The sequence below is a fragment of the Protopterus annectens genome, chromosome 12.part0 (genome assembly GCF_019279795.1).
Source record: "Protopterus annectens isolate FY-2018-M chromosome 12.part0, PAN1.0, whole genome shotgun sequence".
NCBI lineage: Eukaryota > Metazoa > Chordata > Ceratodontiformes > Protopteridae > Protopterus > Protopterus annectens.
In genome coordinates this window covers 992,806,950-992,879,038 of record NC_056746.1, presented here as the reverse complement: position 1 = coordinate 992,879,038, position 72,089 = coordinate 992,806,950, and positions in this window count along the sequence as shown.

Here is a 72,089-nt window from a genome sequence, read left to right as displayed (position 1 = left end):
GAACAACCCTACAAAGAATAGAAATAAACTTGTAAAAAAGAGCACATATATTCCTGTTATGAATAGTAATGTAGCTAGCTTCGAAAAAATGGTTTGTAAAGATATTTATCACCTTTATAAGGAATCAAACAACAAAAGTAAGAGACATACACCCCCTGCAGATAATCTTACAGTAGGGGAAAGAAGATGTATGGATGAACTCATATTAAACAATGAAGTCAGAATAATGAAACCCGACAAGGGAGGGGGTATAGTGATATATTCCAGTCAACTATACCTCAACGAAATTAATAAAATCCTACTTGAGTCGGGGAACTATGAGCACACATCTATCAACCAAATAAATACAGGATATAGAAGAATTGACCTAACTCTTGAGGAATATCTTCTTGACAACCGTATCACAACAGAGTTATATGATTTTTTGAAAACTGAACATCCGATTATGGCCCACATCATTGGTATCCCTAAGATCCACAAGAACAGGAACAATCCTCCATTTAGACCCATTATTTCAGGATCTAGGTCGAAAACCTTCAAAATAGGAACCACTATAGACCATTGGACCAAGCAGATATATACCAGGGTGGATCACATGGTCAAGGATTCCTGGGATTTTCTTAGCAAACTTACAAAGGATGTATGGGACAAAGAACTGACCTTCCTTACTATAGATGTGCAAGATTTATTTTCAAGTATACCAGCATCCATTGGTTTGGAGTATTTTCAAAGCAGCTTAAGTAAATATTCCGGTTGCAGCTGGGATAGAGTGAATCTTATTATGGACATGATGGGGCTTGTACTTGAACATAATTACATATCACATGCAGGTGAATATTACCGTCAAACTCGAGGTGTAGTCATGGGAGCATCTTGCGCTCCCATATTTGCTAATCTGGTCATGCTCGAGTGGGAGAATTTATTCATATTCCCTAGTGAATTTTACAAGCACATCAGTCTATATACCAGATTCTTGGATGATGTTTTCATTATTTGGACAGGACCACAAGAATTGATCGCCCCATTTATGGATTATCTCAATAACACCACCCAATTCTTGAAATTCACTTCTCAGCATGACAAGGAAGGTATTGCCTATCTGGATACTTGGATAGGCAACACAGGAACAGGTTTTACCTCAAGGATATACAGGAAACCTACCTTCTCCAACGACTATATACATTATACCAGCTGCCATCCTAAACATATTTTTAAGAATATAGTTAAGGGACAGAGTATAAGAGCGGCAAGAATGTCATCCACTGTGGAAATTATGACTAATGAGTTGGTCAACATTACAAAATTATTCTCGGACAGAGGGTACCCAAAGAAATTGTTGGAGAATGTCACTTCATACGTTAAATCCCAATGGGGTCATAAGTATACACCATTATTGGGGTGTGGTACAGTGTCCATTGTTTCTAAAATGGACGAAAGAGATAGAAGAGTATGTGTGATTACCTACAACCCTTTCTCCAGTGCTATTATTGAAATATTGAACAAACATTGGCCGTTAATCAACACAGCTGGAGCAATAGGGAACATAGTAGGAACAAGTATTGATACAGTATTCAAAATGGGGAGCAACATTAAGAGAATAATGGAATACATAAAAAGAGATACAGGTGATAAAAGAAAGAAAGGAACAACTAAATGTGGTACATGCAACCAATGTGCACACATAGACACTGAACACAAAATTAAGTTAGACAACATTATGAACACCATCATATGGTATAAAAGCGGAAATTGCAATACACAACGCATAGTTTATATAGCTACCTGTAAAAAATGCCCAGCCTATTACATAGGCAAAACTGAGAGGAAACTGAAGACACGATCTATGAACACTTGTACAGGATAAAAAGGGAGATACGAAAAATGCCCTATGTAAACACATTGCAGAAAAAGGGAATGAGCACAGTTTCAAGTTTGCCATTATTGACCAAGTTGAGATCAGTGACAAAGGAGGGAATTGGAAGACATACCTGTCATGGATAGAAAGCAAATGGCAAATATGTACTGATGCAACCACACCACCTGGTTTAAATGATTTTATCAGTATCAAACCCTTTTTGGAATTAAACTAAAAGCGTACATTTTACACCTCACATAGCACATTACCTTTACAGGCATTTTACTGTATGTATGATATTAGGGGTACACAATACACTCTAGTGCTAACCCTTGAACTACCTGTGTACATTTTAACACATCGGTATAGTATGTATACACTCTTTGTACAGCTTAGTATGTGTATTCAAATATGTGTTTGGAACATTTATAGAACTACCAAACTGTATGATTTATTACAAGCATTTATGCAATCCAGTTTTATATTGCGTACAGGCTATTAACATAATAATTCAGTTCATTGATTGATTGCAATAGATTGGAGTTTCATACGTATTATTAACAATTTTTAACATATTTCAAACACAATTATTTACATAGATTAATATTTATATTTATATATTTATATTTATATAGATCAATTAATTCATATGTATACAAAGGAGTAAGTATAGTGAAGAAATGTATTAGATGTTTGTATGTATTATTGTTTTTTCAACATACATATGATTTTAAATTAGAATGCTTTCAACATATTTTTAACATTTTTAACATTTTTTATGTATTTACAGTGGAGTCTAACTCAACACTATTAATTGATTTCAATTAACTAATTACATTTTGGCGCCTAAATACTTTTAAATACTGTGGAATGTAGGAGCACAATGGTTCTGATGAAATCTGCGATCAGACAGATGAAAGCACTTAACCCTGTGTATTAGCTCCAGTGTCTTTCTTTTGTACAATAAAGACTTTGTTTCGTTGGTATACAAGGACTCGAGTGTTGGGGAGTTGAACTGCTATTTGTGTGGATTGTGTTGTTTGTACACTATAATTTGTGTATATGTTCAGATTAACTTGTATTTCAGCATGTCTAATTGTGAAAATGTTGAGTATTTCCCTCTTTAAAGAGAATGTTTAAAAAATCTGACAATGTTTTTATACATTTCTACTTGCACATGTTTGTGAGGGATATTCTAAAGTATTGTGGAGAATCAGCTGAACAGTAGGTGATGCCGTTAGAATGTTCCTGGTTGCTAAGTGATTATTTAAATAGCTGATTGACAGGAAAAGAACTTTTTAAAACAGTTGACTGCTATATTTTAAAATAAGACAGTTGAGACTGCAGTTTGTGAAGAGCAGCTGCTAGTGAAGTGTTGCAGTCAGTGGACACCCATGAATGAGAACTCAACAAAACTTGTAAGCCTGCCTTTTGCCTTGCTGTTATGTGTTAGATTAGATCAGGGACAGTATTCTTTAGTTAGACTAGGAAAGCATAATTATTAAGATAGAGTTTTTATCTGGAATAATGGACTCCTATCCTGCAGTTTAACTTTACATTTCCAGTGAATGAGTTCTGGTGTTTATTGAAATCTATCAATTTACATTCTTGTCATCATTTTACTTATTAAATATTTTTCATTACTTTACATTGTGGCTGGAAATCACTGTTTTTCTTTAGAGACTAGAGAGTGCTTCTACCTGCTTGATACTCCCCAGGTCACCTTGAAGGCCTGGTTGCTTATGGTCATAGCTGTCATTTATTCTAATATTTAATTTTCATAACTGGACACCTCTTTAGACACTCTGATTGATGACAATATTACCATATTATTTTGGGGAAGGGACATGCTGGAAATCTGTGCCAGGCTTTCCCAGAAGTATTTGGATGTGTGAGATTTAAATTTACTTTGAGTGTGAGTGTATCAGAGGTCTTAAACTGGACACATTGTTCTGAAGTGTGTTTTTCAATGCTAAAAGAACTATCCATGCACTCTGTAATGTTAGGAAAGCTCAATGTAAAAGGACAACTTAAAGCTCCAAAATATTCAAAGCTGTCTTGCCACCAAAGTGCGCTTCTTTCCTTCTTCAGGATTTTTTTTTTCCTGAGACTTTATCAAAGATGAAAGATAATTTTCACTTGGAGCAGAATTAAATTTATGTTGTATTACAATTTGTTATAGTTGGACATGCCCAAGATTGCAGTTGTTCCTCCTGTTTCACTACAGAAGAGAATATTTTTTGCATTGCTTGCAATTTATCTGATATTATACAATGACTGGCCATTAACATTCAAAAATGAGCATGCTGATTGGTCAGCCCAACCACTGTGCCCATTGTAAACTGAGAATATACCAGCAGTAAAAGTCTGGCTGCTAAAGTATCATTGAGTGGTCGGACTTTCTTATCGGCAAATATAACTTCCAGTCATAACTCTCAACTGTACATATTTTCGCAGAATGCTCAGATTTTTGCTTCAGATTTTTGGTCTGTTTCTCATTAAAAGTGTATTTTTTTTGGCAAATCATTGAAGGTTAAAATTAGAAAATAATGACAGACATTTGAATTTCAGACTTCACAACCTTTAGGAAATTATTGCTAACGCAAAACCTGTTATTCTATCAGTTTTCTTAATTTGTAACAGCAATACTTTATCCCCCCATTATTAATGGCTTTGTCCAGATTTCTTGCTCTAAGAGGTTGAGAACTATGCTTCCAGACAGCAAAGTTGTAGATCCAGAAGTTGTTTGTAAGCTACTAAGTCTGCCATGATGTTCTGCAATCAAGAAGAATCAGGTACGTTAAAAAAAAAGAAATGAAAAATGTACCTGATTCTTCCTGTATGCAAAAGATGTCGCTGACACAGTTGCTTATAAACATCTTCCCATCTATGCTTCTTTCCAAACCACCGGTGTACTATGTAAGCATGGGAGCGTAAGTACCATACGCATGTGCAGTACACGAAGCAACCCCAAGACATAAAATTAAATTGGAAGAACATCACAGTGCTGTTATGCAACATCATTTAAGAAACTTAAGTTTTTTTTTCTTAAACAATGTCATTCTATAATAGCAGTAACCCACGGCTGGGTGTGGGTAATGCTGATTTACCCACGGTTGGCTTTGTTTGGTCACTTGGACTTCGCCCTTGTGTCCAAACCCCACCAATCATGGTTAAATACAGCATTACCCACACTCAGCTGTGGGTTATTGCTATAATAAACCTCCTACCACCATTATACAGGGTACCTCGGACTCCTAAGTATTTGTTTTCTATCCCTAAAACAGATTCAGCAGTAATTTTTATTTTTTTTTTTATTCAAAACTGCTTCTGCAAAACAGGATGTTCATCGTGTTTCACTGTTGCAGTCACTACTCTTGGGTTATCCTGCTGGCAGGCTACCCTCAGTCAGCCAGAATTTGAAAGTCTAGGTCCGGCGTCGGTTGCTGTCGCCTCTTCCCTGACGTCAGTGCGCCAGGGGTAGAAAAGATGCAGCTGACGCCATTTTCTTCAGTCTTTCTTGCCACGCGGTGCCCGAAGCAAAAGCAGTTCGCAAGTGCCGGTCAGCCGACATCTGAGAATTTCAAATCCGAATTTCAGAACCAAAGCCTTCATTAAAGCTAAGTACCCCGTTGGGGAAACTTTTTTCTTGCTCCAGGCCAATGTCAGAAAAAGTTAACAATTGTATTTCTTGTGGGAAGCAAATACCTCATAAGGATTTTTACTCTTACTGTATTCCTTGCCTACGCCCTGATCACAACGTTGCTAGCTGTCGGTTTTGTGCTAGATTTAACCAACGCACTATTAAGCGTCTGTTTGATTTTGCATTTCATTACTTTGGCCGGAGATTTAATTATATAATGCTGTCAGACCAGCCGACAACTGGAGTTTACAAAAAACCCAAGGACAAGGATAAGGATAGGCATCCGAGGTCCAAAACCGACAACGAGGCCTCTGCTAGGCCGGTCGCCGGTTCGCCGATTCTCAGTGAGGCGCTTTTGCAGCCCCTGGTGCCCACTACCTCAGAGCCACAGGCCGCTTCCAACTCCCACGTGGAGCCGTCTGGGCCTCTGGATACTCAAGGTATTGGACACTCGGAAATCATGCCCTCAGATGGGTCCGGAGCCGCTGAGCAGGCATCGACTTCTGAGGGTGTCTTCAGACCTACACAGCTATATATTAAGCCATCTTCAGCTTCAAAGACTAAAGCAGCTCTAAAGACTAAGAAACAAGTACAGCATTCACCTACTCAGACTTCCATGCCTAAAAAACAGATGCTCAAAATGGCCGAAGACCTAATTACAGTGATCAGGGGCTCCCATCCCCCTCCTGATAAGAGGCCTAGGCAAGAGACAGAGTATAATTCTTCTGATCAGGTTTCAATTTCCTCTGATTCCTCTTCTGAACAGGATTACTCCATGCTTCCCTATGAGGATTCTGATGCTGAAGAATCCATTCCTTCAGCTTCTCCTCTGAGGATTATTCTTTTGCGGAAACCCTACATACCATGAGGGAGCATTTCCACTGGGAGAGCCAAGATTATTCTGAATCTAAGAAAAGGCTCAGAGACTTTCTGCTACTTCCTCAGCACAGACCCCTTGCTATTCCACCTGTTCTAGACATTGTAGATGATGTACTTTCAGAGTCCGGTCTGTCCCCTGACTCTTTACCCCCTGCACCTGCTAAGCCAGACAGATACTACAGGGTCCCGGAGTCTCATAAATTCCTATATAAAAACCCAGCTGCTGACCCAGAAACTATATCTCAGAGTCCCAAAGGGGTTAAAGCTTTCACTGCAAAAAACCCTGTCCCCTCTGACAGAGATTCTAGGGCTCTAGACAGATGGGGGGGAAAAGTCTACAGTTCTGCTACCCTGGCTGTAAGGGCTTTAAATTGCCAGTTTCATATGCTTAAATATCAGCAATATTTAATGTCACTGCTTAAACAGAAATTGTTGACATATACTGAATGTTCAGAGAACAAGGAATTGCAGGATTTATTGCATGCAGCTGAACAAGTGGGAAAGCATACTTTGCAATGTGGTTATGATTCACTGGAGGCCTCTTGCAGGGCCGCTGTTACAGGTTCTGTTATTAGAAGGCATGCTTGGTTAAAGGAATAGAATCTGCCAGATCATGTCAAAGCAAAATTATTAGATGCACCATTACAGCATGATACTTTGTTTGGTACTAAAGCAGAAGAGGTGTTGAAAAAAATGGAGGATAAAGCAAAATCCATGCAGACAGTCAAGAATTTCTTACAGGTACAGCCAACCAGGTTTAACAGGAACTGGCCTTCTAAAAATTGGTCCTTTCCAGTGTCAGACAGACCACAAAGAGGCAGATACAGGTGTCCCAGAGGCAGATTTCAGACCCAAGGCTCATACAGGCCTAAACAATGGGGTGCTCCTTCCTCCAAAAGCGGAGAAGACAAATCACAGGCTTACAGGCAACAGTCCCAATGACTTTCCTCTACCAGATCCAAGCACTTTTCTTTTGGCAGCCCCCTTAGGGGGAAAACTAGCACTTTTTTCATCAAATTGGCAAATGGTTACCCAAGACAAATGGGTCCTGAACATAGTGTCCCAAGGCTACAGGTTCCATTTTCACACTCTGCCCAGGTCAAAAGGTATGCCAGACCTGCCACACAATCAATGGGCAGAGGCACAAAAACAAATTACAGCCCTCATGGACATGAGGGCCATTCAGCAAGTACCACAACAAGAGCAGGGGCAAGGATTTTACTTCTCACTTTTCCTAGTACCCAGGAAGGACAACACCTGGAGACCAATACTGGACCTGTCTATACTAAATACGTTTCTGGAAGTTCCAAAATTCAAAATGTTGACTCTACAGCAGCTACTGCCCATGCTGGGCAAAAAGGCTTGGCTCATAACTTTGGACCTAAAAGAGGCATACCTGCATGTCCCAATCAGACGATCTTGCAGAAGATACCTCAGATTCATAGCTGGTTCAATGCATTACCAATTCTCTGCACTGCCCTTTGGCTTATCTACTGCGCCCAGGGTCTTCACAAAATGCCTGGCACCAGTAATTGCGTGTTGCAGACAAAAAGGAATTCAAATATATCCCTACTTGGTAGACTGCCTAATTCAAGCAGAGAACAAAGACATTCTTCTAAAGCATCTGGCGTTTGTAAAAAAATTGCTAATTGGCCTAGGGTACACAGTAAACGAAGAAAAATCAAAACTAGTGCCCTCTCAAGAGATAATATTCCTGGGTGTAAGCTTCAATACAACTGCCCCAACGACTTATGTCATGCCAGACAAACAAAGGCAACTGACTACTTACTTCAAGAAATTGGCAACAAAAACCCACTTATCTGCAAGGAAAATCCTGCAGGCCTTGGGTTTCATGGCATCCTGCATTCTACTAATTCCATATGCCAGACTGCATATGAGGAAACTACAATGGTATTTAAAAAGTGTTTGGACTCAGCATTGCCACAGCCTGGAGACAGTAATTGCATTCATTCCCTGCCTGCAACAGGAGTTTCGATGGTGGGCAGAAGCCTGTCACCACAACAAGGGTCTGCCATTCAGTTTACCCACAGCCAGACAGACACTGACAACGGATGCATCAGATTATGCCTGGGGGGCCCATATGGCAGGAAAATGTATTCCGGGCACATGGCCTGCAAACCAGATGCATCTTCACATCAGTCAAAAAGAGATGCTAGCTGTTCAAATTGCCCTGACAGCTTTCAAGGACCTGCTTCATCCAGGACAGTTACTGATAAAGACAGACAACACTACGGTCATGTGGTGCATAAACAAGCAGGAAGGTACACACTCCTACCCCCTCTGCAGACAAGCAATGACCTTATGGGACACAGCATTGGCCTTTCAAGTTCACCTGCAAGCACAATTCCTGCCAGGAAAACCAAGTACTCTGGCAGACGAACTAAGCAGAAACCTCATGGATCCCCACGAATGGAAACTGGATCCACAAGTCTTCAGCATGATAATAAGGAAATGGGGATGCCCGGACATAGATCTCTTTGCCTCCCCTCACAACTGCCAGTTACAGAGATTTTGCACAAGGATTTATCACAAGCAAGCATGGAAAGTGGACGCCTTATCCTTCAGCTGGAAAAACCTAACAGTATATGCCTTTCCTCCACTGCCTCTCCTTCCCAGGGTACCCCTAAAGGTCAGACAAGAGAAACCAAAAATGATACAGATTGCACCAGACTGGCCCACGCTAGCACTGGTACCCAATCCTAAAGCACTTATCTCAAGGTCCAGCATGGATATTGCCTCAAACTTCTCACTTGCTGACCCAACAAAACAATCAGATCCTGCACAGCCAACTCAGGACCTTAAATCTGGCAGCATGGCGGATAATGTAGCGATTCAGAACACTCCCCTTTCAAAAGCTGTTATGGATGTTATTTTGGAGGCCAGGAGGCCCAGTACCAGAAAATCTTATGCAGAAAAATGGAAGAGATTCTGTGCTTGGAACCAGGAACAAGGCATTGACACGTGTGTACCAAATATCCCTCAGATTTTACAATACCTAACTGAGATGCTGAACAAGGGCCTTTCTTTCTCATCAATTAAGATTCATGCCTCTGCCATTTCAGCCCATTACAGTACGGAACCACCTATCTTTTCTCATCCTTTAATAAGGCAGTACCTCAGAGGGGCCAAAAACATTAGGCCTCCAACGAGAGCACCAACTCCGGCCTGGGACCTCAATTATGTTTTGGAAAAACTCACACTGCCTCCTTTCGAGCCAGCATCAACAGCAGATATAAAATTCTTATCCTGGAAAACAGCTCTGCTCATAACAATAACCTCTGCAAAGCGAGTCTCGGAGTTACAAGCACTCATGGCTGTGGAACCTTTAATCATTTTTCATCCAGACAGGGTTTCTCTGAGGACAAACCCTACATTTATGCCTAAGGTGGTGTCCAGTGTGGCCCTCAACCAAACCATTCACTTACCTACCTTTTATCCAAATCCACAGAACAAGGGTGAGAAAATTCTGCATTCTTTGGACATACACAGGCAGTTACACTTCTACTTGGACAGAAGTAAAGCTTTCAGAAAGACTGAGCAACTTTTAGTGTCATATGCTGCAGGATCACAAGGAAAGCCCATCTCAAAACAGACTATTTCTAAATGGATAGGCCATTGCATCCGTTTCTGCTTTTCTCAACATGGCAAATCAGTGCCTAAGGGCATTAGGCCTCATTCCACCAGAGCAGCAGCCACTTCAGCAGCCTTCCTCAGAGGAGTACCAACCAAAGATATCTTAGAGGCTGCAACCTGGAGTTCAGTGCACAGTTTCACAAAGCACTACCACTTACCTCTTTACTCTAAGTCCAGAGCAGGCTTTGCCACTGCAGTTCTGCAGGGCCTCATAGCCTGTCCTAATCCTATTTAGCCCAGCCACCCATCCTCAGCTTTGGGATTCAACCCAAGAGTAATGACTGCAACAGTGAAACATGATGAATATAGTACAGTTGTGTACCTACCATAAATGTAGATGTTCGAGTGTATTCACTGTTGCAGTCCAGGTTACCCACCTACCATCCCCCTTTTCTTTGCTGGGACTTTTCTGCACTTCTCTATCCTATACAACCTTTTTGGTGTGTTTGCTTGTGGGTGAAGGAAATGTTATTTTTGTGCATGCATTTTTATTGGTATATTTTTCAGCCTACCAGTTTGGGGGCACCTGACATCTGGGGCAAGAAAAACTGAAGAAAATGGCGTCAGCTGCATCTTTTATACCCCTGGTGCACTGAAGTCAGGGAAGAGGCAACAGCAACCGATGCCGGACCTAGACTTTGGAATTCTGGCCGACTGAGGGTAGCCTGCCAGCAGGATAACCCAAGAGTAATGACTGCAACAGTCAACAGTGAATACACTCGAACATCTACATTTATGGTAGGTACACAACTGTACTTTGCTGCTGCTAATCCAATTCCCCTGACAAGAATGGGAAAGCTTTTGACAAGTTGTCTAAGTATATTCTTCTGTTGCTTCAACTTTCAGAATTTAAACTGTCAAGGTCACATGTTAAAAGTTTTTGATTTTAACTTTTGGAAACTTGCAAAATGTAATGGTTACCTTACCCTGTAAGGGTAAAGTAAACAATAAAAACAAAAAGTCCAAACCAAATGTCCACAAAGAACACACAGGGTAAAACTCTTCCAAAAAACTAGACTCCAGGCAGGTAAGGTTATTAGTGCTTTCGTTCCCTTTATTCACACTCCAAAACGGAACTTCATCAGATACACACACCTTACCCTCTTCCCTCTTTTTATACACAATTCATTAAAGCAGTTGCCCCAGTCAACGCACTTTACAATTAATTAAACAATTAATTAAACTTGAAATCTGATTCCTCCATTTAAAAACCAACAGTAGACATTTTAAAAGTATATAAATGTATATACACATTTTCCTATTCTTGTTAACCAAGCTAAAAAAAATCCTTTTCATTTAAGGATACACTTTTTTTTTTTAAATCATTTATTTGTTGAAATGAATTACTTGTAAATGTAAACATTTTCCTAATGCATTTGTTAACCTTAAAAGAACAGAAGAAACAAAGGGAACACATTCCTATTCAAATCTCTTCTGTCCTTAAGTGCAATAAACTACTTGGTGAAATTCTGTCATTGGTTCCAGGGAAAACTGTTGCGTTTAATAAAACCTGCCAGTATGTTTCCCTGTACTCCAAAAAGCAGGGCCAGTTACCTCCCCTCTCTTGTCTCCCCACCTTTTCCAATACACAAAAAAAAGAAACTTCCTAAAATCTTTACATCCCATACTATGTCTATATAGGGCATTGTTTTTGTCCTGTCTCCTTATTGCGTACATATGCTGATATATTTTCTTTTTTAGTTTATTCTCCGTTTTTCCTGTGTAGAATGCACAACAAGACTGGCACAGGGCTACATACACTACTCCTTTTGTATTGCAGTTATAATTACCTATTACTGAAATTGTTGTTTTGTAGCCTTCAATCACTATATTAGTTGTTTCATATATGTATCTACACTCCCTACATCAGTTACATTTCCTCATACATCCAAGTGAAATCCTGTCTTTGTTTTTTTTTTCTTTCAAATAAATTTTTAATGTTAAATCCCCTTCCGAATTTTTGGTTTGTTACCTACTTTTTCTGTTAGTCCAATTGCTCCAAAAACACAGTTCCAGGTTTTTTCTATTGTTTTCCTTACATCCGAACTATTCTGGTCATATGTTAATATACAACAGCAACTAGTACCATCTTTTGGTTTGTTTGACCATACCAGGCTCTCTGGATTTTTCAGTACAGGAAGGTAACTCTCATTTCTTCTATTTGCTACATATTTTTCTTGAACCTCTTAACGCACTATTGGGGTATCCTCTTACTCTCAACATGTCCTTCAGTTCTTCTAACTGTTCTTGGAATTTTTTGTCATCTGTTGTCAATCTAGATGTTCTAATCATTTGGCCCTTAACCAAATTCCTTTTTTGCCAAAAGGGATGGTCACTTTCAAAATGTAGGAACCCATTGAGTAAATGGGCTTTCTATAAATACAGGATTTATAGCATCTCTTCCCTCTGTTTTTATATAGGTGAATATCCAAGTAGTTAACTGCTTCATCCTCTATTTTACTAGTGAAGCTTTTTGTAGAGGAATTAATGTATTCCAAAAATACATCAACCTCTTCTGGCTCACCTTCCCAGAGAATTAGAATGTCATCCAGTAATCTATAATATCTATAGATGTTTTTCCTGAACCTGGAACTTAGTACACATTCAGTTTCCCATTGCCAAAGAATGATTTATGAATTTTGGGGATCCCAAAAAAGGCAGGTGGTATTGGATTTTTCACTTTCAGGAATTTCATCTCATCTTCACTGAAACTATATTCTTGAAAGAGTTCCTTTAAGGTCATGTCCAATCTTACATTAAAAATATTGATTTCATTCAGTGATACTACACTAAAGTAGAAACTGTCATTCAGATATTTCATCATTCTACTTGTGTAGTCATGGTGACTCATTATAACTATACCCCCCCCCCCTTATCTGGCCTCATTATTCGTAATTCATGGTTCCTCATGATTTCTTTTAAAACTTTTTGTTCCTCAGTTGTTAAATTTTGCTCCTATTGTTTGGTTCTATCTCATTAAGTCTCTCAAACAAAGCCACAGGTGGTAACAAAGGGGGGATGTATGTACTCTTTCTTTTCAGCATAGCCCCTTTGTCTTCTTTCACTTCACCATTTTCAATTATCAATTTTAAGTTGATGGCCTTTGCAAAAATTTTTAGATCCAAAATTGTCCTGACCATGTGGTTTTGTTTTTTTAGGGATGAAGCTAAACCCCTTTGCAAATAATTCACCATAAGTGTCATTCATAGGGATTCCACTATAGTTATAGATCTTAAGCCCCGTATATTCAAAGACAATATCACTTTCTCTTTCCACACTCATATGCATGCTCTTCCCATTATTGACAATGTTGTCATACGTTTCTTCTATAAAGTTATTAAAATTTATATTTGTTGTTAAACTATTAGCTTCCAAACTATTCAATTCAAAAAGCACAGTACTTTCATCAGTCATGTTTAGGGCAATAGTACAGTTTTTATTCTCCTTGTATTCAGTACCTGTTGACCCATCCATTACCATAATATTAGTATTAGCATTTTCTGTATTTAAACCAAAAACATTTCTTTTTTTCATTCATGCAATTGTTGTTAACATTTTCTACATTTAAACCAACACTGTTACTAGTTGCTCTCATATAACTTATATTTTCATGTAAGTTATTAACATTTAAATCGTGTATTTCAAAAAGACAATGATTTACATCAACTGTCTCATTCATTGAATTCAGGACATTTTCAGAATTATTATTCCCTGAATGTCCAATAGTAACTTTCCCATTTGGGTCAGTGTTGTTACTCATTTCACTCACTCTGCCATTAGTTTCATTTAAATTATTGCCATAATTACCATCGGACACTTCTAATTCAAAAAGGAAATTTTCAACAGCATTTTCATTAATTATGTTTAAAACCATAACAGGGTTTTTATTCCCTGAATGTCCATTCTCATTAGTCCCAACAAGTGTCTCTATATCAGGGCATTCACCCCGTTTTTCGAAGAGGCCTTACCATTGGTAATATGGTTGTTGTGGTGGCAGTCTTCCCCTCCTTCCATTCTGGCCCCCTTGTTGACCCCAGTACCCTTTCCAGTTTTGATTTTTGTTCCTGGGTGTCCAGGAACCATTTTTGTTTTTCAGGCATTCAGATCTTCTTGGTAAGGGTCGAAAATCCTGTTCCGAATCCAGCCTTTGTTCTCTAAATACTTCTGGGCCACCAGTCTCATCTCCTACTTGCATTTCAATGGCTTCCTCATCTGTTTCCACAAACGATACCCTCGACTGTTTGCTCGCACCAGGAATTGGATATGCCCTTTTTTGTTCGTATTCCTCCTGGTCTCTCTCTAACTTTTTCTCTTTTTTTGATTGTAGATTCATGCTGCTCCACTTATAGGAAAATACTGTTGCAAATCCCTGTACTGGACTCGTATAGCCCATGCGATGTAATCTCCATCTGCAAAACCATTATTTCTTCTTTCAAAATATCTATACTTCTTTGGTTTTCCTTTACCAAAAGCCGCATGAGTTCCATGCTGGTCTGGTCAAACAGCTCAAGCAACTCACAGTGAAGGACAGAACCACTTTCGATGTTGCTGGGGAACTTGCCTCAACACCTTTGGTACCCTTCCGTAATGAATGCAGTCCTTGAAAAACAAATTATCTAATTGAAGTCCTCTAAGTTTTTTCAATGCTTTTTCCAGCTTATGAAACTTTTGTTTAACGCTGGAAATATGGTCTTCATTACTGGTTCTCTGGCTCCCATACCCATTCCAAGATGGTACAGGCTCCCTGTTCAACCAAGTGAGGAAATCTCCCTCTCCCAATTGGCTGGAGCTCGTTTGCTCTTGCCACACCTCTTTCACTAGCCTCGCTTACACCCTTCATGCTTGCATCTTTCTGTAACGCCCCCGAATAGGATGCTCATGCTTCTTTGGTTTCCCCTTGTGAAAAAACATTGTTAAAGGCTCTCGTGTTAGTTCCAGTTGAATCATTAACTTCTCTAAGTCTACCAGAACACACTAAGTCCACTTTTTATTGTTGATTTGGGTAATCATGGCTTGCAGTTGCGTTAAGCTTACATTGTCCTCGATACTGCCATTGTCAGATGCCACAGAACTACCGTTTCCATTCTCCACCTCTTCTTACTTATAATTTCTCTCTTCAGAGGCAAAAAGTCCAAGGTGTCTCAATTCTTAATATAGCAGTAGGTCAAGCTCCTTGTGCTCAACCTTACTCCAAAAAAACACAGTGAAAATGGAGAAATTACAGTACCAAAAATGTTTTTTTGCTTGTAGTTTCTTTCTTCGGAGCCAGCTCCAGGTTAATTCAAGGTGTCACAGTTCTCAGTGAATCAGGCACCCTGTGCACAAATGTACACCAGAATAAACAATAAAAACAAAAGTCCAAACCAAATGTCCACAAAAACACACAGGGTAACTGTCTTCCAAAAAAACAGATTCCAGGCAGGTAAGGTTATTAGCGCGTTCGTTCCTTTTATTCACACTCCATAATGAAACTTCATCAGATACACACACCTTACCTTCTTACCTTCTTCCCTCTTTTTATACACAATCCATTAAAGCAATTGCCCCAGTCATCACATTTTACAGTTAAACTTAAAATTTGATTCCTCCATTTAAAATCTATCAGTAGACATTTTAAAAGTATATAAATGTATATGCACATTTCATATTCTTGTTAACCAAGCTAAAAAAAATTCCTTTTCATTTAAGGATACTCTTTATTAAATGCAACAGATTTCCCTGGAATCAATGACAGAATTTCAGTAAGTAGTTTACTGAATAGGAATGTGTTCCCTTTGTTTCTTCTGTTTCTTTTAAGGTTAACAAATGCATTAGGAGAATGTTTACATTTACAAGTAATTAATTTCAACAAGTAAATGATTTTAAAAAAAAAAGTGTAACCTTAAATGAAAAGGAATTTTTTTAGCTTGGTTAACAACAATAGGAAAATTGTATATACATTTATATACTTTTAAAATGTCTACTGACATTTAAATGGAGGAATCAAATTTCAAGTTTAATTAATTGTTTAATTAATTGTAAAGTGTGTTGATTGGAGCAATTGCTTTAATGAATTGTGTATAAAAAGAGAGAAGAGGGTAAGGTGTGTGTATCTGATGAAGTTCCGTTTTGGAGTGTGAATAAAGGGAATGAAAGCGCTAATAACCTTACCTGCCTGGAGTCTGGTTATTTGGAAGTGAGTTACCCTGTGTGTTCCTTGTGACTATTCTGAGATAAAAAAAATCTGAATGTTTCTTTAATATTTGCTTCTCATGTTACTAACCATGTTTTAATGTGTACTTAGAATGCTGCCCCTGGGTCAGTCATGAAAAGATTTGCTTGGCTTCTTTCTCATAGGTTCATAGGTTCATAGATTAGTACCAAGCTAACTGCTCTTGCGAGCCATTTTAAGCCTAGCCAATTATCCCTTGTGAGACTCAAACCCTGCACCTTGTGTTTGTAAGGCAAACACCTTAACCATTAGGCCACCCTTCCAACCCCTCAAAACCTTACTGAAGATGTGAAGGCTCAGTCTTTTAAATTCTCCTCTAGAAATTTTCTTTTTTGGCCCTTCTGCAGCTGAGGTACTCAAAAACTGTAATGAAATGGGAATGAGTTACTCAAAATTTTCAAGACAAATAAAAAGTCCCTTCCTTTTTTAATATGCAGTTAAAGTATGAAGGTACTGTCAAACATGAGTTTAAAAAACAATAGGAAGGAGGCTCCAAAAAGAAAGAGTGAGAGTTCCAGAGAATCCAGTATAGTCCTTACAATCGGCACAACTATTTGTCTGTTGAGGCTCCCCTCCTCTCCCTTCCAACCCTGGCACTCTCTCTCTCTGAATCTTCATCTTTCCTTGTGGCAACAGATTCTTTCAGACAAATGGGATCTAAAGGTAATTCAGGAGGTGCACATTTGGCAGTGGGAATCCATCTCTCTTTTCCAGGGTATTCTTCCTTGCTAAGTAAACCAAGTCTGTCTCTTCCCTCTGATTTTCAGGAATCAATAGAACCAGTGGCTGTCTGCCAAATGAGCAAAGTTTTACTCAAGGATTTTTCTGTTAACAGAGAGAAAGAAATTGGATGTCTGTGGTGCACCCTTCCTTTCCATATCATTTTCTCAAGGTTCCAAAGTTCAGAATGTTATCCTTCACTCCATTTTGCCTCTACACCTTATGCTAGTTTTCATGGTAAAGCTAGACCTAAATGATGCCTACCATCACATTCATATTGCCATGCTGTTTAATTGCTTTAAGATTTTCTATGTCTGGATCACATTATCTGTTTTCTGTCTTAAATTTGGACTTTCCACTGCACCAAAGGGTGTTTACAAAGTGTCTAGCTCCAGTAATTTCTTATTTCAGACCTCAAGGTATTTACATCTTTCCATATTTGGGTGATTGCCTTTTTTTGCAGACTCTCATTTTCACTGGTCAAGCATCTTTAGCAGCTATTCAGAATCTTCCACTCAGTCTGGGTATTCAAATAAATTTATAGAAATCCTCTCTTATCCCTTCTTGCAGAAGTGTTTTCCCCTGGGGTGTCCATTAGAGTCTTCCCTGTGAAGAACCTTTTTTTCCTTGAGACAAAGTAGAGATGCTCTAGCTGTTCTTGAGCATTTCTAATCCGAGCCAAATATCTAGGACAGTGATGGCGAACCATTTTGGGTTCGGTGTGTCAAAAATTCAGAAAATGCCTATCTCGACTCTGCTGGCGTGTCACCCCCACCCCTGAACAAAAGAGAAACAATTCTTTACATATTCATTTATTTAAGAAAATATAGTCTAATCACGTATGCTGCAATGTATTATAAAAGTAAAAGAAAAATCAGTGACTTATACTAGAGAAAATGATATGCATGCTGATAATTGGTCTTAAAATAGTGCACAAAAAAACTACCCTAATTTTAATAGTAATGTTGAATTGAACTGAAAAAAATATCGAACACATTGCATTTCATTTGATTAACATCAATTAATGACATTTTTGTTGCTAAATTTGAATAAATAAGTGCAGGGTCACATACTTCTTTTATTTTTGTTCATTCAGTTTCTTTGATAACTTGTGTTGGTGAATGCTGGTTTGTCACCCAAAACATTGTGGCGTGTCACCTTTGATACGCATGTCATAGGTTCACCATCACTGATCTAGAATTAAATTTCTCAGGACTTTGGAGTACATGACATTTATAACTGTCTTTCTTCATGCAGCAGGTATTGAGGGAGGAAAATAAACTGCTACTAGGAAATCATATTTGTGTTAGTGGAAAAGATTTTCTTGAAAAAATCCATTGGTACCTCTGGTCAGTCTGGACTCTGCATCTTTACCCTTTATCTTTTCAAATCCCTGTTTTGGGGTTTGTAGAGGGAAGTTCTTTTTTGGGTAGATCAAATCTCTCACAGTTCAGGTCTCCCATTCATCCTTCCATCTCCTCTCCGTGTGTCACTTCTGGTGAATCAAACCTGGCATGGGGAGCAGTTTTAAAAAGGTGGTAAAGTGCAAGGTCTGTGAAGCTTTCACCATAGCCAGAAGCACATATATTTTAGACAGAGATGATAGCAAGGATCAGTGCTCTGAAAGTCCTAAATCTCTGGTGCCCAGGACTTCTGCAAGTTTACACAGGCAATTCCACAATGATGTACATAAACAGAGAGTTACCAGATTTTACCCTCTTTGCAGATTTGCTGTGATAGCCTGAGAGATAGCATCTCAGCTTAGTTTGACTCTTCAAGCTTCTCAGCATCATGTCAGAGCAAAACTTGATTGCAGACAAACTAAGCAGGACCAGGACAGACCCTCATGAATGAAGACTTCACCCTGGGATCTTCCAAGAATCGATCCACCTGTGAGGAACATCTCAACTAGATTTTTTTTTTTACTTTTGTCAAGACAACTAGACAGTTTCTGCTTCAAAATTCCTTGAAAACAGGCCTAGAAGATAGATGCCTTCTCATTCACATGAACAGGAATGTTCCTTAATGCTTTTCATCCCTTTCCACTGATCCATGACTTTTCTGAAGGTCCAAAAAGACTTTCAAAAATTGTGGTGTTTACGTTTTGACCCAAGCAACAGTGGTTCTCCCCTCTTTTCAGTCTGTCTCAGGGAAATTATTACAACCTTCCCCACAGACTGGATTTAGTCACACAAGACAAGGATTAATTGCTACAACTCAACCTGGAAACCCTTCAGTTTACTATACAGAAGACAGAATTTTGATTTCTTTTAGGCACCCTTTTTTCACAGGTCATGCAGCAGGTACTGAAGAAGGCAAAAAAATGCTACTAGGAAATCATATTTGTGAAAGTGGAAAGATTTTCTAGTTGGTGCCAGTGCAAAAACAAGGATTTCTTCAGCTACCCCTGGTTCTTGATTTATTTGTGAGCTATTGTCCTTTGGCCTTTCTTATTCCTTTATGAAGGTACATTCTCAGCAATTTCTTTTCTAAGCTTCCTCAAGTTAAGCAATTTTTGAAAAGGGTGTTGCATGACTGGCCACCTAGAAAAAAGTGGTTCCTCTTTGGGATTTAACTTTGTGCTTGAAAAGCTGAGTGTTTTTCTGTTTGCACCATCTCATTGGCTGGTATGAGGTTCTAAACATAGAAGATTGTTTTATTCATTGCACTGACTTCTGCTAGGAGAGTATGAGAGTTGCAAACACTTATGGGGGTAAACCCTACCTCATTTTTTGCAAGGACATGGTTTATTTGAGAGCCAACCCTTCATTTATGCCTAAAGTGGTCTCAGAGTTTACCTTGAATATTAATCTTCCTGTCTTCATTTCTGAACCTAAGAGTGGAGAAAAGATTCTTCACACTCTGGATGCCCACATGCAGCTCGGATACTTTATATACAAAAACTCAAACCTTTAGGAAAGCTGACCAGCTGTTTGTTTCTGGAGGTAAGTGGAAAAGACAACCAGTATTGAAACAGACTGTCTCATGCTATTGCTTTTCATTAAATTTTGTGTAATAAGTCACTTCTAGACAGATGTAGAGTCCATTCCACTAGAGCTTTGGCTTCTTTGGTGGCTTTCTAGAAAAGGATGGATTATAGAAGTAGTTTAGAGGCAGCATTATGATCATCTGTACATACAGGTCACTACAAAGTGGATTTCTTTTCCATGTCCAGAACAAGCTTTGCTCAGACCATTCTCCAGGATGTTTATTTTCCCTTCCCTCCTCTGTTCTTAGTTTCTAAACTGTGCTAATCTAGCCAAATAGCTTATTAGGCTACTGCAGCAGGGATCTAATGTAAACAGCACATTTGTGTAAGTAAACTTAACATTACAGTAGACGTTCTAATAGAACACTTTTGCATTGTCTGCCCCTTCCTCCAACTACTTGCTATTGGCATGATGTTTTGGTATTGCCAGGATGTGGTTGTATATACTCTTGTGTATGTGGTTTACCTTTTGCTGCATTTTCTAGTATTGTTACTTTCAGGGCTCTCGCCTCCTATCCCTGGGCAGTAAAACTCTGTCCTTTTATACAGAGCTCCCCTCAGGCCCCGGATAGTTAGAGTGTGTGGAAGTAGCCCTTTAACTTTAAAAAGTTGGTTGGTTAATGGGGTAGGGCACAAATAGCTTAGGCTACTGCAACAATGATCTGTTAGATCATCTGCTGTTATGGTAAGTTTACTTACATAGATGTATTTTCCTTCATACCCTCCCTCACTTCGGAGTTCTGCAAATAGACTTACTTGCATCAGTGTAAACAGGCAACTAAGTGTATTTTGCACTAGAGCTGCTTGCAAACAAACAATGCCAACAGATGCTTTTTAGCAATTTGGATGGTGGAGTTTCTGTATCCCTTTCCAACCTTTCTTCTGATTCTCAAATTGCTTTAAAAGATAAAAGGAGACAATAAGTGCATACTAATGTTGAAACTATTTTGGCTAAGACTGCATTAGTGTACCCTTCTCAAGGAATTGGATGGTGGTTGTTATCATATTGTTCCTTTCTTAGTGTATTTGCTTACTCAGGACACAGGGTCACTGATTCATCCCATTCTATAGACCCATATCCTGAAGATCACAGTGTGGATAATAGGATTTTAATTAATTTCAGGCACTAGTTCCCTCAGGACATGCTGCAATATTTTTTATACAGGCTAAAAAACCCTACACAAGAAAGTCTTGTATATCCAAGTGGGAGAACTTTTCCTATTTAGTGTCAACATAGTAAACAGGGCCCAATCCAGCAGGGGGCAGCCTTGATCCTTCAATATCTCTGTGAACTGCAAAGCTCTAGTTTATCCTACACTTCCATCAAGGTGCATCTTTGGCTATTTCTGCTTGCTTGCCCCTGGATCCTCCTTTATGTAACTCCAATTAGGTTAAAGTCTTTCTTAAAGGAGTTCTTCACATAAACCCTCAATAAAAGGAGTGAAATTTGAACTATGTATTAGAAAACTCATCCTCCTTTTCTGTTTTCCCTAATAATTCCCGAATAATTTCTACTACCCATTCCTTAAACTCCTCTCTGTGTAATAGATAGGCAGGGAAGTGCCAGTGTCTCATTTCATTTCATTGCCCTGCATTTTTAATTTAGTTGTTATTGGTGCGTGATCTGAAATCATTATTGGATGCATATCAAAACTTTCATTTAAGTGCTATTCCTTTGAAATATAATTTCTGCCTAGCCTAGCCCAGTTTTTGCACCCTGGGGACTAATACGTAAATTCTCTCTCTCTGAGCTCCTACTACTGAATTCTCATCTTCCATACCAAATAATTTCATAAATTTCTTCAACAATCTACCATCTTTTGTTATATTTTCCCTTCTATGCCCCCCAGATATATCCTCACTGTTGCAAATCAAATTTCAGTCCCCACCTATGCATAATATTCCTTGGTGAAAGCTGATTATTTCTCCCTGAATTTTCTTAAGCTCCATTGCAGCAGGTTTAGGTGGAATATAAATACATGGCAGCATAATCCTCTTCCATTGCCAGTATCCACTTACTACTACATCTCTTTCGCCTCTGTCAGTTAATGTAAGTACTCTCCTTTTACTTTGTCCCAGATATTCCACTGAATAACCATTTTGAAATCCCTCTTTTGTCAAATTCATATGCTCAATTCTTTTAACATGTCTTTGCTGTAGTATAGCTATCTTGCACTCTGCATTTCTTAATGTAGTTCACTACTCTATCTTTTGTATATACCTATGAGACGACTCATGTTCAAAGAAAATATGGAAAGTGTTGCCATTATGATAAGAAATTATTATTCCCACCTGTTATGTATAACAGCTTGTTTTAATTGTCTAGTTTCATGTTTTGTGTTACATGCATACACTAATGTTTTTTCAGGTTGATCGTTTATACAGTTGTTTCTTGTCATATTCATTTGAACCCATATCACATCTTATAAGACTTTGTTTTAATGAAAACAGCCCCAGAACTTAATTTATATACAAACTATGTATGTCTTGAAATAATGAAGTCTAACCCTCCTAACAGGAACAATTGTCCCAGATTGACAGCTTTGCTCACAGGTGCTAATTGACCTATATTTGAGGTTATCCATGCTAAGGCACATGGTACAGCCTGTGCTTCTACTTACATTAAGTGTTGTCTATTTTGTTGTGTTATTTTTATTCCTCTCCAAGAAGTAGAAAACAAATGAAATACTTTTAGAAAACATTATCTTTTAACCATTGAAATAAAAAGTATTCTGTTCTTATTGCCCTCTCATAAGCTTGCCTTTATAGAAAACTGTTAACATTTACTAGCTAAATAAAAACTTATTGCATTCAGTGTTCTCCTATTTTCTTGCTTCCACTTTAAACTTGTTGTTAGATCAAGCCAAGGGCCTTAATCCAGACATTCCCCTATGCAAAAGTAAGAAAAAGCATACCAGTTTTACTTGTATCATGATCTCTATACTTTTACAACCCATCCCTCACATCAACAACCCAAGATTACAGCCCATTACCTTCAATATGGTTTTGTCGGGTCTATATTATTTAAACAAAGATTTCTAACTTCGAATACCATATGGCCTACGCCAGTTAGAAAACTTCAAATATGAAAAAAAATTCACCTAAGATGTTAAAGCAGGGGGCAAGCCCCCCTGCACCCCCCACTCTTTAAATATACCAACTCCGAGATCTCACTACAGTGCAGTAAAGGGAAGCCTTCCCTTTACCGCATTATAGTGCGGTCTCAGAATTATATTTAAAAAGCGGGGGGTGCAGGGGGGCTTGCCCCCTTTTACTACAACCCTTAGTTTAGGGTTTAGTCTTTCTTTTTTTTTTTACGAATTCAAAGTTTTCTAATTTCGGCCATATGGTATTTGAAGTTAGAAATCTTTGTTTAAATAATATAGACCCATTTTGTCCAGGCTTTATTTTTTACATTGCAGTGCCTACATTTCTAAAAACTGAACATGAAGAAAGAAAAAATGAAAGAAACTTTACTTTAGTAGCCTTGTAGCACACAAAATTAACTAAAAATGCTTTACTATATAACATGCAGTATATGTCATGTTTTTTAATACTGTTAATAACAAACAATGTTCTACTTACAGTTACCTCTTTCCTCCTTCTTCACCTCTTGTTAATGTTCTTCTAAACATTAATAACATGAAGTGGAGCATATGCTTTGGAGTCCTTTACAAGTTTTACAAAGTCAAAAAAGTCCAATATTTCCAGGTTTTCTTGTTCAGACATATTTCACAAATGTGACTGATGCTTTGCAATCCCACATTTATTCATAAATTTTTGAGTTGCTGGCTTTCTTCCTGTTGATCTCCATCTCTCAGCCTCAGTCTCTGGTTCTATGCTTTTCTATGTCTGTCAAGCATTTTCCTTTGGAACACTGGAAAATGTTTTACTGGCAAAGTCTCTCTGTGAGCTTTACTATCAGAAGAACAAGAAGCAGAGTTCACTTCTATTTGACAGCTCACTTTTTGTTAGGCAGAGTTTTGTATTTCCTCTTTAGCATGTTCTGCATCAAAAAACAACTTTGATCTTCCAGGGAAAATATTCTTAAAATAGGTGGATATAGCAGCTTGAATCTCGCACGTTTCTCAACATTCTCCAATTTCTGGAGTAAATTTACTCCTCTTCAGCCTGGTGAATAATCATTTTCCTCACTCTACTGTCTCCAACTTGTAGTACTTTGTCCTTCTGCCACAGTGTTGTCAGTATCAACTCTTTTTGCTGGTAAGATTGCATCTTTACCATTAGATGTTTTGCTGTTTTTTTTTTTTTTGTGGCCAGGTTTGGTGCATACAAGCAATATGCCACACAAGTCCTGTTGTGGACAAGCAGCCCAGTTGCTTATTTGTGCTTTCATAAAATTATCACAGTCTGTTTCTTCCAGTTAATCTGGTATGGCAGAAAATCCCAAATTTTCCCTACATGCTCTGTCCTCTAATTCTACCATTTTTGAAACATCTCTTCTTGAGCAGTCTCATACTTGACCAACCTTTTTTTTTCATTTCGACCTCTACTTTTTGCAGTTTTATCAGCTCATCTGAATATCTGTTTAAAGCTTCTGTTTTCCAGCCTTTTGTTATTTGAGTTGATATTCAATGTTTCATTTATTTTAATCATCTCTGAGCTCATTTGGCTTATTTTTTCCTCTATATTACTGGAAGTCATGTCTTGCACTAAAGCTGGAGCTTGAATTGCTTTTTGCTGAACACCTGCATGATTCTTCCCAACCAATTTGTTTCTCCTCACCTTTTGTGATCGATTTTCTTCAGGTTCTTTGAATTTCTTCTTTGCTTGTATACAGGTAGTGCACTTGCTAGCCAGTTAATGAAATTTAGCTAAAAGGACAAATTCACTGTTTCTCTTTTCTGCGTTTCTGTTTTCACATCAAGAGAGCTAAAAGTAAGCAGCTTGTCAGTGTGAAGCCACCTTGGAAGTCCCATCAAAATAAATAAATAAAACCTCTTCCTCCTTTTGAGCCAGCTGCAACTTCTTTGAAGATTTTGAACTGGAAAACTGCCTTGCTTTTAGTAACCTTAACCTTAGCTAGAACAGTCTTTGAGTTTCAATTCCATTTGTGCATATCTTCTGTTTTGCTTTTACATGAGGATAGAGTGTGCTTTTGAATGAATCCTTTTTTCATGCCTGAATTGGTTTTCAAATTCACTCTTAATCAGTCTACCCAGGTGCCTAATTTCTTTCCAAACCCTCAAAACAAGGGAGAAGGAATTCCTCATTCATTACCAACTTTACATGTCTTTTGCTGAAATGAAAATAGGCTTACCAGTGGCAAAACAAACTATTTCCAAATGGATCTGCTGTTTATTTCTCTTCTGTTGCATGAGTCATTCCAAGCAGCTACTGGGGTAGTTAAAGCCTACTCTACTACCTTCAGGGGCTTTTATGCAAGGCTTTGACTATGAGACCATTCTAAAAGCTGCCACTTGGTCTTCAGTTTTCACTATCACTAAACATTACAAACTGCATGCTCAGTATAGAGCAAGAACTGGATTTTTTAAGACTGTTCTTTTTGGCATCCTAAATTTGGAGGGAGTTCCCTGATGTTCTTCGTCTCACATTGCTGCAGTCATAACCTGTGGGTAGTCCGCTGTCCTCGGTCGGCCCGAATACCAAAGTGTTAGGCTGGCGTCGGTCATAGTCGCTCTGATCTGACGTCAGTACGCAGTGGTACTAAAGCGCATGACCGACGCCATATCCTCAGTCTTTCTTGCCGCATGGTCCGAAGCAGAAGCAGCGTTTGCAAGTGCCGTTCGGCGTCCTGAAATTTTCGTATTCTGAGTTTCAGACCGAAGACCAAGTTGGGCTAAGTACCCCGTTGGGGAATATTTTTGTTTTTTCTTGCCTCAGTTAAATCCGGATGTCAGAAAAAGTTAATAATTGTATTTCTTGTGGGAAACCGATACCTCATAGGGACTACCACTCTCTCTGTATTCCTTGCTTGCGGCCTGAGCACGACGTAGTCGGGTGTCGCTTTTGCGCTAGATTTAATAAGCGCACCATTAAACGCAGGTTAGATTGTGCTAGACTTGTTTTTGGTAAGCGGTGCAACTACAACATGCCGTCGGATCCCCCGATGCCCGCTACCGCTAAGAAGCGAAAAGAGAAATCGTTAAAGTCTAAGCAGGATGAGTCGTCCATTGCGGACGCTGGTTCTTTGGAAACTACGGTGGAATCTGTGGATCCAGCCGAGGTTTCAGCTGAGTCTCAGGGGGAGCCTTTAATATTGCAGGAATTGGCCTCTCAGGAGTCAGGTCAGGCCGAGGGGGCCTCTCAAGTCTCTGTAGTCCCTTCTTTACATAAGGTTGTTAGGCCTTCTACTTCTGTCACTAAAGCACCTTCTAAAGCTAGGCCTGGTCTTTCTGGCACAGGCGTCAGCCCTAGTTCTGCAGGCTCTGTTCCTAAAAAACATTTGCTGAAAATGGCAGAGGATTTGATTACTTTAATCAGAGGTTCTATGTCCCCTCCAGATAAGAGGCCTAGGGTAGAGACAGAGGTGGAGGGTTTGGAGCATTCCTCAGATTACTCCGAGTCTTCAGCTGAGGACATTCAGGATTTTCCTCCCTATTCTGATTCGGATGCAGAGGACTCCTGTCCTTCTGCTTCTCCTCCAGAGGATTTTTCTTTTTCTGAAACCCTGCATTCAATGAGGGAGCATTTTAAGTGGGAAGGTCAGGATTTCTCCGATTCTCGTAAGAGGCTTAGGGAATTTTTGTTTTTACCACAGCATAGGCCCTTGGCCATTCCCCCTGTTTTGGATGTTGTTCAGGATGTTTTTTCTGAGGCTTCCCTTAATCCTGATTCTTTACCTCCGGCCCCTGTCAAGCCAGACAGGTATTACAGAGTTCCAGAGGCTCATAAATATTTATATAAGAGTCCTAGAGCTGACCCAGAAACTATTAGCCAGGGACCTAAGGGTGTCAGGGCTTCTGTAGTAAAGAATCCAGTTCCTCTGGATAAAGATTCTAGAGCTTTGGATAGGTGGGGTAAAAAAGTGTATACCTCCTCCACACTAGCTATGAGGGCTTTGAATTGCCAGTTTCATATGCTGAAGTACCAGAATTTTCTGTTAAGTCAGTTGAAATCTAAGGTAGATGCTTTAGCTGAGGGTATAGAGTGTAAGGAATTGCAGGATTTAGTTCATGCCTCTGATCAGGTAGGTAAGCATTCCTTGCGGTGTGGCTTTGATGCTCTTCAGGCTTCTTCCAGGGTGGCTGCCACTGGTTCAGTTATTCGTAGGCACGCCGGGCTTAAGGATCAGAATTTGTCAGAGCATGTTAAAGCTCGAATTTTGGATGCTCCCCTCCAATCTGAAGTTCTTTTTGTTTCTCCTGTGGAGTCAGTTTTGAAGAAAATGGAAGACAAAGCTAAGTCCATGCATTCAGTTAAGGAATTTTTACAAGTGCAGCCCCCTAAGTTTAGCAGAAATTGGCCTGCAAAAGGATGGGCATATCCTTCTTCCGATTACCAGTCTAAGGGCAGATCTAGACGTGGTAGGGGCAGAGCTCGTGCTCAGGGTTCTTTCAGACCTAGGACGTGGAGTTCTCCTGCACAATCTTCTGGTGAGGGCAGGGGTCAGCCTTTTCGTAAACAGACCCAATGACCTGTATCTCCAGCTGCCAGATTCCTCCTGTCTGGCAGCTCCTCTAGGAGGGAAGTTGGCACTGTTCAAGCAAGATTGGCTTTTGGTCACCCAGGACAAATGGGTGTTGGACATTATAGATCGGGGCTACAAGTTTTATTTTCACACCTTGCCTCCTTTCAAAGGCATGCCGGACGTACCTCCTCAGCAAAGGCTGGAGGCTCACAAACAGATTTCTTTACTTTTAAAAATGGGGGCTATTCAGGTGGTACCTCCGTCAGAAGTAGGCCTAGGATTTTATTCTCGCCTGTTCCTTGTGCCAAAGAAGGGGAACACTTGGAGGCCAATTCTGGATTTGTCTATTCTCAACACATACCTAGACATCCCAAAATTCAAGATGTTAACTTTACAGCAACTTCTGCCTCTGCTAGGCAAAGATCACTGGATGGTAACTCTGGATCTCAAAGAGGCTTATCTTCACATTCCTATCAGGCCCAGTTGCAGGAGGTTCCTGCGTTGGGCTGGTACTTTTCATTATCAGTTCTCTGCATTGCCCTTTGGCTTATCTACTGCCCAGGGTGTTTACAAAGGTCCTGGCTCCTGTGATAGCCTTCTTAAGACTAAGAGGAATACAAATTTATCCTTATCTGGACGATTGCCTGATTCTTGCTCAAGACAAAGTCACGTTACTTCAGCATCTACAGTATGTAATGGCAGTGTTAAGGTGCCTAGGGTATTCTGTGAACGAAACAAAGTCCAGTCTAGTACCCTCTCAGGACATGTGCTTTCTGGGTGTGAGACTGAATACAGCCTCTCAGATGGCTTTTCTGACCCCGGACAAACAAAGAAATCTTCCCTATACTTTCAGCAATTATCCCTACTGTCCAGGCTGACTGCAAGGACAGTCCTTCAAGCCTTGGGGTTCATGGCATCTTGTATTCTGGTACTTCCCAATGCCAAACTACATATGAGGAAGCTACAATGGTATCTCAAAAGTGTATGGACTCAACACTGCCACGATTTCGACACTGTCATTCAGATAATACCTTGCATCCAAAGGGAGTTTTTGTGGTGGGCTCAGGAATGTCACCTAAACAAGGGACTCTCTGTGACCCGACCAGAGGCGAGTCAGATCCTAACGACAGATGCCTCGGACATGGCTTGGGGAGCACATTTCAATGGGAGATGGGTTCAAGACACGTGGCCTCCCAGACTACAGCATTTGCATATTAACATGAAGGAGATGTTAGCAGTCCAATTTGCTCTGATGGCTTTCAATGATCTACTTCAACCAGGACAGGTGTTGATTCAAACAGACAACACAACAGTCATGTGGTACATCAACAAGCAGGGGGGAACTCATTCGTACCCTCTTTGCAGACAAGCTATGATTTTGTGGGAGACTGCTCTGAGTTTGCACCTCACTCTTCAAGCAAGGTTTCTGCCAGGAGCACAGAACTCCTTAGCAGATGTTTTGAGCAGGCAACTGGTGGACCCCCACGAGTGGAAATTGGATCCTCATGTATTTTAACAGTTGACAGTGGCTTGGGGAACTCCAGACATAGATCTGTTCGCGTCCCCACAAAATTTCCAACTGCCAAAATATTGCACAAAGATGTTTCACCCAGAAGCTTGGAAAGTGGATGCTCTATCTTTCAGTTGGAACAACCTTCACGTCTATGCCTTTCCTCCTCTGCCTCTCCTTCTCAAGGTGCTCTTGAAGGCCAGACAGGACAAGCCTTGCATGATCCTTATAGCTCCAGATTGGCCACGTCAGCACTGGTACCCTTTGCTGAGGAGTTTAGTTCGGGAGCCTCCTTGGCCTTTGCCAACAATTCCAAACCTTTTGTCTCAAGAAAGCAATCATTTCCTCAATGTCAGGATACAGTCCCTGCATCTGACAGCCTGGCATATTCTGTTTTAGACCCTGGGGGGTCGCAGCTTCCTCAACAAGTTTTAAATGTCATTTTGGAAGCCAGGCGGCCTAGTACAAGGAAAGTTTATGCTGATAAATGGAGGAGATTTTTTCCTTTGGAGCACAGCAAAGAGCTTTGATGTTTCACGCCCTAATTTGAGTGTTACACTACAGTACCTTACAGACTTACTAGACAAGGGTTTGTCTTTCTCCTCCGTGAAAGTTCATGCTGCAGCCATTTCTGCTCACTATGACTGTGATCCACCATTATTTTCTCACCCTTTGTTTAAGCAATTTCTTAGAGGGGCAAGGAACATAAGACCCCCACGTAGAGCTCCTACTCCTTCCTGGGATCTCAATTTTGTGTTGGAAAAACTGACTTTACCTCCTTTTGAACCTGCAGCTACATCTGAGTTGAAGTTTTTGTCTTGGAAGACTGCTTTTTTGTTGGCCATTACGTCTGCTAGGAGGATATCTGAATTACAGGCTCTAATGGCAGTTGAACCCTTCCTAATATTTCATAAGGATAGGGTATCCTTGCGTACTAACCCTTCTTTTATGCCTAAAGTTGTTTCTGATGTGGCCTTGAACCAATCTATTAATTTGCCTACTTTTTATGCTGATCCCCAAAATAAAGGGGAAAAAATTTTGCACACTTTGGATATTCACAGGCAGTTACGTTATTATTTGAGCAGAACTAAAGGGTTCAGGCAGTCTCAACAGTTATTCATTTCTTTTGCCTTGGGTTCACAAGGAAAACCTGTTTCAAAGCAAACTATTTCTAAGTGGATTAGCCATTGTATTGCTTTTTGTTATTCTCATCATGGAAAGGAGGTTCCGGCTGGGATTAGACCTCATTCCACTAGGGCTACTGCCACTTCTACTGCTTTTGAGGGGAGTAGCTACTAAGGATATTTTGGAGGCAGCTACTTGGAGTTCAGTGCACACTTTTACTAAACATTACCATCTCCTCTTTATTCCAAGTCTAGGGCTTGGTTTGCCACTGCAGTTTTACAGGGCATGTTAGCAGCTCCTAGTGCTTTTGATTTTGCCAACCTCCCTTACCTTTGCTTTGGGATTCTACCCACAGGTTATGACTGCAGCAATGTGAGACGAAGAACATAGTACAGTTTTGTACCTACCATAAATGTAGATGTTCGAGGATCCACATTGCTGCAGTCCAATTTACCCTCCCTCCTTCCCCTCTGTAGTTTAGGGTTGCTGTGTTGCTTTTGGGGTAATTATTTTGTCTGTAATTGGTGGTTGGGTATTTTCTATTTTTGGCTATGGCCTCTTTTTTTTAGGCCTTCTGACATCTGGGGCAAGAAAGACTGAGGATATGGCGTCGGTCATGCGCTTTAGTACCACTGCGTACTGACGTCAGATCAGAGCGACTATGACCGACGCCAGCCTAACACTTTGGTATTCGGGCCGACCGAGGACAGCGGACTACCCACAGGTTATGACTGCAGCAATGTGCATCCTCGAACATCTACATTTATGGTAGGTACAAAACTGTACTTTTCTCCACCCAGTCTGATTATGCTGTGGAAGTCATCACAGATCTTAAGAATACAGATGCAATAAATTAACGAATAAAATAGTACAGTTTTGTGGGTAACTTACCATAATAGTAGATGCTCAAGTAAATTACTGTTGCAGTACTTGGACACTCCTTCCATCACCGCAGGGTGTATATGTGAAGGTTTACCTTGTGGCTGGGATGGAGTATTTCTTATTGTAGAAATATAAATTTGCCTATGTCACAAGTGATATTTCAATAAAGGTGCGGTTAAAAAAAATATGTAATTGGTATGGCAAAAAAAAGTTCTTATGCTCTCAAAATTCACCCTGCATTTAACATTTTCATCTCCAGGTTCTGACTTTTCATTAGGAAGACCATTTAGTGTCTTACTTAATCCTTATCAGGACAAAAAAACTCTGAAAATGGCACAAGCATTTGTGTATCTTATACCAAAACACTGATGTGAGTGGACATATTTCTGAATGGGTAAGGACCCTGTACTTTAGATGGTTGGCAGGATGGATGGGATCTTTGCGGGGAACGTTTCAGATGTTAAGATGATCTATTTGAATAGATGTCATTATGTTATCTTACCTACACACTTGTATTTTCTTACCTATTGATACTCAAAGTCCATATGTTGGTCAGAATCCCAGAGTATTAGCAGTGCCATCACTTCCTGCACTTTGCATCATTACTTGAGATGGGAAGATACCTATTGTCAGACAATTATCATCATTGGAAGTGGCTAGTCACAGTATATCCTCAGTCAATGCTGATATAATGGTTGCGAGGCACTCTGAGTTGCCATATGTATGTATCCCACAGGCCATTTACTAGTCAAGTGTGCAGCCTGTTGTTATTCTTCCATAAGAGTAAGCAAGGTTCAGTATATACCTCTCAACTATCCCTGATTTTTGCATCACATTTTTGCCCTGACAGTTGTAAAATTCTTGATTTTCTGGTAAATCACTGAGGATTATAGTCAGTCAATTATGCCAGACATTAGTTTATTTCTTATTGTTCTAAAAACACACATTGATGCAAAACCTTTTGTTCTACTAACTTTTTATAATTGAATTAGAGTCATATTTAAAAAAATGTCTATGATTTTGAGCTTTTGTCCCCCTTTTATTTTTGCCTTTGTACAGAATTATTGAACAAAGAAGTTGAGGCATGTGTCAACATTAGGGAAGATGATGTACATATTTTTATCCACAAAAGTTTTTAGTTGTAGTATTAAGGCACATCTTCCAGTAAATTGCTGGAATAAATCTTCCTCTGTGTGGTAAATATCCATTTTACCTTAGATGGGTGTTATCTTGGCCATTTCTTATTTTTCTATAGGTTCATAGGTTCATAGGTTTATACTAGGCTATCTGCCCTAAGGCATTTATAAGCCTAGCCCAAATTATTGTGGCTTACGCCACCCCTTATATGAAAAAATACTGTGCCCATTAGTTTGTTGTGCCTCTGTCCAGCAGTGTCCCAGAGATGATTCCCGGGGTAAACCTACGATCTCCCATCCACAGGTCTAGATTTCTCTTGAACAGAGTCAGCGAGGTGCTCTGCCTCACATGGACCGGGATTTTATTCCACAGCATAGGGAGTCTCTGAGTGATAAATCTATCCCTCCAGCACGTCCTATTTATATCCGTGCTAAGGTTTAAGTCGCTTGCTCTAGTGGTTTTGGTGGATTTGGATTTTTTGAGGTGGAGCATGTCCATTAATTCGGGTTGGACATGGCCTTGTATGTCAGGCACATGTCACCTCTGAGCAGACGGTATGCGACTGAATAGAGCTGGAGTTTCTTCAATCTGGCAGCATATGACAGATTTTGGAGTCCCTTTATCCTTTTGGTGAGGAACTTTTGGGGTCTCTCCAATTGCTGCAGATGTCGGGTGAGATACATCCCGAATGGGGCATTGTACTCGATCATTGGTCTGATAAGTGAAGAGTACAGGGGAACAATGACCTCACTAGATCTGGATGTGAATCCTTCATGATCAGGTGGGCAATGTAGAAGGTCTTTCTAACCACTTTAGCAATGTGAGTGTCAAAAGAAAGGCCACTGTCAACCTGGGTCCCCAGGTCCCTGATAACCTCTTCTGTGCTTAGTGGATTGCCACCTATATGGTAGCTTGGGGTTACCTTGTTTTTCCCGAAGGGTATGACTATACATTTTTTGGCGCTTAACTTCAGGCCATGGCTCTGGCACCAGCTATCTGTTTCCGTGAGTCCCTTCTGAAGGATATCCGTGTCCGATGCACTTTCCACTATGGCGCCCAGTTTGCAGTCATCTGCAAACTTTGTCAGCCAAAGTCCTCCCATGTTGGCCTGTACTTCTGAGAAGTAGATGCCAAACAATAGGGGGCCAAGGACCGAGCCCTGTGGGACACCACTTGTGACCGGCTTGGAGTCTGACACAGCGCCAGCAACTCTAACCCTGTGGGTTCTGTCCTTAAGCCAGTTTGCAACCCATCTTGTGACATATGGGTTTACATTTAAGCTGGTAAGTTTTTCTACAATACCCGAGTGGGTATTGTGTCGAAAGCCTTTGCAAGGTCTAGGTAGGCTGTATGGACTGCCTTTCCTCATCAATGGCCTTGGTGACTATTTCAAGAAGTCGACCAAGTTCAAAAGGCATGATCTTCCCTTGACAAAGCCAAACTGGGTCGGGTCCAATGTCTGCAAGTCCCCTATATCTTTGTTTATGAGCTCCATTATGATCCTCTCCATAGCTTTGCAGACTAGACTTGTTAAGCTTATGGGGCGGTAATTACCAGGGTCCGTGAGGCGCCACCTTTGTGAGTGGGACCACAGTTGCCGTGACGCCACTCCTTGGGCACGTATCCTGTGGTAAGGCTGAGATTAAACAGCTGCCTTATGTGCGGTTTAATTCCTCATTTAGCTCGTAGCACACAGCCGGGGACACCATCCGTCCCATTGATGCTGTGTTTTTAGCTTTAGAGAGAGCAGCTTTCACCTGCGCATTTGAGATGTCCGGGAGGCTACACTCGGCTGGGATAGTTATCTCTCCTTTAGGGGGAGAGGGGGTGAAGTTTGCACTGAACCTGTCTGCCAGTATGTTGGCAATGTCTGTGGGTTCAGTGATTTTTGTATCATTTTGGACTAATTCTGAGCATATCTGTGAGTTTCCACCCAGGTTCCTAACATAGCTGAAAAAGGCCTTATGATTGTCCTTTGAATCCATGGCAATTTTTCTCTCAAAATTGGCCTTAGTTGATTTTATGAGTGCTCGTATTTTTTTACTAATAATGATCAGGGGTGACTTCCCTTTTATGGATTTTGTTCTATCATGTAATAGCTTTCTCCTCTTATTGTAAAGTTTGTTAATGGCTGGGGTCCACCAGACTGGACGTTTGCCCTTTGTGGAAAGAGTCTTGGTTTTATTTGGGATTGCCTGATCCATGCAGTCCTGGAGGTGTTCGTGGCATTACTTACTGTACCTGCTGTCTAGGAGATTGTTCTTCTGTGGTGCTAACTCCTTCTAAACCACCATTTTTTTTGTAGTCAGTTCCTAGGTAGCCTACATTTTTTAACTATGCTACTTTGGCTATTTGAATATATGTTGCACATCTTTCAATCCAGTCCTTCTACAGGGACAGTTTAGATTATCAGGTGTCAGAACCAGTAAGTGAAAGTGTTATACTCTTTCTGCTGAATAGCTAAGATGAAACTCAGTTAATCGGGAAGCTCATAAAACTGTGACTTGAAGTCTTTGTTTTACAGAGTGCCTCTGTGATTTTTAGTCTCATATCCTTTGGATGTTAGACCTTGATTCTTCCTGGTAATGTTTCAGGATTATATCACAGTACATATACATGTAATGCAGTTTTAGTATTTAATACGTTTTTAGTTTTGCATCTTTTGTACATCAGACCTCAATCCCCCCTGAGCAGTGTAGGATTCAGGGCCGGTGCTAGCATTTTGGGGGCCCCCAGCAAATGTCAAGCTGGGGGCCCCTAGGCACTTCCAGTCAGTGTCACACAGTCACTGCCACCCCTCCTAAGCAACCTTTTAGTTCATGCTGCAATCAGCTAAAGAGTAGTACACACGAACTGACCTGTTGCTACAATGCTCTTGCATTTAACAGGGCTATATAGGATCATAGGAAGTTACTAGGCTATTGGCCCTGAGGCCCTTAGCCTAGCCAGTAATTTACCCCATGTTCCAGCAAGTCAGCACCCTATGCCACTGTCCAGCAGGGACACAGGTGGAATCCCAGGGGTGTATTTTCTGTACCCCATCCAGTTATCCAGGTTGCACTTAAAAAGGGTTAATGAGGCACTCTGCTTGATGTGGAGAGGGAGTCTGTTCTACAAAAGGGTGAGTCTCTGGAACACAAATCTGTCCCGCCAACAAAGCCTATTGATGGGTTACTCGAGTGGAGCTTGACTTGCGGATATGCAGCATTCTGTTGGCCCATCTCACAGAGGGAAATTTACAGTTACTGGCATTTAGCTGCAATAATGATACATTACAACAACTCTATGTACGGGTCCAGACTTAGGTGAAGTGGCACCCTAGGCCTACTGTTTCAGCCCTCCCACACACAAACCCTCCAGTCCTCCCTTTTGTTTCCCCCATCTTGGGATCGCCTTACTGTTAACATTCTTTTTTCTTCCTTTTCTCAAATTTTGCCTTACTTGTCAGATTTTTCAAGAAGCATGACTTTCGATATGTTCGGAAGTCTATTTTAAAGTTTTTTTTGTTTTTCTTTTTACAGAACCTTCTCATGATTAAGGAAAGAAATTCAGTGTTGCTGTTCAGCTTTAGTTTTCCTTGCATCCTTTCAACATACCTTCCCTGACCAAGATAGCGCAGTAATGAACATTTAGGAAATAACTCTAATAAGGCAGGACCCAAGAAGCCATAGCGTTAGAGATGCTCTGGGATGCATTTTAGAACATTTCCCAACCTTTTAATCCATTGGTGGCCTAAACAAAGTCATGAAAATAGAGGCCCTTCACATATAAGAGAATTATATGTACTTGACAAACAAGTCTGTACATTCTTCAGTACTGCTATGGCAGAAAACAAGCAATGTATGTCTTTTGTCTATAGGTCTTTTCTAGTCATTGTGTTCTCAAGCAGTTAAACATAGCCGTTTTCCAAAGTCGACAACGTTAGTAACTCTGAAGGTAGTAACCAGTTGTAAAAGTAATACTTGTGCCAAAATAGGAGATCCTGATGATCTTGAGAAAGAACTATAGCTGTCTCTCCTCCTTTTTTACAATATTTTGCAGAATCAGAGTGCTTTCTTAAATTATTTCTGCTTCAAGTAGTTTATGAAGAACCATATTATATGTTAATTTGTCAGTATATTTCTAGTGATCCAAGACATGCTGTGCCAAAAATAATCTCCTTTTATCCAGTTTTATGTTGAAAACAATACCATGGCTCACATTTTGTTCTTTTACAACTAATTGGATGTTGGGAAAATTTTCAGGCATTTAAAATTAAAAGCTGACAAAGAGCTTGCTTAATTATGGCAAGAAAAAAATTAATTGGGACAAGTTTTATATGTGCACATGCCATTTCTAGCAGTAAAATGTTCAAAGATTAGGATTATGGAGAATGAAATGGTAACACAAATGGCCTGGAGCAGTTATTGTGAGCCCTGGAGTATATTGCTTTGTGTTTCTAATAAAAAGATGAATTTCAAAGGGTGTTCTATGTTATTTTGATCTTAAGTTTTTTAATCATCTGATCTGTCTGTATTGCTACATTATGAATTACTAGAAAAAAATAAGTCTAGTACTTCTACAGCTAGTGTTTTTGTTATGGTTTTCATTCAGTGGTTGAAAGGAAGGTCTTATAAATTATTTATGATTATTTTTTTTTTCAGTTTAAATGCCGTGGTGGTGTAGCAGTTAGCGTTGTCGCCTCACAGCAAGAGGTTCTCCCTTTCGATTCTTGGCTGGAGCACTGTCTGTGTGGAGTTTGCATGTCCTCCCCGCGGTTGAGTGACGTTAAAGACATGCAGGTAGGTGTGTGCGTGAATGGGTGTGTCTTCTTCAAAGGTTGGGTGTCAGGCTGGCAACTCTGCACCGTAAAAAAAAATCTACTGCCAATCATTAGCAGACCGGAGTTCTGCTGTGGCGACCCCTAAAAAGCCGAAAGACGTTATTATTTTTTTCCAGTTTAAAATGATATATTTTAGGCTGTACAAAACAAATCATTTGCATTCTAAATAAATACTGCGTTTAATGATGCTTTTCCCTGTTAAAATCAATCAGATCTTATATGATACAGTCCATTCATTCCAACAGTAGGATCAGTGTGTTCTAGGCAACAGTCACTCAGCACTAATAAAATTATCCATGGCTCAAAAACTTCTCCCCTAACTCCCATAATACTCCTCAGCTCCCCATCTTTGTAGAGCATGTTTGCGACTTCCTGTCAAGTACCAAGAGGTGCTATACCAGCTTTGTTCTTTGCAATTTTTAAAGATTTTGTCTGCAAGTGTTTGGTTCTCAGTTTCTTCCTCATTTCTTTCAGGTCACCATCTTTTTTTTTTTTTTGGCATTTTATAAAACATGCAGTAGATGGATTGGAGACTAAAACTGGCTGGTGGATGGCTGTGTGTGTGTATATACACTGATTTTTACATTTGGATTTGGTTAACAAATGTAAAAAAAAAACCAAACCAAACAAAAAAGTAAATAAATACATGTTTCTACAGTTTCCAAATAGTAAAACTCTTGACAGCCCACACACTCCACTCGTGCTTGTGCAGCACACCATTCCCTTACGGTGCATGCTTCAGTGTAGAGTTTCCTCGTTTATTTCCTCGACTATTTTTGATCAAAGGATTCTGCAGGTTTAAAGGTCCAAGGGCGGAGTTAACTTCTATAAAGGCGGGTCACTTGAGTGCGCTTGATGGCATTGCTGACATAACCTCCTGAGTCAGGAGGATGTAGTACAAGGAGGGGAAAAAAATCGCAAACTGCGATGCTGCCCTGGGTGAAACCCACCTGCTGAATTTGATGGTCACATCCCTGGGGAGTGGACCCTGACCTGCATTGAAAGATTGGGTTTCGCAGGTGCCTAACACCGGCTATGTCAGGACTAAATCCTGATGCATGTGTTTTTTCTCAGGCCTGAGGAGAACTTCCTGTCTATGGCCTTCACTGAATCAACTGTTTGGTCCCTAGAGAATATTTTTATGGTGTGCTACTGTTCATTGTCAGGGACTATTTCACATTTTGGTGATATTTGTTCTGTAACAGTATATACTGTATGCCCTGCTTATCACATTGTACTGGTACAGCTTTCTTAGTGTTTTTCCTTCCACTAGGCTTTAGATTTATGTGTTATTCATTTGATGTGGTGTTTGAAGACTTTTAGGTACTTCAGTTTTCTGACATCTACTCTGAGCTGTTCTGCCTAACTCTGGAGATTCCTTTATGTTGTTTTCCAGCCATCCTATTTCCCCATATTCTTTATGGTCAGCAAAGATGTATGCCCATGTATTTCTGCCCAGTTTTATAGTCACTTTATGCAAAACCCTTTCCAGATTTTGATTTACCCTAGTAGAAGTCTCCTATTGGTGTCTTTCTGCCCATACCTGCTTTATGATTGGTCAGGTAAATATCTTGCACCTATCCAGATTTCTCCTGTAAGCAAAGTCTGATCTTTCACTTCTCTCTCGAATTGTATTGGTATGAGATTTGATGTCACTTTTTCATCAGTGTTGGCACGAGTGTTTAATTCAAAGAATGTCTTACATTATTTACTTTTCAGGGCTTAGTGTCCATTTTTCTCTGGGTTTGTGCTGAGTTCATACTTTCATCCATTCTTGATGCCCCTAAATAAGAGTGGCCTTACAACCAAACCAATTAATTTTAGACCATTCAGCCTTACAAGCGTCATTAACAAAGTCATGGAACATATAATTGACCTCATAAACTGTGATATCAAGAATCTTGTAGACTTGATCCCCAACATTTTAGCTTTGTGAAGGGTAGAGCCTATCTATTTAGTCTGGTAAACTTCTTTTGAAAGGTGTGGAAGGTGTAAATGGTGGCCATGCAGTACATTTGGCATATCTTGACCTAGCAAAGGCTTTCAACATAATTCTTCATGGGTGCTCATGTAAACACTAAATGCTTTAAAAACTGACCCATATGTGGTAAGATGGATAGTAAACTGGCTGAAAGACAAGGATCCACACAGTGTGAGTTGTGGGTGCCTCATCAGAAAGTATGAAAGTGACCAGTGGTGTCCCTAAGGGCTCAGTGCCGGGAACCTCTCCATTTTGCTATTTACTTCTCAAATCCCCAAGCAGTGAGCTAAAATCTCCAGCTAAAGAGTACAGAAGACTGAAAATTGGGGTGGGGGGGCAGACAGACCCTATGATACCAACACCCCAAACTGAACTCTCCCTAGTAAATTCTTGGTGTCATAAAACAGACTGCAAGTAAATGCTGAAAAGTATTGTGTCATAACTTTTTGTAGACAACCCTTCCCATGATCATTCTGGAAAAAGGAGGCCTAAAGTAGGGCACTGACAAGGCATGAGTGGTATTTATGAACCTGTGTCATTGCGTGTCGCATGCATGAGGAAGGAAGTAGAGATAGGATGGATGTAAAAATGATAAAAAAACCCTAAAATTTTCCATGACAGCAAGATGATGCTGCATTGGTATGACTCTTCTTTTACTCCCCAGTTATCACGTCATCTCTGTGGAAAGGAAGATTAGTTTTGTGAATCCATATAAGAGGGACACTAGGGGCAGCTGATGGTCAGCTGTCAGAAAAGCAAATAAAGTAGATACAATAGCAAGAGGTGTAACATTTGCACTGTTCTCACTTTGATTTGTCTTTGTCTATGTGTGTTGGAATTATTAGAGAAAACATTTAGATCAATGTTTTGATTTTTTTTAAATGAAAAAATATACTTTGAAATACTGCAGAGATATAAGATTAAAAGCCATTTGAATATATTGTTTTATAAGCAAATAAACAATGTCACCATCGAGAAACAGGAAGACTGCACATGCAATGAAAAGTTGAGTACTTTAGTTCTTTATTAAACAGACCTTTTTCAGAACAGACAAAATTTAAATTGGTGTCCTTTTAAGACTTGGAAATAGTCACATGATGTGGATGTAACCAATCAACTTTCAGCTTTTGACTAATGAATTTTAATAAATGTAACAACTATCTTAAATGCACAGAATATATAATTTTATTTTCTGATTTTATACAAAGAGAAGATGGACAAAGGCAAATGTCCTTCGTGTCAGAATTTGTCAGGCAATTTATAGCACTCAGGCTGTCTTTATATATTTTTATTGCAGTATTCTGTTTGCTGCAAGCATTTATTTATTTATTTACATTTGTTAACTGGGTAGTGTCCAACTGGGTTGGAAAAACCTGTTTTCTGCGGAGACCCGGGGAGCAAAGTTCCAGAACAGTACAAATTAGTTAAGTACAAGTAGGTAAAAAACAAATATAACAAAACATGTAACAGGATCAACAAGGATTACAAGGTAATAGCAAACATTTGCGTAGTATGCAGAATACGTTATGTCAAAAATTATGAAGTAATGAAGGTACAGTCAAAGAGATGGTATGCAAGTCATGCAAGTGATGAAAAACAGGAATTGTATGCAAGAGACAAGTAGCAATACAAAAAAAAAAAACTAGCCAGGAGCAATACAGGGGCAAAGCCAGCTAGTATTTAGATTTATTAGGATGTGATAAGGAGGATTCTTCCAGTACTTGTCTATTTTATAGGAGTAGATAGAGTTGCCATGATAGTTGAGAGTGGGTCACTTTTCGCGTTAGTTTGTTGGATGACCTAAGGAGCCTACAGTTGGTGTGAGGCTATACCAGGTTTGAAAGAGCTGGACAGTTAGTGGGGTTGAATATGATTTTATGGACAAGTGAAAGTTGCTTCAGTACTAACAGATTGGGAAGTTCCAGCCAGCTGAGTTGTCGGAGAGCTGTGCAGTGGTGTGATTTATTGTGTTGATTGGTAGCAAACGTAGTTATTTTGTTATAGCAGGATTCTAATTTATTAAGGTTAACTTTGGATAGGTTGGTAAAAATGTGAAAGCAGTAGAGGAGGGTGGGTAGCAAGTGAGATCTAGCAGTGGCAAGTCTAACTTGTTGTGAAAGGTACAGTTTAACCCTGTACAGAGTGCCAAGTTTGGAGTGGACTTTTTTGATTGTAAGGCAGATGTGTTTATCAAATTTTAGTGTGTCATCTATGGTAACTCCAAGCAGCTTGGTCTGATTGGTGGGTTCAGTTATTGTACCATTGGAAGAGTGTATGAAGAGAGGTGGTGTGCTGAGTTAGGATGATTTGTTAGAGAAGATAATGAGCTTGGTCTTATTTGGGTTGAGGATAAGTTGATGGCTGGTGACATAATTTTCAATGTCCTGGCAAGATGTTTGCATTCTGTGTTGAAGTTCTTGAGGGGAGTGGGCTGAGCAGATAAGAGAGGAATCAGCATATTGGATAATGGTGGCATGTTGGGTGGTAGTATTAAGATTATTGGTAAGTATTGCAAAGAGGAGTGGCCCAAGTATGGAGTCTTGGGGTAACCCCGTGGTGACCGGCAATAGTGGGGATAGGTTGTTTGCTCATTTAGTAGCCTGTTGACGGTTAGATAGATAACTATGGAACCATGTTAAGGGTGAGGTAGTGAGATTAAAAGTTGCAAATTTGTTAAGCAGTAGTTGGTGTGATACTGTGTCAAAAGCTTTTGACATGTCTAGGCAAATAGCTGAAACTAGCTGTCCTTCATTTCTGAGGTGGCGAATGGTATCTGTAAAGGTTATGAGGGCTGTGTTTGTACTATGTTTAGGTCTGAAACCGTGCTGAGAGCTGGACAGTAGGTTGTTAGTAGTGAGGTGTTTCATGAGTTGTTGGTGAATACATTTTTCAAGGCTTTTGGCTAGGGGAGAGAGTCATCTGATGAAGTCTTGTACACAAGACGAAAGTGCTTATCTTGCCTGTTATTAAAGAAGTTTGTTACTCACTGAGGTGACTGGACTCTCGCTCCTTTTTCTGTGGTAGGGGAGAGAGTATGTCAATGGGTCAGTAGTTTGTAATATTTATAGGTGGGCCACCCTTATGCAGTGGTATGATATGAGAAATTTTCCATAGTTTGGGTACATACTGTTCTTAGATAGAGCCTTTTATTAGTATGGATATGGGGTAGGCAGTGGCTGGAGCAACTAGTTTTAGGTACTCCTTGGGAATTTGGTCAGCAACCACACAACATGTTTTTAGTTTACCTAGAAGTTTTTTTGTATATAGGTGGTTTGAATGGGTGAATGGGTGTAAAGGAGAAAGAATTAGTTTCATCAGAGTTTGGGGAGAGGATATTGAGTGGTAGGTTAATTTTGCTGTCTGAGAGAAGTGACAGAGTAGATGAAGTGAGAGTTGAACTGTGAGGCTAAGGGGTCAGTGGTAGTGAAGGGAGCAAGGGTGGAGGTTTTACCAGGTTATACCAGAACTTTTGTGGGTTATGCTGATATTTTTATTGGCAGGTAAGAAAGTAGTTTTTTTTTTTATCATTGATGATCATTTTCTTAGCTTGGTTTTTAAGTTGCTGATAAAGGGTGAGATCACTTTTGTATTGGGTTGTACGGTATATTGACCAGACTCCCTTTGTTTCATTAGTTATTTAGTTTCATTAGATAGCCATAGGAGCTGTTTGGATTTTTGTTGAATTTTCCTAGAGGGGGCAAGGATATTTAATATTTCAAGGAATTTGTTGTTGAAATATGCTACAGCAAGGTCTAGTTGCAGGATTTTTAATGGGGACCAATCATAGTGTTGTAGTAGTATATTGAAGGTGCCAGGGGAGAATTATTTTTGCTACGGATGTATTTGAAAGGGATACAGGTTTGGATATGTATTATTTTCCTGATTAGAAATGTAGGGGCATGGTCACTTAGTGTGACTGGTAGACAGCCTGCCTGGTACCCCAGATTTGGTTTGTTGATTAAGATCCAGTCAGGTAGTGATTTTTTATATGAGTGTTTGTTGGTGCAGGTGGAATAGTTTATAGTTTGGGTGAAGTTGTATAGGTTTATGAAGTTGGTAGGAGAATTGGAGGGGCAGGAGAACCAGTCAAGTTTGAAATCACTTGGGATGATGGTTTCTTGAGTTAGAGAAAAACGATGACCAGGACAGGAGGGATTCATTGCTATGAAGGTGTTTACCTGGCAGTAGGTAGATGGCAGCGATATTAATGGCTTTGTGAGGATTAACATGTAGGTGAGTAATTAGAATTTTAGCAATTGGAATGTCTGGAGGGGAACAGTTTAGTTTATCAAGATTAAGAGAGTCTTTAAACATGATTGCTACACCTCCACCCTGTTTATTTAGCCTATCCTGTCTTATAATATTATAACCATTTGTTGTTATTTCAGAGTCCTTGATGTGGGGCTTTAACCATGCTTCAGTTATGACTGCAATGTCTGGAGAGTAGGTGGCCAAGGTAGCATGGAATTCAGGGATTTTGTTAACAAAGCTTCTGAGATCAAAATTTGTTGCAATAAGATCAGAGTTACAAGTGATAGGTAATGACGTGTATGTATTAGAGACAGTGAGATTTTGGATCGATGTAGAGGAGCAGGGGACAGAGGATAATTGTTCGTATGGATGTGAGTTACAGTTGGGGCCTGGGTTGTGATGGATATCCGACTGGAGTTTCATCCATGTTAAATAGTACAATATTATATATTTTTAGTTTAGGTATTGCCTGGTTATACCTGTAGTAGGACAACCTAGGGATGGTGTGTTGTGCATATCTTTAAAGGAACGAGAATATAACTGTATCTAATGATAAAATTGGTGATGATATATTGATAAGGTTTGCATGGAAGATGAGGAGAGGTGCATATGAGTGTTGGGGAGGGGTAGCATTTGATTGTATAGACATGGAGGTCAGTGGAAAAGTAATCTAGGAGGAGAAAGCATATTAGCAGAGTGTAGAAGTGTAAGCAGTGGCAGAATTTCATTCTGAGAGAAGAAATTTGCATATCAGAGAAAGTAAAAAAATGAGGAGGGTAAAAGTAAGAATAGTAATGGGAGGGGGTTGTGCTTAGGTGGTGCTGGAAGGAAAAATGACTGTAGGAGTATAGTAGTGGGAGAGGTGGGGACTGATGAGATAGGAGGGAATTGATTGGAGAAAAGGTTAGGTGTGTGGTTTACTTAAGCATAAAGGAAATGAAAGTGGGGGTGGGTGGGAATGGGAGTAGCGTAGGGGAATGGAGTGAGCCTAAGTGGAGCGAGGGGGAATGGAGCTGGTAGAACCACAAGCCCGAGTCAGATCAAGTAAGTAATTAGTTTGTTTTTCTATCAGAAGCAAATCACCAAGCTAGAGAGCTATACAGAAAATGAGCCCATTAAAAATAGTTTTTTATAATGCACTAGTATTGTTATCAAGCTTTGTAAAGGGTCTAGGCACATATACCAAATATTAAGGTGACTGAAGAACATAGGTGGTGGGAAAATAGAGTTATGGTACTCCTATGCAGTGCGCACACCACTAATTTAACATTACACTGATATTTAAAACTGTCATTAAAATAGTTGATTAGAGCCTCTATTAGACGCACACTGTCTAAATTATAAAATATGTTTGGTTCTGAGGGTTTGGGACTCTTTGCCACTAGCGTGTGAAGCAGCATACCAACTCAGTTGAAGGGAAAAACAGCCTGATGCATTGAGAGTGGAAAACTATAAAGAAAGAATTATAAGCATTAGAGAAAGAGAAATAATATAACAACCTTAAAATGGGAAAGAATGTAATTAATAGATGCAGGTAATATAAAGCAAAAGGTCAAATAACAGTAAGACACTAATTTATAACAACACAATCAAAGTTGCATCTGAAAGAGAAATAATATAACAACCTTAGAATAGTAAAGAATGTAATAGATGCAGGTAATATAAAGCAAAAGGTCAAATAACAGTAAGACTCTAATTTATAACAACACAATCAAAGTTGCATCTGGAACTGTATAGGAATAAAACAATAGTCAGACTAAAAGCTACAAATGTCTGACCAAAAACAGCAGCAACACTCTGTGAAAAACACCATTTATTGGACATTCATCAGTGTGCATGCCCCTCACCCATAACCACACACTTGTGTGCACAGTTAGAGACATTGTCATCAATTTGTAAGCTAGAAGACAAATGTTCATTGTTAGGATCCTTGCTGCAATGTCTTTCTAATGTGAATGGGGTATAGCCTTATGACCAAACCAGGAGAGCAGATGTCTCCAGGTAGGACCTGAGGTTACCTCCCATGCATTGGTTATCAGCAGGAAGTAAGTCTAGGTCTAAAGTGTATGGTATTAAATTAAGAATATTGCTTTCTGTAAGCTAGTTCATCAAAGCAAGATTTGGTGAGTCCTTTGACAAATTCTCCAGCTAGTACCCTTGCCTCAACTTTGTAGGCAATTTACTGCCGCAGTGTAAGAACCCAACAGTTATATTTGCACTGTAAGAGCTGTGATGCGTTCATCATCACAGTAAAAAAGCAGATCTGCTTTTGCTCTCATCCAAAATTGAAATCATTGTACTATACCTGCCTAAAATATTAAGTAATGAATGGGTTAAATAGTTGTAAGTATTCATATTAGTCTTGTTTGAGCTGACTGTCATAATGTCTAGGTGTACACATGAACAGTGTGTGCAGCAGGCAGTCCTGGGTTTGGTTCTCAGAGGCTTCACTTTTACAGCAAATCTGTCTTGCTTTCAACTGCACTTCGAAGGGATTTTCAGAGATCATTTACATGACTGGATGCTTCATTTATATACCTGCCCTCAAGGAATGTATTCAAGCAGTGTTGTTTGCCCTTCACATATTCTGCATGGATCTGTCAATTTCTAAAGTAGAGATGTCAGTATTTTCTTAATCTTTTTTTCAGGGTTCTGAGTTATTTTGTTAATAATGTCATTAAGTGGTTGCAACTCACTAAAGACCTACTAAATGCAAACAAGTAACTAAAAATATGAGCAGTGCAAACAAAATTATCATGAAATAAAATTAGACAATTAAAGGCAACTGTAATCTGAGCACACTAAATGTTATCATTTTCAAGAGCTCCTGATAGCTTTAGAAAAGCAGGGATGGCAACGATTTATATTCAGCTCCTTGTTAGTTTATGCACTGTTGCTCATGTTATTTAGCATTTATTTCTCATTTTCACAGTTTAAAGATAATTGCACAAAAACAGTATGTTCACCCTTTCTCTTGTGTTTAGTTGCCTGTTCCTCTGCATTCAGAATCACCATGCAATACTTAAAACATAATTATCAACACAGTTTGATTGGTAAACATAACTGTTTGGCAAATATAACCAGGTAGACAAATGGAGTAGAACATTGTATTTATCAAGATGCCTTTCACTTGACTACACTGTGTATAATATGGGCTATGTGTTTGTTTGAATATTGGATTTTTTCCACAGTGGTCTCTCTTTTACCATGAGCTCTGTCATGTGTTACATAAAAGAAAAAAGATTAAGCTGAAAAGAGACGTAGCATAGATGAAAAGATAGAACGTGGATTCTCTGTGTGACAGGCAGTGATTTTTTCATATACGTAACTATATGATGGTACATATAGATTTTTATCTTTTGACAGAAACTTTTACTTATTGCGGACAAAATTGCTGCTAAGAATAGGAAAAATTGGGTAGAATACCAATATTCAGCAGTAGGAATTAAAATCATTTCAGTAAAAAAGTAAATTGTTAAATAGCCTGCAGTGTGTTTTTCAGACATCATGGTTTAGAAAACTGTAATTTCTTTAGAGTTAATGATTGTAAAATCTGGTCTGTCCACTGTAAATCTGTGTAAGTTTGGAGTTGTATTAAGAGGGGAACAAAGGTAAAATGTGGTCTGTCCATTACCAGTCTGTAAGCTTGAGTTGTATAAGAGAGGAAACAAGAAGTGGCATGTGCATTGTGCTAAAGTACACACTGCTGAATTTTCTGCTGAAGTTTGGGTTTTCCCAACAGCTAAAGTGGCATACAGGTCAGACTAGACAAGTGTTATGTATTATCATCTGCATCGATAATGTGGTTCTGTTACTCACATAGTTAGTATAGATTTCCTTCAAGATGATCAGAAACATGGAAGGCATGAAATAGCAGTGTATGGTCTCATCTTGTAGCTTGATGACATTTTTGTTTTCATATTCTATTGATATTGATCAGTTATCTTACTTTAAGAAGATGTAGTTAACTATTTACAGTGGCAGATCCAGGAATTTGCAGAAGAGGAGGGGCAGTCTGGAAAGCAGACCAACAGGTGTGGAAGGGTGATAAGAAGAGCCGACCTTGGATGGCTGGCTTGACAAGTTGGCAGCTTGCACTAAAATACGTACTACTTTTAACATTTTATTTTTCTGTACCAAAACATGCTTCTCTCAATCTCCCTCATGAGAGCTTTCTTAGTCATGATTGGGGACGCATTTGGAGCCAGTGTCTTAGCATGGCCAGTTTACTGTTTCATCCTATAATCTTGAGTGATTTCCCCAGTTGCATCTTCCATTGTCCCACTATGATTTGTTGCAGTTGCATCTCCCATTGTCCCACCATGATTTGTTACACAACACAAAAAAAAAACAAAACAAAAAGAAAGAAAAGCTTCTCTGTCCTGCACTGAAATTGGAAGGAAATCTACTGCCAAATGAGGTACAATAAGAAGATTAATCTCTCATCTGTATACCACTTTGATGGTACATTTTCTGAGTTTCATGATTTACTTATGTTAAAAGATTCTTTTTTTTTTTTTTTTTTTTTTACATACGTTTTGCACCACTGAAAGGGGGTATCTCAGTGGCAAAGCCTAAACCTGCTTCTGATTTGCAAATACTTACCATAACAATAGAGCCTGTTGATCCATTGTCTGTAAATTGTAATGTACATGCCCAATTACCCCCCCCCCCATCAAAATTGTTGACTATACATTGGCCTGAGGATTAGCCAGAGGCTGTCAGATATAGCTTTTTCCTGTTAGTATAATCCTTTCTTCTTCTTGTATAGACTGCAGTGGCCACACTTGATTTGAAGAAGGAAGCAGTGTGCCAGATAAGGAGGGGAGGAGCTCAAGCTTGCAGAAGATTAAAGAAGTTGTTAAGAGAAGGGTGTCTGTGTCAGCCGGTCCAAATATTACAATATATGGCCAGTGGATCAACAGGATCTGTTGTTTAGTAAGTACATAATTTTAATTACTGTATGGCAGTGGATCAACAGGATCTGTTGTTTAGTAAGTACATAATTTTAATTACTGTATGGCAGTGGATCAACAGGATCTGTTGTTTAGTAAGTACATAATTTTAATTACTGTATGGCAGTGGATCAACAGGATCTGTTGTTTAGTAAGTACTTAATTTTAATTACTGTATGACGGAGAACGCTTGGCAGTGAAGGCAGAACAGCTAAGGAAGCTTGCGATAATGGAAATTAAGTGTGTGTTACTCTTATTAGCGTGCACACTGTGGGACAGATGAAATGAAGACATCAAAGCAGAAGGCATAGTAAGTAGCTTCAGGTAGAGAGGTCAGTACGAATAGAATACTGTGATTTTGTCACATGTGCAGGAAAGAAGACCATTTGATAACAAAGATTAAGGAGGGATGCAAAGAAGGCAAGAGGAGATGAGGATGTCCAGCCAAGAGACAAATGGAAGGAGTGAGAGAAGACCTGTGAACTTTGGTTCTGTCAGAAATGTAGGAGAGTGGCAGTGAACCAACAGAGGAGGCAACAGTTGATCCGACACCCTGACTCAGTCAAAAAAAAAGAAAGAAAGGGGGAAGGGTTTGATGACAATGATGACAAAATAAAACAGGACAGTCACCCTTGCAGCACATGCAAAAAGCTCTGTTCTGCTTAAAACTGTGCCAGTGAAAGCTTCAGTTTTGGTACTAACTTTTACATATAGATTTGCCATGAGACAGAAAACAGGTGGAATCTACATTACAGATATTTGCTATGGAGGCTAGACATAGTGGAAAGATGCTAGTTGGTATTTGTTTTTGAAATATGTTGTTATCTTAGATGTTCATCATTGTCATTGCTACAGTAGCCTTTGGCTGTGTGAGTTGTGTCCTGCCTAGAATACAGTTGGCTAAATTCACAAGGCTCTGATTTCCTCCCACACCTATAGTCTGACTGCTGAATGGCTAGCCCCTTGGAGGGAAATCAGCAGTCAGAGTGTAGACAATTTCAATACTTTCTTATATTCTAGACAGGAAGCAGAACTGAGGCTTCACAGGAGTAGCAGTTGGATTTAAGCTTCATTTCTGTCAGATGAGTCTCCGTAGGGGAGCCGTTCGACACAGAAATTATTGCCTTTTTAAGAAATTATTTATATATTTTATTTGCAGACTTCAGTGGCATTTGCCCTTTAAGAAAACTTTAAGGAAATATTTATGTATTTTATTTGCTGACTAAAGTGGCATTTCCCCTTTAAGAAAACTGACTTTTTTTTTTTTATCAGGGACCACAATTTCTACAACAGGGTCACTGTATTTTAGAGGCTAATTTTGTGGTAAAAGTATACTGCTTTTGAGAACTTTTATTTGTGTACAAGTTTTTAGGATCAGAAATTGTTTTGAATTTATTTATTTTATTTATCATTTGTTGACCGGGAAAGTCCGACTAGGTTCCACAGAGCCTGTTTTCAGCGGAGGCCTGGGGAGAAATGCTTCAGGTGCATGTCTTTGGAATGTGGGAGGAAACTGGAGTACCCGTAGGAAACCCACGCGAATACAGGGAGAACATGCAAACTTCACACAGAAGGCACCCCAGCCGAGAATCGAACCGGAGAACCTCTTGCTGTGAGGTGACAATGTTAACCACTGCACCACTGCGCCGCCGCCGAATGCTTGTGCATACTTTGTGACAACTTGCTTTCTTTTAGGACGTTTCAGAAAGTGTCTGAGTTCTGACAGGAATTTTTGTTTCCTTCTTGTGCTTTACTTTTAAAGGGTCTGTGTGGGAAAGAAATTAAGTGGTGAGGGTTGGCATAATTGTTAAGGTCATAACCTCACAGATATAAGGTACTGGGATTTCTTCTGACCTCTGGTCATTGGCTAGGCTTGTAATAGTCTGCACACTGATAGCCTAGTATTTACTTATAAACCCGCGTGTGTGTTTGTGTACATTTGTCCGACAGCTTAATTTCTGGCCGACTTGTGCCAGCTGTGCTTACTGGCAATCAAGTTCTATCCTCAGCTTTAGTGTGGATATCTGCTCTGGTCCTGTTGACTCTTCTGCTGTATACAAAAAGAAAAGGCAACACATTAAGAATTCCTTGTTGCCAACCTGGGCTCAAACAGTCCCTCACTCATTAGTGGGTGACTCTATACTGACCACCCATTGTTCCAAAGACTACTCATTTATTACTCCAGGTTCCTCTGCTGTAGCCCCTTCAGCCACCATTGACTGGAGGTCAGAAACGTCAGCTTCAGCTGTTCCAGTGTCTTTTCTGGGCATGGCAAAATCATCTTCTTTAGGTCTGGGAGATACTCCAAGATCAACTTCTCTGGGTGTCCAAGGAAAGAGACCCTCTTATCAGGGGTAAAGTGCCATCCCTTAGTTATTTTTCTTCCAGGGAGGTCCCTGCAAAAAAAAAAAAAAAGTTGGCCATTGCTTGCCCGAGGACATGGTGTCTGTTCATAAGGATGATTTTCTTACCTGAGCCAGAAAATTATTGCAGGCTGTTAATCCTAAAACCTACAAATCCTTACTAGAGTGAAATCTCACTAAAGACATTCCTGAGGAAAGTTTGTCATAGGATTCTGACATAGACAGAGGCATGACTTCTTCTGGAGACTGCCAAGCTCAGAACTCTGATTGTGAGGAAAGTTGGTCGTCTGCATCTTCTTTGGAGGAATTTTTGTTTTTAGAAACTGTTTCCAGGATGAATGATGCATTTTTGGTGGAACAAGTAAATGTTCCACTGACCTGAGGAGATATTATATGTTGCAAGTGGATGTGACACCTACTATATCCATCCCTCTTATTTTGTCAGCTTTGTAGGATATGTTTAATGTTGTCTGTAATAACCTTGACTCAACTTCAGTCCAAAAAAGGCAGGTAGACTTTATAGAGTACCTTGAGGTAATGAGTTGGGGTGGGGGGAGTATCAAAAAGGGTAAATTCATATGAAATTATTGTTACCCTTTTTGATACTCCCCCACCTAACACCACTACCCATTTACTCCTCTAACATATTTTTAATTTGTATAGATCTCCTCTCGCTTGGATATACTCCCTACACATATATCTTGTGTCAGTATCTTCTGTGCAAGATAGTTTTATAGAATTGGATGTATTAATGCCTGCCCTTTCCACCTTTGTGAACTTTATGGTATTTCAAAATGTCCAGTTCTAATGTGTATTACTTACCGTAAGCAACGTAATTTAGGTCTGTATTCTATGTGCATGATGATTGTAAACTTTTGCATTTATAAATGTCTGTCTTTTCTTCAATGGGAATGGTATGGTATAATCAAAATGGCCTATTCTAAAGTGTACTTGTTAATATAATCAGTGCAATTATGCTACTTGTTTGTGGAGCATTTCTCCATGGGCCTCCACTGAAAATGAGGTCTGACCCAGTTGAACTTTCCTGGTAAACAGATGTTAAATAAAATAAGTAAATAAAATAAATAAATAGATCTGAACCATCTGCCATTTCAGCCTCTTCACCAGCTGGAAGCAGACTTTTAGTCAATACTAATCCTTTTCCTGTGGATAAAGAAGGTAAGTTGTTGGACAGATTTTGTGAGAGAATTTTATGTTCTTCTGCTTTAACATACATAATGCTTAACTACCAAGCGCATATGTGGAAGGTTATTCTTAGCTGTGTAGACAGTTTAAGGGAATACTATGCCACACTACCTAAAAAGGGTACATTTCTAATCTGTCTCAAGTATCTAAAGATGCTTTGAAAAGTATGTATGATTGTTCAGATATTGTGTCTAGGGCTACCACTATTATTACAGTTTTGAGGAGGTATGAAAAGAGTACATAGTGAGACATTTGCCGATAAAGTACAGTCTGAGATTTTAAACTCTAGGTAAGGAATTTTTTTTTACCTTTCTTCTGCTCAGATCTTCAAACAATTTTATAAAACAGGAAATTAATACTGGGAGTTTCTAAGATTCTTCAAGTCCCCCATTACAAATTTCTCAAATTCTCTACCTTTTTTAAAAGGTAAAATAATCCAGTCCCTATCACCCCCTTGCAAACAGAGAACAAAACAAATGGCAGGAGGGGGAACAATAAAAAGGGAGATCATTTCAGAATAAAGGACATTCTTAACCCTTCATAATAATGATTCCAGCAGTCTTTCCCCCTTCCCTCCTGCCCCCATCTTTCTAAATCTGTTCTAGAAACTGTCTCGCAATAAATCCCTTGGACAAAGATTGTATCAGACCCTTGTGTGATAATGGTGGTTCAGGAGGGTTACATTTGGCATTGGATACACTTTCAGGGGAAACCCCCACACTCTGAACCAAAGTTATTTTTTCCTTGTGATTCTTCAACAGTTGCTGATCCTAGGAATAGTAGAACCAGTACCTTTAGATCTAAGGAGCAAAGGTTTCTACTCCAGAATATTTTTGGTTCCAAAGAAAGACCTTTCATGGAGACCAGGACTTTCCAACCTGTTTGTGAAAATACCAAAATTCAAAATGTTGACCCCTTAGAGTCTTTGACCTGTCATCCCTCTTTTGATTTTTATGGTAATTTTGACCTAAAGGATGCTTATCATCACATCCCTATAGGCCCAGGCTTCAGGACATTTCTTAAGATTCTCTGTGTCTTCGTCAGTTCTCTGCATTAACCATTGGGTTATCTACAGCTGCAAGGGTGTTTACAAAATGTACAGTGACAGCTCATTGTAGACTGCAAGATATTCACATATTTCTTTATTCAGATGGTTTATTTATCTCTGTGGAGTCTTTTGCCAGATGTCAGGAGTTCTTAACATGTTTTTTTCTCTTCTTACCTTGCTGGGGTTTCAGATTAATGTTCAAAAATCTTCCTTGACTGTGTCACATAGGATTGTGTTTCTGGGCTGCCTTTAGGGCACCTCTTAGCAAAAGGCTTTTCTTACCCAGAAAAGGGTGGATTTTTATCTGGAAACCTTCCTTAGCTTCTCCAGTCAGTCCCAGACCTCTGCAAAGGAATATCTTCGGATCTTGGAGTTCATGGCTTCTGTGATTCTGAGTCACTTTTGCTACATTACACAGGAGGAAAAATCCACTGGCTTTATAAAAATAAAAAAAAAAAAAAAAAAAAAAAGTGGACCCAACATTCTTATCATTTGGAATTTCAGATTCCAGTTTTAGGTTTTGTCAAAAAGGAACTGCACTGGTGGAGAGAACAAATGGCTCAAAATCCAGGTCTCCCCTTTCTCCTTCTGCCCCAAGTCAATCTATAACTACAGACACCTCAGGTTTTGTTTGGGGAGTGGTTTCTAAGGGATAAAGGAGCAAGGCCTGTGGAACTCTTCATTCCAGTGGTCCTGGATGTTTCTTTACGCATTCTCACCTTTTCCACTGATTTCCAGGGTAATTCTGTAGATTCAGAAGGACTCTCCAAAAGTCATTGTGGTGACTCCCCTTTGGCCCTGACTACATTGGTTCTTAGTTCATGTGAAATGACCAAGGGCAATTGCCACCAGTGTCATCACAGGTTGGAGCTACTCACACAAGGCAGTGGGGGGAGATAGATGCAGCCCAGTCTCAAACAACTTCAACTAATTGCCTAGATTCAATTTTGATGCAGTTTAGGTACCTCTTTGTTGAGGATGTACAGCAGGTACAACAGGAGAGAAGAAAGCTTGTTACTCAGAAATGTTATGTTGACAAGAGGAAAAGATTTTCTAGTTGGTGCACAGCAGATAATCAAGGCCCTATCAGCGATTATGTACTATATTTATATGAGTTAGTTTCCTCTGGCCTTTCTTGTTCCTGTATTGAGTTTCATCTAGTGGCTATTTCAGCATGTCTGTCCATGGATCATCCCCTTTCATCTCTGTTTTTGGTAAAACAGTTTCTAAAAAGTGTTTTTCATCTTAGGCAGTCTAGGAAACAGCTGGTGCCTACTTGAGATGTTACCTTTGTGGTGGAAAAGTTAACTGTCTCTCCCTTTCAACTTGGCTCATCAGGCTAATTTTAGGTTCATTACATACACGTCTGTGCTTCTTATTCTGAAATCTTCAAGAAGTGTATCTGAGTTGCTTGCAGTCATGGTGTGTGCGTACCCTATCAGATCTTCTATAGTGTTAAGATCACATTAGGCATAAATGAAGGATTTTTTTCTTAAAGTTGTTTCAGAGTTTACCTTGAATCAAGACCTCCCGAACTAAAGAGAAAGGCTTCTACATGCTCAGGATGTGCTCAGGCAGCTCAGGTACAATCCTGGCAGAACTGAATCCTTTAGAAAAGCAGATCAGCTTGATTGTTTCTTATGATGAGACAAAGAAAAGAGAACTATGTGTCAAAGCACACTATTTTGAGAAGGTTTCCTTGGCTATTGTTTTTTTGTTATTCCCACCATAGCAAATCTATTCCAGGCAGGCATACTAGAAAGCGATAGACTCCAGAAGGATTCTAGAGATAGCTGCATGGTCCTATGTATAAAGTTTTACAAGGCATTTCAAACTGGATTCCTATTCCCAGTTCAGGGCTGACTTTGCTAGGACCATTCTCCAGGCTTCCTGGACCCTTACTCTTCCTTCTTCCAGGTTAGATAGGCTTTGGTAATCAACCCATACAGCCAAAGGGTACTGCAGCAGTGAGAATGAACAGCCAAAGGCTACTGCAACAGTGAGAATGATGAACATTGTGCATTGTGTAAGTAGCACTTACCCATATCAGTAGGTGTTTGAATTCTTCACTGCTGCAGTAGCTGCCCCCCTCCCCATTTCTGTATGTAGTTAGTTGTTAGGATGTAAAGTTATTTGTTACTGTTTGTATATTTTGGAGATTCAGGACCAGTACGTTTTTTTTTTTTCTGTGTATGGGCAAGGAAGTCCAAGTCCTGAAATTGCCTACACTCTGACTGCAAATTCCCCTCCAACATGCTAGCCAATCAAGTAGCAGAGTTTTGATGTGGGAGGGAGCCAGAGCTTTTTGAAGCTGCCCCATTGTTGTATCCGATCCATATAGCCAAGCAAATTATGTCAGTGTATTGGGGGGGGGGGGGATTTCCTTTTCCTCAAGCTTAATCATTTCCATATTGGAATTAAATATGTGGCTGCTGGGACTGAAGCCCCATGCATGAGGGACAAAAATCTTGTTTTTTAGAATTACTGTAAGATCATGGTTCTGAATCTCACTCTGACAAGACTGCGTACACACTTTAATTTTATGATTGACAGACCTAGGCCCCGTATGGTGTAATGCTTTCTGACCAGTGTTTTACATTTCTGCTGTCATGTTTGTATTAACATTTTCCTTTAATAGTTTTGTATTTCCTTAAAAAAAAACAGATAGCCAGTAGTAGACTTGTGGTATGGTATGTAAGTCCTACAACACGAGTGTTAACTGTGTCTCATATTCCTGATATTAGAATTATTTACAGTAGCTAATATTTCTGCTTAGTATTCATGAAGGGAAGAACTGGAGTCATTAAATCCAGCCAGTAGCATAGTTGTAGGTGAGTCGGGGGTAATCTGCCCTTTTGAAAGAATTGTGAAAATTCTGTGGAAATGAATACTGTACAAGGCAGCATGATACTTTTAAGATTTACCAAGAATACTTAAAAATACCATCAAAAGTCTTAGTAATAACTGCAAACCAACTTTTTAAATTGATTGTACGGGTGGGATGTTCAAGAGGCCATGATGTTTCCCTTTACAAAAGCGGAAGTGGGAGTGAGACCAGAAGACTGAAATGTTATCCTGTAATTTTGCCTCAGCTCTTCTGAAAATTATGATGATGTGTATCTTTAAGCCAGTGCAGCGTTACAAGGAAACCAAGACATCAGTGATTCAAGTATCTTATCCAGTCACATGCCAAGAACAGTTAATCAGATATTCTTTATATTTAAGTCGTTTATCACCAAACTACACAGAAACAGCTCTGAAATATACAGTTCTCATATTCAGCAGGATCCTGGGAGACTGACTTACAGAAATGCTTTCCATGCAATTTAATTTTTCATAGATTTTTTTATCCCATGTTGTGTGTGATTCTTGAACACAAACAAAGCTATTTTTTAAGATGACATTTTAAAATCTATTTTCTTTTACAGGATTGCAATCATTACATCATGTATTGAGTGTAGTTGCATCCTATTTAGCAGGCTTGTAAACAAATCAGAAGGATTTGAAATGGGCCCATTGTTACATCTGTCATAAAACACTGGCTAGAAAGCAGGGATCGTAGTACTTCATATCCACTCAGATGAACAGTGGTGATCTCTAAGGTACATGCCACGTGGATGAGTTCTTGGCCAGACCTTTTCAATGTCTTTGTAACTGACAGTGTAGCAGATGTAGAAAGTCTTTCACAGATTTGTGGGATGTCCTAATACACAGCAGTTTAAAATCCGTGCAAAAAAATGTTGAGTAAAAATTCATCAAGTAAAAAAACAAAATATGGAAGCAGTTCACAGTCAGAGGGGGACCAGTCGGAACAAAAAAGGAGGAAAGGGTCATAGTGATACTACTGCTGGATGACCTAATGTAAGTAAATTATAGGAGAATGTGACACTGAACAGTAGCCAAATTCTGGGATCAATAGGAAAATGCGTTTCCAGCACGAAAAAAGAACACGTTCTGTACAGACAGCTGGGAAGACCATTTTCTATTCCAACATCCTACTGTTAGCTTTCTACCTACCTAATATTTTGTTCACAGGTTTCCACTTAAGGAATATCATATTTTTATCTGTTGGCCATATGACCATAAAAAGTGGTTCTCAGAGAAGATTTCTTATTTCTAAACAAGATGCCTGGAATTGTGTGCTGCATACATTAGCTAATCAGTTTTAGACATTCTGTGGTCATTGAGAAGCAGTGTTTTCTATGTGATACTCATAAAAACATTGTACAGTGAGTACAATAAGCATGCATGGCCACATCCTTAAGACCTTGTTTGAACTAGTGTGTGCAGTCATAGTGATTTCATTATCATAAACCATTTGAAAGGGAGGAGGCAGTTCAGAAGAGGACAACAAAAATGGTGCAGCAGGTGCCATATAACAGAGTCCTAGAAGAGCTTAATCTGGATGAAAACAGGTAGAACGGAGGGCATGACAGAATCTTAACATTTTGCAGTAAAATTTGATTCAGCATCCAGACATGAAGAAAGAGAGCATTTGATGTCATCATTCTACTGCTGCAGTAGCGTTTGGTTATTTGGGTTGTATCCTGCCCAGGATACAACAACTGGACAGTGTTCAAAAAGCTGTGGTTCCCTCCCACACCTACACTCTGACTGCTGATTGACTAGCCCCTTGGTGAAAAATCAGCAGTCAGAGTGTAGAAAATTCCAATACATTCTTGCCACTTCAAGGGAAGCAGCTCTGAAGCTTTACGGGAGCAGCATTTGGCTACAGACTTCATTTCTGGCAGATAAGCTCACAAATTGGAGCTCTTCCACACAAAAATATTGCCCTTTTAAATATTTATGATTTTTTTTTATTTTCCGAAGAATACTGGCAGTTTTATTAATAGCTAAAGTTTCTTGTCAGAAATTGCTATTTTTAGAAAACTGCTTTTTATTGAAGAGTGGGGCTGTTTTTTGTGAGAAAATATATTGCTTTGGGTATATTTTAACTGAAGTGTAAGGATTTAAGATTTGGAAAGTGTTTTTATATACTTCAGATAGTGTTTGAGTGTTTTGGTGCTTGTGTACACTTTGTGACAAATTATCTTCATTATTTTACTTCTTGAGACATCTTGCTTGAAGGTGTTATATTTAAGTTTTGGGAAGTGTATTTCAAGGCTAGAAATGTATTCCATGTTTGGTGCTTTTGCACCCATTGTGACAACTTACCTTCATTTCACTTTCTGTGAAATTAAGTTAAATTTATGACAGGATTTTTGTGTACTGCTTGTGTTTTTACTTTTGATTTTTTCCAAATATCTTTTTATTTGAAATTTCATAATAAGAATAAAAGACAGATTAAATATGCAGTATATAACAGCCAAAAGAATGACATCTAACCAACTAATATTAAGCAAGCATATAGTTATGAATACTATATACAAAAATGTTTCACTTAACTTTAAAAACAAGATGGAATCATTAGAAAAATTGAAAAAAAGTGTAGATGAGAATGAATAGTTTTTATGGAGTACAGAGGTTCATAGGTGTGTACTAGGCTAATGACCCTGGAGCTTTTACAAGCCTAGTCCATAGAAGTGCCCTGGCATTGTGCTGCCTGACATTAGTTCCCAGTGCCTCTATCAATTAGAGCCACTGGAGTGATCCCCGGGGTGAACTTTCTATTTCCCATCGACTCGTCAAGATTTCTGTTGAAGAGGGCCAGTGAGGTGCTCTGCATGACATGTATGGGAAGTCTATTCCAGAGCATGGGTAGTCTCTGGGTTATGAACCTGTCCCTCCAGCATGTTCTGTTGATTGTGGTAATGAGTTTGAAGTCTCTGGAGCTTGTGGTGCGGAGGGATTGGGATTTCTTTAGATGTAGCATTTCTAACAGAGTTGGGTCAGACATGGCTTTGTAAGTCAAGCAGAGATCGTCTCTTAGTAGACGATATGAGACAAAGAATAGCTGGAGTTTTTTGAGTCTGTCCATGTAGGACATGTGTTTAAGGCCTATGATCCTCTTTTTGAGGAACTTTTGTGGCCTGTCCAGCTGTTGCTGGTGTTTAGTGAGGTACATGCCAAATGGGGCATTGTACTCAATGATTGGCCTGATGAGGAAATAGTAGAGGGAGACACTGACCTATTTCTTCCTGGATGCAAAACCCTTAGTAATGAGATGTGCCACACAGAAGGACTTTCTGACCACAGTGGCAATATGGTGGTCAAAAGAGAGGTTGCTGTCAGCCTGTGTCACCCTCAGACTGTTGATAAACATGCTTACATTAGTCCAGTGACATAAATTCTATTCCCCTCATCTGTGCATAAATCAGGCAAAGTAGATCCCTTGTCTGAGAAATTCCCAGTCTTCAACTCTTCATCTTCACCATTTCACCCTGAATTCTTGCATAAAGATTAAGCTAAATGCATTCATTAATTATCTCTTAAAATATTTAAACTTTCAGTTTTTATTTTTCCACAACTTACTTAAAATACTCAATTTGTATCTTCTCTCCCTTTCTCCCTACTCACTTCTTCTGCCTCCAAAAGATAAAATGATGCCATTACCGCTGCAAGTGCACCCTAAAATTGTGTATCCCCAGCTTTCTCTTAGTCTCAGCAGACACTGTCTCTCTTATGTAAATCTTAACCTCTTTATTGTTCCAAGCATACCCCTCACAATTCTGCTGCAATTTGGAGAGTCTTCTATTCCACCTCTTCAAGCATCAGATGTCTGAGAAAGTAGCTAATCCTAGACAAACTCATCATTTGGACTACAATTATCCCCACCATCAAAGCACTCCCTTTAAAAAAACATATAGAAAGCATATTCAAAATCTGAAGAGAAACATTATTATAATTTACATGAATAACTTGTTCTACCATCTCCAAACATATAATCTTTCAATATTTAACCATGTCTCTCCTCCCTATTAAATTCTCTCTAATCCCACTCAGTTTATTGACAAATGCTGATTAGAAAATATATCCAATTACATATAACAATGTCCCCCTTCTCCCAGAGTTTTTAAGGCTTTTCCAGTGGAAGTACAATTAACAAACCTATGCTCCGAGGATTATTGAGAAGTTGAGTCTTAACATCCTTATGAACTGACTTCTCCTTGGCTAACCATGGCTGCATAAAATTGGCGTATAAGTAGCTGTACTAATTCCAGCACACTTGACATCATGTCCGCAGTTAATAAGACTGGTGTCTGTATTATTAGTTGTTTGCAGCTATTCTGTAATGTATTCAAGGAAACCATATTCTGATCCTTGAACCAGGTTTGCTGTTCAGTGACTTACTCCTTCTATTGTATGATGCATAGGTTCATAGGTAGGTGCTAGGCTATCTGCCCTAAGGCATTTATAAGCCTAGCCAGAATGTGTTGGCTTTCGCCACCCCCTTAGATTAGTTCCCTGTGCCTCTGTCCAGCAGAGCCACTGAAGTGATCCCCGAGGTAAACTTTGTGTTTCCCATCCACTCATCAAGGTTTCTTTTGAAGAATGTTAGCGAGGAGCTCTGCCTAATGTAGATTGGGATCTTGTTCCAAAGCATGGGAAGTGTCTGGGACAGGAATCTATCCCTCCAGCACGTCCTATTTATTGTTGTGGTGAGGTTTAGATCCCTAGAGCGTGTGGCTCGAGGGGTTTTCTTTAGGTGGAGCATGTCCATCAATTCTGGGTTGGACATGGCCTAGTATGTCAGGCAGAGATCACCTCTGAGTAGGCGGTATGCAACTGAGTACAGCTGTAGTTTTTTCAGTCGAGCTGCATAGGGCATCTGTTTGAGGCCAGTGATCCTCTTGGTGAGGTACGTGTTCTTTCTGGCTGTTGCAGGTGTCTTGTAAGGTACATCCCAAATGGGGCGCTGTACTCTATGATGGGTCTGATGAGTGATGAGAAGAGGGGCACAATGACCTCTTTTGATCTGGATGAGAACCCTTTTGTGATTAGGTGGGCCATGTAGAAGGATTTTTTAACCACTTTGGCAATGTGATTATCAAAGGTGAGATTACTATCTACTTGGGTCCCCAGATCCTTTATTACGTCTTCCGTATTTAGGGACTACCACCTATGTGGTAGTTTGTGAGTACTTTGATTTTTCCAAAGGGGATGACTATGCACTTTTTGGCATTTAGCTTGAGGCCATGATTTTGACACCAGGTGTCCGTCTCAGTGAGACCCTTTTGGAGGATGTCTATGTCAGCCGGAGAGTCTATTATATCCCCTAGTTTGCAGTCGTCTGCGAATTTGGTCAGCCATAGTCCTCCTGTGCTTCCCTGTACCTCTGAGAAGTATATGCCAAACAGGAGGGGTCCTAGGACTGAGCCCTGGGGAATGCTACTTGTAACTGGTTTAGAGTTGGACCTAGCTCCTGCAACTCTCACCGTGTGGGTTCTGTCCGTGAGCCAGTTGGCAACCTATCTTGTGACGTAGGGGTTTATGTTCAGGCTGGTGAGCTTGTCTGTAATACCAGAATGGGGAATGGTGTTGAAAGCCTTAGCGAGGTCTAGGTAGGCTGTGTGTACCACCTTTTCCTCGTCTATAGCCTTGGTAACTGTCTCAAAGAAGTCCACCAGGTTTAGGAGGCATGATCTGCCCTTAACAAAGCCGAACTGGGTAGGGTCCGGTGTTTGGAGGTTCCCAATGTCTCTGTTAATGAGTTCCATGATGATGCACTCCATAGCGTTGCAGACCAAGCTAATCAGGCTTATAGGGCGATAGTTCCTGGGGTCTGTTGTGGCTCCACCTTTGTGGAGCAGAATAACCGTTGCTGTGCGCCACTCTACGGGTACGTAGCCTGCGGAGAGGCTGAGTTTGAACAGTGTGTTTAGGTGAGGGGTTAGTTTGTCTTTGAGCTCGTGTAGGATGCAGCCTGGGACACCATCCAGTCCCGTTGATGCTTTGTTTTTGGCTTTGGAGAGGGCTGTTTTAACCTGAGTGTCTGTGATTTCAGGGACTCTACATTCTTCTGGTATGGTTATGGGCCCTTTTAGGGGTGAAGTTTGCGCTGAACTTGTCTGCCAGGATGTTGGCGATATCGGTCAGTTCAATGTATTTTGTGCCATTCTGCACTAACTCTGAGCAGATCTGAGCATTGCCACTTAGATTCTTGACATAGCTAAAGAATGCCTAGTGGTTATCTTTGGAGTCCTTGGCAATTTTTCTTTCAAAGCTCGCCTTGGATGATTTTATGAGAGATTGTAGTTTCTTGCTGGTACTGATCAGGGATGTCTTCCCTTCTTGAAATTTTACTCTTTTCTGTACTAGTTTCCTCCTCCTATTGTATAGCTTGCTTGTGGCAGGAGTCCACCAGGCTGGTTTTCTTTTCTTGGAGGAGTGAGTCTTGGTTTTGCTTGGGATGGCATGATCCATGCATTCTTGTAGGTGCCCATAGAATGCATTAGTAAAGGATTTTGCAGCTTGGACAGCGTTATCCTTCAGCATGGGGGCTTTGAAACTTTCCACCTCGGTCTTAAGTAACATGAAGTTTGCTTTTGAAAAGTTTTTCAAGGTGGTTTTCTTGTCCGGATGTGGGGGCGGAATGTGGATATCCAAAGTGATTTGTTTATGGTCAGATCTAACTAGCGAGGGGTTGACCTCTGGTGTGGAACACCGGTCGCCCATAATGGTGATGACCAGGTCCAATATGCTGTCACCTCTGGTGGGAGTGTTGACCAGTTGAACCAGGGCGTTTGAGTGTATAAATTTTAGGAAATGTTGGGCAAGGGAGTTAGTACTTGAGTAGTTCTCCCAGTTAATGTTTGGGTAATTGAAATCACCCAATATTAGGGTGTGTGGTAGGACCTTTATGTTTCCCAGTGTTTCCAGAAATGCGGAATTGGGGTCCTGGGACATGGTGGGTGTTCTGTAGCAAGCTACAATTTTAATTGCAGTTTTGCCCGTTGTTAGTTGCACGTGGATGATCTGTGAAGCATCGTGCTGTGCCACTAACCTGGAGGTGTGGGTATCCTTGATGAATATGGATACGCCCCTGCCTTTTGTATTTCGGTTTGGGTTCTGTGGCCGAAATTAATGGTATGAGTTGTAGCCTGGTAGTGCTGGGGTGCTCTCTGGAGCCTTAAACCAGGTTTCTGTTACTGCACATATATCGATTTTCTCCATACTGAGGAGTGCTCGAGTGCGTGCATTTAGACTTCTGGCATTGAGTAGCATTACCCTCAGTTTTTTGTTACTTGTGCTATTTACGGCGGTGGGTTTGTCTTTTGAGCCTTGCCTAAAAAAGGCACTATAGGGGTGGCAAGAGCCTTGGCCAGTATTCGAAAGCTTAAGGGTGACAGGTGCAAGCCGTCTCTAGCAAAGCAGCATGGCTTGTTGAGCATGCCATCCCAGGCGGACAGACACTGACTCCCCTTTGAATTACACCAGAAACTTAGCCAATTGTTGAAATTGAGAATTTTTTCTTTATACCGTGGTATCATTCTTGGTGAGGGCAAGATGCTACTCAGGGTCAGGGTCATACCGGCCTGGGTTACGTGATCAGAGAGCTCTTCCATGTCTCTTTTCATGTAGTCCAGGGAGGTATGGCTCAGGTCATTCACACCAACATGGACAATGACAGAGTCATATTTGTACTTGTTCTGGAGTGACCTGAGTGCTTGTGTTATGTGGCGGATCCTGGCACCCGACAGGCAGCTAACAATAACCTTCTCCTTGTTCAGCCTAGTGAGTGGGACATCAGTGTGCCTGACTATAGAGTCACCGATTACTAGTATGTTGCGTATGTTATTTTGCCTTAAGGGCTGTGATTGCATGGCACACTAGTTTTGTGAGGTTTTGTAGGTTTTGTAAATAATAGATCTAATCCCCAATGTGCCAGAAGTACATATTCCACTTACAAATCTATTCAGAAACCTACAATCTTTATTATTTAGATTAGTGCTGTTTGCTGTTATTCCTTTATATCCCCAAAGAACAGCCAAGTCTATGAGTGCTGATTCTGCCGCTGAATATAAAATTTTGTTTGGCTTCTTGAAGTATGTGGCAGGGAATATGTTTTTTACAAATAATTCCAGAAAGCCATCTTCAAAATAGGAATTCATAGAAACTAGAATAGCAACTGTTTTATGTACTGGAAGCTTTAGAAATTTGATGTATCGGACTTTATGGAAAAAGGTTGTTGAAGAATCTCTTAATGGGCTTTTTTATTAAACAGAGTGCATCTCCAGATGAATAACCTTTTGAAGGGGGGACCAGAGGAGATGGTATTATTTATTGAGTCTAACTCAAGTCCCACAAGGAACCAGTCAATTTTAATTATAACATAGAGTAATAATAATCATCTTTTTTTAAACACCTTCATTGATTTATCACTTGTGACATAGGCACATTAACATTTATATAAAAGTAATCAAACTGTATTAACAAATCATCATCTTTTTCTGAAATAAGTAATTCTAAGCCAGGGAAGGTGCTCTTTTAACTTTTGTTTCCAGTTATAATTCCAGAAATGGAAGGTTGTGTCACTTGCTGCATGAGCTTAAAGCATGTCTGAGTAAATGCTCTGCATTCAAAAGAAAGAGTATCAGCAAACACATAAGGCTGGTACCCGATCCATAAATACTAGATTCTTGGACATCCAGCTATAGAAGCCTGCTTCCTTAAAAAAACATCACTAGAGAAGGATTTAGTATTGATTTTGTGCCTTACTTTGACTATAGGATGCATTATTTTTTATGCTTGATTCAACTTATTCAAAATTGTTATATGCTTTTCATGTCCAGTACCTTTAAGTGCTTCCATACCTAATTATCTATATTGTTATATAAAGGATCCAGTTACTAGTGGCATTTGTTCTGATGAAGTCTCTTACAGTTCGAGAAGAAAGCGCTTAACCTTTTGCATGTTTTATTATTAATAAATAGTTTTTATTTTTACTTGGATTTTTTGAATTCCTGTTTACTGGACTCTATTGGCATTCATATTGGACTTAGCACAGTCGTGTGGGGTCGGTTACTTGCTCAGGGTGGCTTTTTATGTTTTAAGGATTTAGTATCTGTAAACAGGTGCCCAATCCATAAATGCTCCACTGTTGGACATCCAGGTACAGAAGCCTAGTAATGTCTTTCGGCTTTTCCCGGTTATAGGTCGCCACAGTGGAACTCCGGTCAGCTAATGATTGGCAGTGGATTTTTTTTTTACGGTGCCGAGTTGCCAGCCCGACGCCCAACCTTCAAAGAAAGCACACCCATTCATGCACGCACCTACCTGTATGTCTTTATACGTCACTCGACCACGGGGAAGACGTGCATCAGACTCCACACAGAAGGCGCTCCAGCCAAGAATCGAATGGGAGAACCTCTTGCTGTGAGGCGATAATGCTAACCGCTGTACCACTGTGGCCTGTCTTCTTTAAAAAAATCACTAGAGAAGGAATTAGTACCTGATTCACCAACATTTGGTCCCCAAATGTCTATATTATGATTGCCAGAAAGTCACACAACATGTGGTCCATAAGATTTACCCGTGGTTGGTGTGGTTTGATCAAGAGTTTAAAGCCAGAGTGATTAAACAAAGCCAACCATGGGTAAATAGTCTATATACCCAAACCCATGAGTTGGTTATTGCTGTTATACAATGACGTTATTTAAAAAAGAGGTTATTTACTTTTCTTAAATAACATCTTCGTATAACAGCTCTGCAGTGTTCCTCCATGTTGTTTCTGCATTCTTCCACTTTGTTGATGAGCTGTGCATATGCATAGGACATTCCCATACTTGCACTGTACATCAGTGCTTTGGAAAGCAAACAACAGAGAAAGGAAGATCTCTGTTGCTTTCTTTTTATTTTTTGGTAATAAAAAACTGTAAAATCCAGACAATTTAGTGGTATAAGAGAGGGAGGGGAAAAAGTACAAGGAAAATCAGGTATGATGTTCATCGTGTTACCCTGCTGCAGTCATCACACTTGGGTTATCCTGCCGTCAGGCGGTCCCGCAGTCGGCCCAAATTCCAAAGTCTTGGTCCGGCGTCGGTTGCTGTCACTTCCTCCCTGACGTCAGTGCGCCAGGGGTATATGAGAGGCATCCGATGCCATTTTCTTCAGTCTTTCTTGCCGTGCGGTGCCTGAAGCAGAAGCAGTTTGCAACTGCCGGTCGGCCGACACCTGAGATTTTCAAATCGAGTTTCAGTCCGAAGTCTTCAAAGCTAAGTACCCCATTGGGGAACCTTTTCTTGCCTCAGTCCGATGTCAGAAAAAGTTAACAATTGCATTTCTTGTGGGAAGCAAATACCTCATAAGGACTTTCATTCTTTTTGTATACCTTGCCTAGGCCCAGACCACGACGTCACTGGTTGTCGGTTTTGTGCTAGGTTCAATAAGCGAACTATAAAGCGACGCTTTGATTTCGCACGACACTACTTCAGTAGAAAATTTAATTACACTATGCCGTTGGAGCAACCGACTACCGGCGTGCATAAAAAACGCAAAGATAAAGACAGGCAGCCTAGATCCAAGCCAGACTCCGAGGCCTCGGCTGGGCCGGTCGCCGGTTCTCCGGTTTTCAGTGAGGTGCCTATGCAGCCCCTGGCTACCGCTGAATTGGATCCCCAGACCGCTTCGGATTCCCCAGCAGAGAGTTCTAGGCCGACGCAGCCATTTTCTTTAGGCCCTACCGACGACATTGCAGAAGGAGAAGCCGGTGCTGTAGAAACACCTTCGGTTTCTGAAGGTGTCTTCAGACTGACTACTTTCACCATAAAATCTTATGCTAAGCTTAAGACACCTCTAAAACCAAAAAAGATTACACTTCAGTCTCCAGGTCAAGGCCCTGTGCCTAAGAAACAGATGCTTAAAATGGCTGAAGATTTGATTTCTTTGATCAGGGGTTCCCACCCCCCCCCCGACAAAAGGCCTAGACAAGAGGAGGATTATGCCTCCTCTGATCAAGTGTCTGTTTCCTCAGGCTCCTCTGAGGAACAGGATTACTCCTTTCCCCCTTATGAAGATTCTGATGCTGAAGACTCCATTCCCTCAGCTTCTCCCCCTGAAGATTATTCCTTTGGGGAAACCTTACATACCATGAGGGAACATTTCCACTGGGAAGGTCAGGACTACTCTGACTCAAAGAAAAGGCTCCGAGAGTTTATTTTACTCCCCCAGCACAGACCACTTGCTATCCCCGCAGTTTTAGACATTGTGGATGATGTTTTCTTAGAATCTAGTCTAAATCCAGATTCTCTGCCTCCTGCTCCAGCCAAACCAGATAGATACTATAGAGTGCCTGACTCACACAAATTCCTATACAAAAGCCCTGTTGCTGATCCAGAGACAGTCTCCCAGGGTCCCAAAGGGGCTAAGGCTTCTATGGCTAAAAATCCTGTACCCTCTGAAAGGGACTCCAGAGCACTAGATAGGTGGGGGAAGAAGGTTTACACCTCAGCTACTGTAGCTATGAGAGCACTAAATTGACAATTTCACATGCTTAAATACCAGCAATTTCTAATGTCTCAAATAAAATAAAAGATGGGCATGCACCCTCAACAGTCTGAATTCAAGGAAATGCAGAATCTGTTGCATGCAGCTTAACAGGTGGGCAAACATACTTTACAATGTGGTTTTGATGCCTTGGAAGCTTCCTCTAGAGCAGCTGTTACTGGGTCTGTTATACGTAGGCATGCTTGGTTAAAGGAACAATCTCTGCCTGATCATGTTAAAGCAAAGTTACTAGATGCACCCTTACAGCAGGATGTCTTATTTGGGGTTAAAGCAGAGGAGGTTTTAAAGAAAATGGAGTATAAGGCAAAATCTATGCAGACGGTCAAAGATTTCTTACAAGTACAGCCCCCACGCTTCAGCAGAAATTGGCCAACAAAAAATTGGTCCTTTCGAGCTTCTGACAGACCACAGAGGGGTAAATACAGGCACCCAAGGGGCAGAGGACAAGCACAAATCCCTTACAAACCTCACCAATAGCCACTGCAACACAGAAGGGAGGAAAAGACAGGTCCCAAACTACTAGAAGGCAAACACAATGACTTAAACCTCAAACTGCCAAGCAAAACTCTCTTGGCAGCTCCCTTGGGAGGAAAATTAGCACTTTTTGCAGACAACTGGCGCATCGTCACAAAGGACAAATGGGTCCTAGACATTATCTCACAGGGATACAGATTCCATTTCCACACCTTGCGAAGGATAAAAGGAATGCCAAACCTGCCACAAAATCAATGGGCAGAGGCACAAAAACAAATTACAGCTCTCATGGACATGAGAGCCATTCAACTGTACCTACACAGGAGCAAGGCCAAGGATTTTTCTCAAGGCTCTTTCTAGTCCCCAGAAAGGACAATGCTTGGAGACCCATTCTGGACCTTTCAATTTTAAACACCTTCTTGCAAGTGCCCAAATTCAAGATGCTTACACTACAGCAGCTTCTTCCCATGTTGGGCAAGAAAGCTTGGCTAGTAACGTTGGACCTCAAGGAGGCATACCTGCATGTCCCTATCAGAGAAAATTGCAGAAGATATCTCCATTTCATTGCAAGTTCAACCCATTACCAATTCCCTGCACTGCCCTTTGGCTTATCTACTGCGCCCAGGGCCTTCACAAAATGCCTGGCACCAGTAATTGCATACTGCAGACAAAGAGGAATTCAAATATACCCATACCTGGACTACTGCCTCATCCAAGCAGAAAGCAAGTACATTCTCTTACAACACCTGGCTTTTGTAAAACATCTTCTAAGTTGCCTAGGGTACACAGTAAACGAAAGAAATCAAAACTAGTGCCCTCACAAAATATGACATTCCTGGGTGCCAGCTTGAATACAACAGCCCAGATGGCTTATCTGACGCCAGACAAACAACTACAATTAACTCAATAAAGTATATGTAAAAAGTATATGTAAAAAACACCCGATAGCTAAAGAGAGAGCCTGTAAAAACGGAACAAACAAGGTAATAAATACCAGGTTCTCTCACCACGAAAATGCAAGGTTTCAATAACAGATCACAAACAGCTACTAAAGTTCAGTAGTATGTCCCAACAAAATCAGCAAAAACAGGCTAGTAAAGATTCGGCAATAGTCCAATAATAGTGCAAAAAAGAAATTTATTGAGTGAGCGCTTTCGCGTAGCACCTACTATGCTTCATCAGACAATATAAAATCTTATAAAATCACTGCTTATATATCAAAAAAGGGCGCCAAAACTAATAATCATAATAGATTAATTGGGTAAAATACTTTCAATTAAACACAATTGGGTTGAATTCACATTCAGTTATATGCAGGCTAGAATAACATATTCAAGTTTATATAAACAGCAAGAAATGTCAACTGATTAATACTATAAATCTCATTCAAATTAGGTTTAATTCTCATTCAATTATATGTAGACTAAGATAACATATTTACTTTATGTGAACAGCAGGAAATATCAACTGATTTTTACTATAAATCACATTCAAAAGATGCTATTAACTAGAATATTGTAACTGTTGTAAATGACTAAAATATATCATTATTAATAAAATATATGGATTAAAAACTTTCATTAGTTAATAAAACATTAAATAAAATAAATAAATAAATGGATGATAGGATGGAAAAAGAGGAAAATGGGAAGGAAAGGAGGGAGAAGGAAAGGGAGGAAGAAAGATAGAAGGGGGGGGGAAGGGGGAGCAAGCACATCACCAATTTTACTAGTTTTACCAGTTGTAAGTAAATGAAATACCTGCATGTCCCTATCAGAGAAAATTGCAGAAGATATCTCCGTTTCATTGCAAGTTCAACCCATTACCAATTCCCTGCACTGCCCTTTGGCTTATCTACTGCGCCCAGGGTCTTCACAAAATGCCTGGCACCAGTAATTGCATACTGCAGACAAAGAGGAATTCAAATATACCCATACCTGGACTACTGCCTCATCCAAGCAGAAAGCAAGTACATTCTCTTACAACACCTGGCTTTTGTAAAACATCTTCTAAGTTGCCTAGGGTACACAGTAAACGAAAAAAAATCAAAACTAGTGCCCTCACAAAATATTGACATTCCTGGGTGCCAGCTTGAATACAACAGCCCAGATGGCTTATCTGACGCCAGACAAACAACTACAATTAACTCAATACTTCAGAACAATGGCAACAAAGACCCAACTCCCTGCAAGAAAAATTCTGCAGGCCTTGGGCTTCATGGCATCTTGCATACTACTAATACCATTTGCAAAACTGCATATGAGGAAATTACAATGGTACCTAAAAAGCGTATGGACTCAACACAGCCACAGCTTGGAAACAATGATACCTCTCATTCCCTGCCTTCAACAGGAGTTTCTATGGTGGTCACAGGCATGTCACCTCAACAAGGGTCAGCCTTTCACCCTACCCCCAGCCAGGCAAACTATGACAACAGATGCATCGGACTATGCCTGGGGGGCACACATGGCAGGACGGTGCGTTCAAAGCATATGGACTGCAGATCAAAGGAATCTGCGCATCAATCAAAAAGAAATGCTAGCTGTACAAAATGCTCTGACAGCCTTCAAGGACCTCTTACATCCAGGACAGCTTATCATAAGGACAGACAACACCACAGTAATGTGGTACATAAACAAACAAGGGGGTAGACACTCCTACTCTCTATGCAGGCAAGCAATGGCCTTGTGGAATAAAGCACTGGCTTACCAAGTTCAATTACAAGCTCAATTCCTGCCAGGAAAAAAGAACACATTGGCAGATGACCTAAGCAGAAACATCATGGATCCCCACAAGTCGAAACTGGATCCACAAGTATTTGCAATGATAACTCAAAAATGCGGGCTCCCAGACATAGACCTGTTTGCCAGCCCTCAAAACTATCAGCTAACAAAATTTTGCTCAAGGACTTTTCACCATCAAGCTTGGAAAGTGGACGTACTCTCATTCAGTTGGAAAATGCTGACAGTATATGCCTTTCCTCCATTACTCCTTCTCACAAAGATGCTGCTGAAAGTCAGGATGGAGAGACCCCGAATGATACTCATTGCCCCAGACTGGCCATGCCAGCACTTGTACCCACTATTAAGGAATATGGCCCAGGGCCCACCATGGATTCTACCACAAATTACCCATCTGCTCACACAGCAAGACAGTCAGATTCTACACAGCCAGCTCAAAACCTTAAACTTGGCTGCATGGCAAATCACCTAAGCAACCAGCCAACTCCTCTCTCACAAGCTGTTATGGATGTTATTCTGGAGGCCAGGAGGCCCAGCACCAGGAAAGCCTACTCAGACAAATGGAAAAGGTTTTGCTCCTGGAACCAAGCTAAAGGCCAAAATACCCTTCAGCCTGACATACCTCAGATTCTGCAATATTTAACTGAGATGTTACACAAAGGGCTTTCTTTTTCATCTGTTAAAATCCACACCTCAGCTATTTCTGCTCACTACAACACGGATCCTCCCTTATTTTCACATCCACTCCTAAGGCAGTTTCTCAGAGGGGCCAAAAACATTAAGCCTCCCAGGAGAGCACCAACACCTACTTGGGACCTCAACTTTGTTCTGGAAAAACTTACGCTACCTCCTTTTGAGCCAGCTTTCTCAGCTGACTTAAAGTTTATATCATGGAAGACTGCCCTGCTGCTAGCAATTACTTCAGCTAGAAGAGTTTCAGAGCTTCAGGCACTAATGGCAGTAGAGCCTTTCCTCATTTTTCATCAAGGCAGAGTTTCTCTACGAACTAACCCCTCCTTTATGCCTAAGGTGGTATCCAGTGTGGCTCTAAATCAAACCATCCATTTACCCACCTTCTTTCCAAATCCACAGAACAAAGGAGAAAGACTCCTGCATTCCTTGGACATTCACAAGCAGCTACATTACTACTTGGATAAAACTAAGGTTTTCAGAAAATCTGACCAGCTTTTTGTATTCTATGCTACAGCATCACAAGGAAAGGCTTATCTCAAAACAAACCATTTCCAAATGGGTAGGACATTGCATATGTTTTTGCTACACCCACCATGGAAAACCAGTTCCTGCTAGCATAAAGCCCCACTCTACCAGGGCAGCAGCTACATCTACAGCCTTCCTCAGGGGGGTGCCAACTAAGGATATTCTGGAAGCTGCAACTTGGAGTTCAGTACACACCTTCACCAAACATTACCACTTACCACTTTACTCTAAGACTAGAGCTGGCTTCACCACTGCAGTTTTGCAGGGCCTTCTAGCCTCCTCTAACCCTGTTTGACTCCACCTCCCTTCCTTAGCTTTGGGATTCTACCCAAGTGTGATGACCGCAGCAGGGTAACACGAAGAATATAGTACAGTTTTGTACCTGCCATAAATGTAGATGTTCGAGT